The following is a 57,562-nucleotide window of genomic DNA, read 5'->3' as shown; positions in this document are numbered from 1 at the left end:
GTTCAGTATACAGTACCAGTCAAAAGTTTGGACACCTATTCATTCCAGGGTTTTTCTTTATTTTTTACTATTTTCTACATTGTAGAATAACAGTGAAGACATCAAAACTATGAAATAACACATATGGAATCATGTAGTAACCAAAAGAGTGTTTTTAAAATGTTATATTACATATTTGAGATTCTTCAAAGTTTGCCTTGATGACAGCTTTGCACTCTCTCAACCAGCTTCATGAGGTAATCACCTGGAATGCATTTCAATTAACAGGTGTGCCTTGTTAAAAGTTAATTTGTGGAATTTTTAATGCGAGCCAATCAGTTGTGTTGTGACAAGGTAGGGGGGGTGTAGCCCTATTTGCTAAAAGACCTTGTCCATATTATGGCAAGAACCGCTCAAATAAGCAAAGAGAAATGACAGTCCATCATTATTTTAAGACATGAAGGTCAGTCAATCCGGAACATTTCAAGAACTTTGAAAGTTTCTTCAAGTGCAGTCGCAAAAACCATCAAGCACTATGATGAATCTGGCTCTCACGAGGACTGCCACAGGAAAGGAAGACCCAGAGTAACCTCTGCTGCAGAGGATAAGTTCATTAGAGTTAACGGCACACCAGATTGCAGCCCAAATAAATGCTTCATGGAGTTCAAGTAACAGACACATCTCAACATCAAATGTTCAGAGGAGACTGCTTGAATCAGGCCTTCATGGTCGAATTGCTGCAAAGAAACTCCTACTAAAGGACACCAATAAGAGGAAGAGACTTACACAGACCAAGAAACAAGAGTAATGGACATTAGACCAGTGGAAATCTGTCCTTTGGTCTGATAAGTTAAATTTGAGATTTTTGGTTCCAACCTCTGTGTCTTTGTGAGACACAGAGTAGGTGAATGGATGATCTCCACATTTGTGGTTCCCACCGTGAAGCATGGAGGAGGACATGTGATGTGTGGGGGTGGGGGTGCTTTGCTGGTGACACTGTCTGTGATTTATTTAGTCTTCAAGGCACACTTAACCAGCATGGCTACCACCGCATTATGCAGCGATATGCCATCCCATCTGGTTTGCACTTAGTGGGACTATCATTTGTTTTTCAACAGGACAATGACCCAACACACCTCCACCCGCTATTTGACCAAGAAGAAAAGTGACGGAGTGGTCCATCAGATGACCTGGCCTCCACAATCACCCAACCTCAACCCAATTGAGATGGTTTGGGATGAGTTGGACCGCAGAGTGAAGGAAAAGCAGCCAAGAATTGCTCAGCATACGTGGGAACTCTTTCAATTCTGTTGGAAAAGCATTCCAGGTGCTGGTTTAGAGAATGCCAAAAGTGTGCAATGCTGTCATCAAGGCAAAGGGTGGCTACTTTGAAGAATCATAAATATATTTTGATTTGTTTAACATTTTTTTGGTTACTTCATGACTCCATATGTGTTACAGTATTTCATAGTTTTGATGTCTTCACTATTATTCTACAATGTAGGAAATAGTAAAAATAAATAAAAACCCTTGAATGAGTAGTTGTGTCCAAACCTTTGACTGATACCTTATATATATAGGCCTGGCTCGCAGTCGGCGTTTGAGTTAATTCCAAGAGTGTTCGATGGGGTTTAGGTCAGGGTTCTGTGCAGGACAGTCATGTTGTTCCACACCGATCTCGATAAATCATTTCTGTATGGACCTCGCTTTCTGCACAGGGGCATTGTCATACTGAAACAGGAAAGAGCCTTCCTCAAACTGTTGCCACAAAGTTGCAAGCACAGAATAATCTAGAATGTCATTGGAACTAAGGAGCCTGAACCATGAAAGACCGCTTTACAGTTGGCACTATGCATTGGGGCAGGTAGCATTCTCCTGGCATCCGCCAAACCCAGATTTGTCCTTCGTACTGCGTGATTTATCACTCCAGAGAACGCGTTTCCACCACTCCGGCCAATGTTTGGCAATGTTCATGGTGATCTTAGGCTTGTGTGAGGCTGCTTGCCCCTTGAAAACAGATTTCATGAAGCTCCTGACAAACAATTATTGTGTTGACGTTCCTTCCAGAGGCAGTTTAGAACTCAGTAGTGGGATGGCTGCCGTTTAACGGGCTCCTAACCAACTGTGCTATTTTGTGTATTTTTTTGCATTGTTTGTAACATTTGTTTGTAACATATTTGGTACAAAATGTTGCTGCTACCGTATCTTATGACCGAAAGAGCTTCTGGAAATTAGAACCGCGATTACTCACCTCGAACTGGACAACGTTCTTTTCTTTAATGAGTCCGACGCGGAGGATATACTGTTTCTCCGAGACAGGCCCAAATCCTCGTCATCCTCATGAATAAAAGACGGAGGTACAGGGGGTGGAGATTGGGGTGCATTGTGAGAATTCGTCGGCGAGTGGGTAACCCGCCTCTACCATCCGTTCTATTGGCCAACGTCCAATCACTGGAGAATAAACTGCATGAGCTCCGTTCGAGACTATCCAACCAACGGGACATTAAAAACGGTAATATCTTATATTTCACCAATTCGTGGCTGAACGACGACACAGATAATATACAGTTGGCTGGGTTTTCCGTGCATCAGCAAGACAGAACAGCTATATCGAGTAAGACGAGGGCTGGTGGTGTGTGTCTATTGGTCAATAACAGCTGTTCTCTAATATTATGGAAGTCTCGAGGTATTGCTTGCCTGAGGTAGAGTACCTCATGATACACTCTAGAGCACACTATCTACCAAGAGAGTTTTCACCTATATTTTTTGTAGCCATCTACTTACCACCACAATGTATGTAAGTTGTTTTGTCTGAAATGTTGTTCCCCCTGCTGCTATTGGACCAGGTCTCTCTTGGAAAAGAGATGTTATCTCAGTGAGAAAAACCTGTATAAATAAAGGTTAAATAAAAAAATATAAAAAAAACAAACTGATGCTGGCACTAAGACCGCACTCTATGAGCTGTATAAGGCCATAAGCAAAAAAGAAAATGCTCATCCAGAAGCTGCACTCCTAGTGGCCGGGGACTTTAATGCAGGCAAACTTAAATCTATTTTAACCTAATTTCTACCAGTGTGTCACATGTGCAACCAAAGGGAAAAAAACTCTAGACCACCTTTACTCCACACAAAGAGATGTATACAAAGCTCTCCCTCACCATCCATTTGGCAAATCTGACCATAATTATATCCTCCTTATTCCTGTTTACAAGAAAAAACTAAAGCAGGAAGTACCAGTGACTCACTCAATACGGAAGTGGTCAGATGACGTGGATGCTACGCTAGAGGACTGTTTTGCTAGCACAGATTGGAATACGTTCCGTGATTCATCCACTGGCATCGAGGAGTATACAACCTCAGTCACCGGCGTCATCAATACGTGCATTGATGACGTCCTCCCCACATATCCCAACCAGAAGCCATGGATTACAGTTAACATCCACACCGAGCTAAAGGCTAGAGCTGCCACTTTCAAGTAGCGTGACACTAATCCGGACGCTTATAAGAAATTCCGCTATGCCCTCAGACGAACCATCAAACAGGCAAAGCATCAATACAGGACTAAGATTGAATCCTCTTACTACACCTGACACTCGTCGGATGTGGCAGGGCTTGCAAACTATTACGGACTACATACGGACACCCAGCTGCGAGCTGCTCAGTGGCGCTAGCCTACCAGATGGGCGAAATGCCTTTTATGATCGTTTCAAGGCAAGCAACACTGAAGCATGCGTGAGAGAACCAGCTGTTCAGAACGACTGTGTGATCATGCCAGTGGTGGTCAGTGCTGTTAATGATGAGAGAGGACCATTAATTTTTTTCATGAGCATGGCCTTATTTCTATTGCAGCCTGTTGGATGACTGTCATTCATATTCCATTCACCCAGTTCAATGTAACATCGATAGGTTTAGGCTACTACATGATCCTCACATTTTCCCTATACCCATCATGAGGTTGCTAAAACCTAACCTATGAATTAAAGTTTACAATGTAGGTGCACACAGGTCGAGAGAAAAATTTGAGATGACAAGACAGTGACACATGGACAGACAGGGACACATTCAATACCGCCTTGCACACTCTTGCCCACATCTAGCTTATCTAGGGTGTAATCATTAGTCCAACAGTTGCAAACGAGAATTTTTATTCTATTCAGGTATTTTTACCCCGTTTTGTTTGCTTCCGTTTAAGAAACATTTTTCAAAAGAATTGGTGGAATGAATACACACCTGATCACTTATAAACAAAGTTCACTTTCATAGCAGCCACATTGAATTCATTATAGCCTCTGTGCACTCCTCCTCTCACCTTTTCCCTTTGTTTGTGGACTTCAATGAACAACACATCAGCTGTATGTGACCAGGCAAAAAACACACAATCATGCAGTAACATTACAGTGTATAGTCAGTAAGCAGTTAGACCGGTGGGCCCCGGTTGCAATTAATAAAACCAAAAGCTTACCATGACCTGGAAGAGTTCCAGTGTTGGATAGTCATAGCCAGCTAGCTAACATAGCATTCCTCTGTTTGAACCGGGTGTTTGAGTAATTCAACTAGCCAGCTGCATTTGCTAACTAAGTAATTGAAACTGAAAGTTTAAACAAAATGACACTCTCTCTCTCTCTCTTGCTTCTCCTTCATTTTTGAAGAAATTAATTTCTTGAAAACTGTTCAACTTTTGTCTTCCTCTCTCTGAGTCAACTTCTCACCACATTTTATGCACTGCAGTAGTAGCTTGCTGTAGCTTATGCTTTCACTACTAGATTCATTCTCTGATACTTTGATTGGGTGGATAACATGTCAGTTCATGCTGCAAGAGCTCTGATAGGTTGGAAGACGTCCTCCAGAAGTAATTACTGTGTAAGTCTATGGAAGGGGGTGAGAACCAAGAGCCTCCTAGGTTTTGTATTGAAGTCAATGTACCAATAGAAGGATGGAAGCTAGCTGTCCTCCGGCTACACCACGGTGCTGTTGAGGCTACTGTAGACCATCATTGCAAAACAGTGTGTTTTAATCAATTATTTGATAACGTGAATATTTTATAGAGTAGAGTTTTATCTTTTTCAATGTTTTACTATTTTAATTTTTATGAAATTCACTGTGGAGGATGGTCCTCCCCTTCCACCACTGAGGAGCCTCCACTGGATCACACTCTCAGTAGACGATGTGAGCAAGACCTTTAAACAGGTCAACATTCACAAGGCCGCAGGGTCTTCACTGATATTTTCAACCTCCCTGACCGAGTCTGTAATACCTACATGTTTGAAGCAGAACACCATAGTCCCTGTGCCCAAGAAAGCGAAGGCAACCTGCCTAAATTACTACCGCCCTGTAGCACTCACTTCGGTAGCCATGAAGTGCTTTACAGGGCTTATCATGGCACCCATTGACACCTTTATCCCGGAAACCCTTGACCCACTCCAATTCGCATACAGATCCACAGATGACGCAATCTCAATTGCACTACACACTGCCCTTTCCCACCTGGACAAAAGGAACACCTATGTGAGAATGCTGTTCATTGACTACAGCTCCGCGTTCAACACCATAGTGCCCATGAAGCTCATCATTAACCTGTTGGGGCTAGGGGGCAGTATTTTCACGGCTGGATAAAAAACGTACCCGATTTAATCTGGTTACTAATCCTACCCAGTAACTAGAATATGCATATACTTATTATATATGGATAGAAAACACCATAAAGTTTCTAAAACTGTTTGAATGGTGTCTGTGAGTATAACAGAACTCAAATGGCAGGTCAAAACCTGAGAGATTCCTTTACAGGAAGTGGCCTGTCTGACCATTTCTGGAACTTCTTTGCCATCTCTATCTTTTACAAAGGATCTCTGCTCTAACGTGACACTTCCTACGTCGTCCATGGGCGCTCAGAGCCCGGGAAAAAACAGAATGTCGTCATCCCAGCCCCAGGCTGAAACACATTATCGCCTTTCTCAAGTGGCCGATCAAGGGACTGTGGGCTTAAACGCGTGACCTGGCCGCCCCCGTCTTTGTGATTTTTTCCTCTGTTTGCCGAAAAGGAGATTCCCGGTCGGAATATTATCGCTTTTCTACGAGAAAAATGGCATAAAAATTGATTTTAAACAGCGGTTGACATGCTTCGAAGTACGGTAAAGGAATATTTAGAATTTTTTTGTCACGAAATGCGGCATGCGCGCGACCGTTATTTACCATTTCGGATAGTTTCTGGAACGCACGGACAAAACGACGCTATTCGGATATAACGATGGATTATTTGGGACCAAACCAACATTTGTTATTGAAGTAGAAGTCCTGGGAGTGCATTCTGACGAAGAACAGGAAAGGTAAGACCATTTTTCTTATAGTAAATCTGATTATGGTGAATGCTAAACTTGCTGGGTGTCTAAATAGATAGCCCTGTGATGCCGGGCTATGTACTTAGAATATTGCAAAATGTGCTTCATCCGAAAAGCTATTTTAAAATCGGACATATCGAGTGCATAGAGGAGTTCTGTATCTATAATTCTTAAAATAATTGTTATGCTTTTTGTGAACGTTTATCGTGAGTAATTTAGTAAATTGTTAGCGAATTCCCCGGAAGTTTGCGGGGGGTATGCTAGTTCTGAACGTCACATGCTAATGTAAAAAGCTGTTTTTTGATATAAATATGAACTTGATTGAACAAAACATGCATGTATTGTATAACATAATGTCCTAGGGTTGTCATCTGATGAAGATCATCAAAGGTTAGTGCTGCATTTAGCTGGCTTCTGGGTTTTTGTGACATTATATGCTAGCTTGAAAAATGGGTGTCTGATTATTTCTGGCTGGGTAGTCTGCTGACATAATCTAATGTTTTGCTTTCGTTGTAAAGCCTTTTTGAAATCGGACAGTGTGGTTAGATTAACGAGAGTCTTGTCTTTAAATAGCTGTAAAATAGTCATATGTTTGAGAAATTGAAGTAATAGCATTTCAAACGTTTTGAAAATCGCGCCACAGGATTCAACTGGCTGTTACGTAGGTGGGATGTATTCGTCCCACCTAGCCCAGAGAGGTTAACCTGTTAGGGCTAGGGGGCAGCATTGACACGGCTGGATAAAAAACATACCCGATTTAATCTGGTTACCACTCCTACTCAGTAACTAGAATATGCATATACTTATTACATATGGATAGAAAACACCCTAAATTTTCTAAAACTGTTTGAATGGTGTCTGTGAGTATAACAGAACTCAAATGGCAGGTCAAAACCTGAGAGATTCCTTTACAGGAAGTGGCCTGTCTGACCATTTGTTGAACTTCTTTTCCATCTCTATCATTTACTAAGGATCTCTGCTCTAACGTGACACTTCCCACGTCGTCCATAGGCGCTCAGAGCCCGGGAAAAAACAGAATGTCGTCATTCCAGCCCCAGGCTGAAACACATTATCGCCTTTCTCAAGTGGCCCATCAAGAGACACTAGCTTATGCGCGTGACCCCGACCGCCCCCGCCTTTGGGATTTTTTCCTCTGTTTGCCGAAAAGGAGATTCCCTGTTGGAATATTATCGCTTTTCTACGAGAAAAATGTCGTAAAAATTGATTTTAAACAGCGGTTGACATGCTTCGAAGTACGGTCATGGAATACTTAGAATTTTATTGTCACGAATTGCGCCATGCGCGCGACACTTCTTTACTATTTCGGATAGTGTCTGGAACGCACGAACAAAACGCCGCTATTCGGATATAACGATGGATTATTTTGGACCAAACCAACATTTGTTATTGAAGTAGCTGTCCTGGGTGTGTATTCTGACGAAGACAACAAAAGGTAATGACATTTTTATAATAGTAAATATGATTATGGTGAGTGCTAAACTTGCCGGGTGTCTAAATAGCGAGCCCGTGATGCCTGGGCTATGTACTTAGAATATTGCAAAATGTGCTTTCACCAAAAAGCTATTTTAAAATCGGACATATCGAGTGCATAGAGGAGGTCTGTATCTATAATTCTTAAAATAATTGTTATGCTTTTTGTGAACGTTTATCGTGAGTAATTTAGTAAAATGTTAGCGAATTCCACGGAAGTTTGCGGGGGGTATGCTAGTTCTGAACGTCACATGCTAATGTAAAAAGCTGGTTTTTGATATAAATATGAACTTGATTGAACAAAACATGCATGTATTGTATAACATAATGTCCTAGGGTTGTCATCTGATGAAGATCATCAAAGGTGAGTGCTGCATTTAGCTGTCTTCTGGGTTTTGGTGACATTATATGCTGGCTTGAAAAATGGGTGTCTGATTATTTCTGGCTTGGTACTCTGCTGACATAATCTAATGTTTTGCTTTCGTTGTAAAGCCTTTTTGAAATCGGACAGTGTGGTTAGATTAACGAGAGTCTTATCTTTAAATGGCTGTAAAATAGTCATATGTTTGAGAAATTGAAGTAATAGGATTTTTAAGGTTTTGAAAATCGCGCCACAGGATAGCCGTGGCTGTTACGTAGGTGGGACGAATTCGTCCCGCCTAGCCTAGAGAGGTTAAGCTACGGACCCTGGGACAAAACACCTCCCTCTGCAACTGGATCCTGGACTTCCTGACGGGCTGCCCCCAGGTGGTAAGAGTAGGCAAAAACACATCTGCCATGCTGATCCTCAACACAGGGGCACCTCAGGGGTGCGTGCTTAGTCCCCTCCTGTACTCCCTGTTCACGCACGACTGTGTGGCCAAGCACAACTCCAACACCATCATTAAGTTTGCTGAGGACACAACAGTGGTAGGCCTGATAACCGACAATGAGTTTACATGTATTACATTTTTAACTTGAATCCCAATATTACGCTTTATATACATCACAGAACACTGAACACTGAAATAAAACAAAAACGTTTGACATAGGAAAACCATATTTAAAAAGAAACATGGATGAGAAAACTTCCCAGTTCAAATCCTCACCCCCAGTTTAAACACCACCTTCGCCCAATCCTTTGCCCAACCCTGCACCACCTTCACCCAATCCTTCGCCCAATCCTGATTCTAATCAGGATTGGGCGAGCGAAGGTGGTGCTTAAATTGGGGGTGGGGATCTGATGTGGAAAGTTTTCTTGTCCAAGTTTAAAAACATATGGATGAGCTAGTTAAGAAGCTGAGATTTAAAGTAGGCTTCTTTTATTGAAATAGATCATGCCCCTCCTAAACAGTAGATTGTACAGTCAGCTTTCCTGCAAGTTTTTGACTATGACTACGGTGACACCATTTATTGGAAAGCAGTAGTCTTTCCAGCAGGCAAATGACTAATAACCTCATGGGTGGAATGTTATAAATATTTTTCATAATTAAGTTTTCTAGTGTGCCCCTGGAAGGACCCCCCAACCTTAACGGACCCCTCCTCCTTCATCATTTTAATTAACAGTCCCCTGGTAAAAAAAAAAACTTTGCCAATGACCCCATCCAAAGTGCTGGAAGTGTGTTGAGTTTGTGGATCTACTTTCAACACGTCTCCCCCAGAACACAAACTTAATTGAGTATCTGACCAAATGACCTGAGATTTTAATTCCGTGTTAACCGAGATTAGGCCCATGTTATGCACAACCAAGATGAGTAAACCACATGTTCTAACCATACCATGTTGCTTAAATAAGGTCCCCTCATGCTACGGTATGAAAATATAATGATAAGGAGATACAGTACGTCAATGGAGTAGATTGAGGTCCTGGCTATTGCAGCCTCGTGTGGTTTTAGTGTGGCCCCAGGGCAGGTGGTGGATGGAGGATAGGGGGCCATTAGAGAAAAGGTAAATCTAATCACCATTCTGTAGAGTGACAGGGCTTTGTGTTACTGCTGGAGGGAACACTAACCACTGCATCAATACACTGCTCCTCTGACCTCAGCACAGAGTTGTGTAATATAAAAAAAACAGAAAGCAAATCTTCGTTTTAAAAATAAGAGGTGATTTTTTTTCGGAAACAGCAGGTAAATTAGGGTCAGGTAGTTGCTGACTGTCTAAAAGACAATGGAGACCTGCTGTATGGTTTTTAATGTAAGCGTTTAATAGAATATTAGTCTATCAAAGTGTTCTGTGAAAATGTTTTCGTCAAGAGGTTGTGAGATATAGTTGTATAATCATCACGCATGACAATGGGGTTTACTTTTTAACATATTACACGTCACTGAGTGTAAAACTCTGAAATGTTACTGCGCTCTCTGGACGTTTCGTGTTTGTTACGTTTCATTTTGTGTGTTTCTTATTGGTGAGAAAGCACCTACGAGGCATGCAACCAAAGTGAGACAAATTATCCTGATTGATGAAAAACATTCCTGAAGTGATTCTTTTGGCTCAGACCAACTCTTCTCCAGGGAAGACGCATTTACTGTTCCAGATAAAACATGACACTGAGGGTGTTTCTCAATATGCATTCAATATGCAATATGCAATAAGGCATTCTCTTGAGCTTGGTGTCGAGCTTGGAGGGTTCAATAGTGTTGAATGCTGAACTGTAATAAATGAACAGCATTCTCACATACAGTGGAAGTCAGAAGTTTACATACACCTTAGCCAAATAAATTTTAACTCAGTTTTTCACAATTCCTGACATTTAATCCTAGTAAAAATTCCCTGTCTTATGTCAGTTAGGATCAACACTTTATTTTAAGAATGTGAAATGTCAGAATAACAGTTGAGAGAATTATTTATTTCAGCTTTTATTTCTTTTATCACATTCCCAGAGGGTCAGAAGTTTACATACACTCAATTAGTATTTGGTAGCATTGCCTTTAAATTGTTTAACTTGGATCAAATGTTTCAGGTAGCCTTCCACAAGCTTCCCACAATAAGTTGGGTGAATTTTGGCCCATTCCTTGTGACAGAGCTGGTGTAACTGAGTCAGGTTTGTAGGCCTCCTTGCTCGCATACACATTTTCAGTTCTGCCCACAAATTCTCTATAGGAATTGAGGTCAGGGCTTTGTGATGGCCACTCCAAACACTTGACTTTTTTTGTCCTTAAGCCATTTTGCCACAACTTTGGAAGTATGCTTGGGGTCATTGTCCATTTGGAAGACCCATTTGCGACCAAGCTTTAACTTCCTGACTGATGTCTTGAGATGTTGCTTCAATATATCCACATAATTTTCCTTCCTCATAAGGCCATCTATTTTGTGAAGTGCACAAGTCCCTCCTGCAGCAAAGCACCCCTACAACATGATGCTGCCACCCCCGTGCTTTATGGTTGGGATGGTGTTCTTCGGCTTGCAAGCCTCCCCCTTTTTCCTCCAAACATAATGATGGTCATTTATGACCAAGCAGTTCTATTTTTGTTTCATCAGACCAGAGGACATTTCTCCAAAAAGTACGATCTTTGTCCCCATGTGCAGTTGCAAAGCGTAGTCTGGCTTTTTTAAGGCAGTTTTTGGAGCAGTGGCTTCTTCCTTGCTGAGCGGCCTTTCAGGTTATGTCGATATAAGACTTGTTTTACTGTGGATATAGACACTTTTGTACCTGTTTCCTCCAGCATCTTCACAAGGTCCTTTGCTGTTGTTCTGGGATTGATTTGCACTTTTCACACCAATGTACATTCATCTTTAAGAGGCAGAACGCGTCTCCTTCCTGAGCGGTATGACGGCTGCATGATCCCATGGTGATTATACTTGCATACTATTGTTTGTACAGATGAACGTGGTACCTTCAGGCGTTTGGAAATTGCTCCCAAGGATGAACCAGACTTGTGGAGGTCTACAGTTTTTTTTCTGAGGTCTTGGCTGATTTCTTTTGATTTTCTCATGATATCAAGCAAAGAAACGCTGAGTTTGAAGGTAGGCCTTGAAATACATCCACAGGTACACCTCCAATTGACTCAAAAGATGTCAATTAGCCTATCAGAAGCTTCTAAAGCCATGACATACATTTTTGGAATTTTCCAAGCTGTTTAAAGGCACAGTAAACTTCTGACCCACTGGAATTGTGATACAGTGATTTAAGTGAAATAATATGTCTGTAAACAATTGTTGGAAAAATTACTTGTGTCATGCACAAAGTAGATGTCCTAACCGACTTGTTAAAACTATAGTTTGTTAACCTGTTGGGGCTACAGGTTAGCAATGAACCCCGAGTCGGGATTGCTAACAAGGCTGGAAATTCAAAACATCAAAAATCTAATAATTTCAATTTCTCAAACAATCAACTATTTTACACAATTTAAATGATAAACATCTCCTTAATCTAACCACATTGTTCGATTTTCAAAGAGGCTTTACGGCAAAAGCATAAAGTTAGATTATGTTAGGACAGTACATAGCCACAAAAGTACAAACATCCATTTTCAATTCAAGGTCAGGCGTCACCAAAAGCAGAAACCAGCTTGAATTATGCACTAACTTTTGTCAATCTCCATCAGATGACACTCCTAGGACATTATGTTATACAATACATGCATTTTTTGTTCCATCAAGTTCATATTTATATCCAAAAACAGCATTTTACAGTAGCGTGAAATTCAGATTTTTTTCTTCTCAGAAATGCTTCCGGTGAACATAACAAAATTACTATTCGAAAACATTGGTAAATTATAATATTGTCATTCAAAGAATAATATATTATCATCTCGTAATTGCTACCGAATGGCCAAATCTCAAAATAACTTTACTGGGAAATCACATTTTGCAATAAACGGGGTGCTATGCTAAGAACAACAGGCTATGCTATACAGTTTGCATCATCTAAAATCGATAATAACATTGTAAATACCCCCTTACCTTTGATTATCTCCATCAGAAGGCAGGATCCCAGGTCCGGAAGGCATTCCAGGTCCGGAACAAATGTGGTTTCTTTTGACAAAGTTCATAATTTATGTCCAAATAACACCAAGTACTTAGCGTTCATTATGCTCCCACAAAACGTGGTTGGGGGGCTGGTAAAATCACGCCGAAAAGCTAAAAAAACCTAGTAAATAATCTATTTATGTTCGTTCAAACATGTCAAATGTTGTTTAGCATTAATCTTTTGGTCAATTTTTAACGTTAAACATCAGTAATATTTTCACACAACCTATCCTATGTCTAGATAAAAAATGATGACAAACTCACGTTTCTCAGATTTATGCGCAGGCGCAAAAAAATGAAGTGATGACATGTCAACTTCCTTGGATTCTAATTTGCTCTCTGTTTATCATAGACGCTTCAAACAACTTTATAAAGATCGTTGACATCTAGTGGAAGCCGTAGGTGTTGCGAAATGAATCCTTTCTCACTATGGTATCTATAAAACAATGTCCAGATGTGTTGAAGCTGTGTGAATAGCGATGGAAATGGCATCTTTTATGAATCTGTTGAAGCGCTAGGCAAATTGGAGTGGGTCCAATGTGCCTGGCATGCAGGTCTTTATGTGAGCCATGAACAGCTTCTAGAAGCACTTCATGATGACCGGGGTGAGTGCGACAAGGGCGATAGTCATTTGAGCAAAAGCAAAAGCACCTGGTTATCCTGTGCAGAGAGAGTTTTCCTGGATGGCTTGGTATTGTCTGTCTCAAAATGAGCATAGAATGTCTTAAGCTCGTCTGGGAGCGAGAATTCGGTGGGCACCACACAGCTGGATTTGCCTTTGTAGTCCATGTTAGTCTGTAGTCCTTGCGACAGTCTGTTTTGTCTTTTTGCCTCCCTAATGGATTTGTGGAGCTTGTACCTGCTTGCCTTGTACTCGTTGTGAGTTCCTTCTGATGACATTGCAGTACGGGCTCTCAGCATGGTACAGATATCTCCATTCATCCAGGGTTTTTGGTTGGGGGTATGTTCGAATTGTTATTGTGGGTACCTAATCAACACATTTCCTAGAAGCCTGTGACTGGCAATGTATATTCCTCAGTGTTGATGGAAGAGTCCAGGGTGGATGAAACTTAGAACATTTTCCAATCAGTATTCTTAAAACAGTCCTGCAGCTTTGAGGCTGCCTCTGGTTATAGTTCAAAAAGTATTAAATAATGTATATTATTTCAGATGTATTATTGGGACAGCAAAACTACTACTTTATTAGTGGGACTAGTGGGACTAGCGTAGGCAAAAAACATTATTATTTGGAATGCTATTTCTTTCAATCTCTGTTTAAGCTAGACAAGTCATTCAAACTTTAAAACGTGCAGACTGGTCAGGAATAGTGAGCTTGTCTACAACTTTTTAAAAACATTGATACTTTTTAAACTATTAAGCTTTTTGTCCTCCTAAAAAACGAACTCATCCACTTTCACACTAGAGAAGTAGAGAGCGTCATGTGGACGCAAAACAAATTTAACAAGCATCGTATAAAGGGGACCAAGGCGCGGCGTGTAGAGTGCTCATATTTACTTTAATGATAACACTGGAAACAAAACAACAAAACGACAACCAACAGTTCCGTCAGGTAACACATACAAAACGGAAAACAACTACCCACAAAAACACCATAGACAAACCCCAACTTAAATATGATCTCCAATTAGAGACAACACCAACCAGCTGCCTCTAATTGGAGATCATCAAAACTCAACCTAGAACTAGAAAACCAGAAGAAAACATAGAAACAAAAAACATAGACTGCCCACCCATATCACACCCTGACCTAAATAAACAGAAAAACACAACTCTCCTAGGTCAGAGCGTGACAGAAACCGCCCCCCCCCCCCCCCCCCAAAGGTGCAGACTCCCGGCCGCAAACCTGAACCTATTGGGGAGGGTCCGGGTGAGCATCCATACTTGGCGGCGGCTCTGGTTCCGGGCGTAGAACCCTCCCCCCCGCCCACTGATCCCCCCGCTTCTGTGTGTCCGGCGGAACCAAACCGTGGGTCATCGCCAGAGGCTCTGAAACGCCACCCGCCGCTGAAGGCTCCGGGCTGCAGACTGCCGCTGAAGGCTCCGGGCTGCAGACCGCCGCTGAAGGCTCCGGGCTGCAGACCACCGCTGAAGACTCCGGACTGGGGTGCACCGCTGGAGGCTCCAGGCTGAGGTGCGTTGCTGGAGGCTCCGGACTGGGAAGTGTCGCTGGAGGCTCCGTACTGGTGAGCGTCGCTAGGGGCTCTGGACTGAGGAGCGTCGTTGGAGGCTCCGGACTGAGGAGCGTTGCTGGAGGCTCCGGACTGAGGAGTGTCGCTGGAGGGTCCGGACTGAGGAGTGTCGCTGGAGACTCCGGATGGAGAAGCGTCGCCGGAGGCTCCGAACTGGGAGGCGTCATAATAGGTTCCGGACTAGTGACCGTTGCTCCTGGCTGCATGCCATGGATCATCTCTACAGGTTCCGCGCCATGGATCATCACTGGAGGCTTCTTACCATGGATTATCTCTACAGGTGCCAGGCCATGGATTATTCCTACAGGCTTTGTGCCATGGTTTATCCCTACAGGCTCCGGACCATTTATAATCCTTCCAGGCTTTTTTCCAAGGATTATCTCTACAGGTTCCAGGCCATGGATCATCACTAGAAGATTAGTGCCATGGATCATCTCTACAGGCGTCGGACCATCGATTATCACTGGAGGCTTTGTACGTGGAGCTGGAACCGGTCTTACCGGACTGGGGAGACGCACTGAGGACCGAGTGCTCAAAGCAGGCACCGGCCGTACAGGGCTATGGATGCGAACTGGAGGGAGAGTGCGAAGAACAGGCACAGGACGTACTGGATGATGGAGGCGCACTGGAGGGAGAGCGTGAGGAGCAGGCACAGGATGTGCCGTGCTATGGAGGTGCACTGGAGATAGAGTGCGAGAGGCAGGCACATGCTCACCACAAAAGGCACGGGGAGTTGACTCAGGCCTCACCCCTGGCCCAGCCAAACTACCCGTGTGCCCCCCCCCATCCCCCCCAAAAAATGACATACCCAAATCGAACTGCCTGTAGCTCAGGACCTGAAGCAAGGATATGCATATTCTTGATACCATTAGACAGGAAGCACTTTGAAGTTTGTATTATCTTTTACCAGATCTAATGGGTTACTTTCTCCTACAGCAATTTCACATTTCCACAAACAAAAAAACATGTGTCTACTATTTTTTTTAAATGCTAGAGAAAGGCCATAATAGGGGATGGCGCTGGAGGGGAAGGCTGCCGTCTTATCGGCTCTTAACCAATCATGCTATTTTGTTTGTTTTTTAGCGTTGTTCGTAACTTGTTTTGTACATAATGTTGCTGCTACAGTCTCTTATGACCGAAATGAGCTTCTTCAATTAGTCGGATGGGAGGGATATAATACAGACACCCGACCACGCCCAGATCCCCGTTAATCGCTGGAGAAGGAAATGGAGATCCCGCAGAAAGAGATCAGGGTGCCTTGTGAGGATCAGGCGATAAGTGGCTAATATACCCTTGCCTTCTGTCTAACGTTCAATCGCTGGAAAATAAATGGGCCGAACTGAAAGCACGTTTATCCTACCAACAGGACATTAAAAATGGTGATATCTCATGTTCCACCGAGTCGTGCCTGAACAACAACATTAAGAACATACAGCTGGCGGGTTAAACACTCTATCGGCAGGACAGAACAGCAGCCTCTGGTAAGACACGGGGCGGGGGCCTATGCATTTATGTAAACATCAGCTGGTGCACAATATCTAAGGACGTCTCGAGGTTTTGCTCACTGGAGGTAGAATATCTCATAAGCTGTAGACCACACTATCTACCTAGAGAGTTTTCATCTGTATTTTTCGTAGCTGTATTACATACCAGCACAGACCGATGCTGGCACTAAAACCGCACTCAATGAGCTGTATACTGCCATAAGCAAACATGAAAACGCTCATTCAAAGGTGGCGCTCCTTGAATTAGTTTTACTTAATTTCAATCAGCATTTTAAATATGCCACCAGAGGAAAAAAAATTCTAGACCACCTTTACTTCACACACAGAGACACGAACAAAGCTCTTCCTCACCCTCCATTTGGCAAATCTGAGTATAATTCCTCCTGATTCCTGCTTACAAGCAATAATTAAAACAGGAAGCACCAGTGACTTGGTCTATAAAAAGTGGTCAGATGAAGCAGATGCTAAACTACAGGACTGTTTTGTTAGCACAGACTGGAATATGTTCTGGGATTTTTCCGATGGCATTGAGGAGTACACCACATCAGTCGCAGGCTTTATCAATAAGTGCATCGAGGACGTCGTCCCCACAGTGACTGTACGTACATACCCCAACCAGAAGCGAATGATTACAGGCAACATACACACTGAGCTAAAGGGTAGAGCTGCCACTTTCAAGGAGTGGGACTCTAACCCGAAAGCTTAGAAGAAAACCCGTTATGCCCTACAACGAACCATCAAACAGGCAAAGAGTCAATACTGGACTAAGATCGAACCGTACTACACCACTCCAACGCTCGTCGGATGTGGTAGGGCCTGCAAACTATTCCAGACTACAAAGGGAAGCACCGCCGAGAGCTGCCCAGTGACACGAGCCTACCAGACAAGCTAAATAACTTCTATGCTCGCTTTGAGGCAAGTAACACTGAAACATACATGAGAGCATCAGCTGTTCCAGACGACTGTGTGATCATGCTCTCCGCAGCCGATGTGAGTAAGACCTTTAAACAGGTCAACATTCACAAGGCCTCAAGGCCAGACGGATTACCAGGACATGTACTCTGAACATGCGCTGACCAACTGGCAAGTGTCTTCACGGACATTTTCAACCTCTCGACGTCTGAGTCTGTAATACCAACATGTTTCAAGCAGACCGCCATAGTCCTTGTGCTCAAGAACACTAAGGTGCCTAAATGACTACCGACCCGTAGCTCTCATGTCTGTAGCCATGAAATGATTTGAAAGGCTGGTCATGGCTCACATCAACATTATCCCAGAAACTCCATAACCACTCCAATTTGCATACCGCACCAACAGATCCACAGATGATGCAATCTCTATTGCACTCCACACTACCCTTTTACATCTGGACAAAAGGAGCACCTATGTGAAAATGCTATTCATTGACTACAGCTCTGCGTTCAACACCATAGCGTTCAACCACCTCAAAGCTCATCACTACGCTAAGGACCCTGGGACTAAGCACCTCCCTCTGCAACTGGATTCTGGACTTCCTGATGGGCCACCCCCAGGTGGTAAAGGTAGGTAACAACACATCCTCCACGCTGATCCTCAACACGGGGGCCCCTCAGGGGTGCGTGCTCAGTCCCCTCCTATACTCCCTGTTCACTCATGACTGCACGGCCAAGCACGACTCTAACACCATCATTAAGTTTGCTGATGACACAACAGTGGAAGGCCTGATCACCTCCAACGATGAGACAGCCTGTAGGGAGGAGGTCAGAGACCTGACCGTGTGGTGCAAGGACAACAACCTCTCTCTCAATGTGATCAAGATAAAGGAGATGATTGTGGACTACAGGAAAAGGAGGACTGAGCACGCCCCCATTCTCATCTACGGGGCTGTAATGGAGCAGTTTCAGAACTTCAGGTTCCTTTGTCGTCCACATCACCAACAAACTAACATGGCCCAAGCACACCAAGACAGTCGTGAAGAGGGAACAACAAAGCCTATTCCCCCCCAGGAGGCTGAAAAGATTTGGCATGGGACCTCAGATTCTCAAAAGCTTTTACAGCTGTACCATCGAGAGTATCCTGACAGCTTGCATCACTGCCTGGTATGGCAACTGCTCGGCCTCCAACCACAAGGCACTACAGAGGGTAGTGCGTCCGGCTCAATACACTGCTGCAACTCTCTGTTATTATCTATGCATAGTCACTATAATAACTCTACCTACATGTGCATATTACCTCAATTATCTTGACACCAGTGCCCCCGCACATTGACTCTGTACCGGTACCCCCTGTATATTGCCCCGCTATTGTTATTTACTGCTGCTCTTCAATCATTTGTTATTCTTATCTCTTACTTTTTTAGGTGTTTTTTTTAAACTGCATTGTTGGTTAAAGACTTCACTGTAAGGTTGTGACAAATATGATTTTATTTGATTAATATAATATTGCAGTTTAGGCACAATTTAGATTTTGGCCAGTAGATGACAGCAGTGCGCAAAGTTTCAAATTGATCCAGTGAAGCATTGCAATACTGCACATTATTTTGTATTTTGTATCGTATTATTTTGTATCGTCTGCACAAATGTGCCAAATTGGTAAATTGATACATTTTCAAGTACATAACTATAGAGAACATACAACAATGATATGGTAATACAACATTTAAGTTTACACACTCCCAGGAATGTCATACATGATGGATCATCAGCTTTTACACTAACTTTCCCACGTCTAGATGCCGGGGATGGGGTGAGAGTGGAGCCAGAGACAGCAGGGGTTCAAACTGTAGAACCCAGTTCCTACATTTGAATATAAAAATGGCTTTTATCAAACAAAACTATGCTACATTTTATCTCTGGGACCCTCAGGATGACAAATCAGAGAGAGATTGCTGAATGTAAGTACATTATTTACATTCAGAGGTGAATGTATCAAACCAGTTGCTGTGATAAAAGTTATTTGTTTGACAGTATATGAACTTTATTGAACAAAACATGCATGTATTGTATAACATAATGTCCTAGGAGTGTCATCTGATGAAGATCATCAAAGGTTAGTGCTGCATTTAGCTGTGGTTTTGGTTTTTGTGACATATATGCTTGCTTTGAAAATGGCTGTGTGATTATTTTTGGCAGGGTACTCTCCTGACATAATCTAATGTTTTGCTTTCGCTGTAAAGCCTTTTTGAAATTGGACAACGTGGTTAGATTAACCTGTTATGGCTAGGGGGCAGTATTTTCACGGCTGGATAAAAAACGTACCCGATTTAATCTGGTTACTACTCCTGCCCAGTAACTAGAATATGCATATAATTATTGGATTTGGATAGAAAACACCCTAAAGTTTCTAAAACTGTTTGAATGGTGTCTGTGAGTATAACAGAACTCATATGGCAGGCAAAAACCTGAGAAGATTTCATGCAGGAAGTGGCCTGTCTGACAAGGTGTCATTCTTCTTGTCTCTTTTTATTGAAGAGTGAGGATCTTAGCTGTCCCGTGACACTTCCTACGGCTGCCATAGGTTCTCAGAAGGCGGCAAAATACTGAATCGTGGCTTTGCAGGCTCTGGCTGAAAAAAAGTAGCGCGTTTGGGTAGTGGCTGGTTACAGTACTGTGAGACTCAGGCTCGTGCCCGCGTCGACCGAAAGCTTTGTTTTCTTTCCTCTGTTTAGCTAAATGGACATTCCCGGTCGGAATATTATCGCTTTTTTACGAGAAAAATGGCATAAAAATTGATTTTAAACAGCGGTTGACATGCTTCGAAGAACGGTAATGGAATATTTAGATTTTTTTTGTCACGAATTGCGCCATGCGCGCGACCCTGATTTACCATTTCGGATAGTGTCTGGGACGCACGAACAAAATGCCGCTATTCGGATATAACGATGGATTATTTTGGACCAAACCAACATTTGTTATTGAAGTAGCAGTCCTGGGAGTGCATTCTGACGAAGACAACAAAAGGTAATCAAACCTTTATAATAATAAATCTGATATTGGTGAGTGCTAAACTTGCCGGGTGTCTAAATAGCTAGCCCGTGATGGCTGGGCTATGTACTTAGAATATTGCAAAATGTGCTTTCACCAAAAAGCTATTTTAAAATCGGACATATCGAGTGCATAGAGGAGTTCTGTATCTATAATTCTTAAAATAATTGTTATGCTTTTTGTGAACGTTTATCGTGAGTAATTTAGTAAATTGTTAGCAAATTCCCCGGAAGTTTGCGGGGGGTATGCTAGTTCTGAACGTCACATGCTAATGTAAAAAGCAGTTTTTTGATATAAATATGAACTTGATTGAACAAAACATGCATGTATTGTATAACATAATGTCCTAGGGTTGTCATCTGATGAAGATCATCAAAGGTTAGTGCTGCATTTAGCTGTCTTCTGGGTTTTTGTGACATTATATGCTAGCTTGAAAAATGGGTGTCTGATTATTTCTGGCTTGGTACTCTGCTGACATAATCTAATGTTTTGCTTTCGCTGTAAAGCCTTTTTGAAATCGGACAGTGTGGTTAGATAAAGGAGAGTCTTGTCTTTAAAATGCTGTGAAATAGTCATATGTTTAAAAAATTGAAGTTTTTGTATTTTTGAGGAATTTGTAATTCGCGCCACGCCTATCATTGGATATTGGAGCAGGTGTTCCGCTAGCGGAACGTCTAGATGTAAGAGGTTAACGAGAGTCTTGTCTTGAAAATGGTGTAAAATAGTCATATGTTTGAGAAATTGAAGTTATAGCATTTATGAGGTATTTGTATTTCGCGCCACGCGATTCCACTGGCTGTTGACTAGGGTGGGACGCAAACGTCCAACCTAGCCCAGAGAGGCTAGCTAATTAAACATCTCTCTCCTTATCTTCTGAATAATGCAAGCGTCCCACCTTGCCCAGGGAGTTTAAAGGTCCTAAATGATGTCAGCACTGCCCTTGACTCTAAGCAATATTGTGCTGCTATCTTTATTGACTTGGCCAACGCTTTTCAATTCTATTCTTGTGGGTTGACTAAGGACTGTCTCTGAGTGGCCTTTGGCCTGGTTTGCTAACTACGCCTCCCAAAGAGTGCAATGTATAAAGTCAGAACATCAGTTGTCTCATCCCCTGCCTGTCACCAAGGGTGTACCCCAAGGCTCAATCTTAGGCCCCACGATCTTCTCAATTTACATCAACAACATAGCTCAGGCAGTAGGAAGCTCTCTCATCCACATATATTTACTTTACATTTACGTCATTTAGCAGACGTTCTTATCCAGAGCGACTTACAAATTGGTGCATTCACCTTATGTTATCCAGTGGAACAACCACTTTACAATAGTACATCTATATATTTTTTTGGGGGGGAGGGTGGGGGGGAGGGTTAGAAGGATTACTTAACCTCTATGGGCTAGGCGGGACGTAATCGTCCCACCTACGTAACAGCCAGTGTAATCCAGTGGCGCGATTTTCAAATACCTTAAAAATCCTATTACTTCAATTTTTCAAACATATGATTATTTTACAGCTATTTAAAGACAAGACTCTCGTTAATCTAACCACACTGTCCGATTTCAAAAAGGCTTTACAACGAAAGCAAAACATTAGATTATGTCAGCAGAGTACCCAGCCAGAAATAATCAGACACCCATTTTTCAAGCTAGCATATAATGTCACAAAAACCCAGAAGCCAGCTAAATGCAGCACTAACCTTTGATGATCTTCATCAGATGACAACCCTAGGACATTATGTTATACAATACATGCATGTTTTGTTCAATCAAGTTCATATTTATATCAAAAAACAGCTTTTTACATTAGCATGTGACGTTCAGAACTAGCATTCCCCCCTGCAAACTTCCGGGGAATTTACTAACAATTTACTAAATTACTCACGATAAACGTTCACAAAAAGCATAACAATTATTTTAAGAATTATAGATACAGAACTCCTCTATGCACTCGATATGTCCGATTTTAAAATAGCTTTTTGGTGAAAGCACATTTTGCAATATTCTAAGTACATAGCCCAGCCATCACGGGCTAGCTATTTAGACACCCGGTAAGTTTAGCCTTCACCAAAATCAGATTTACTATAACAAAAATGTTATTACCTTTTGTTGTCTTCGACAGAATGCACTCCCAGGACTGCTACTTCAATAACAAATGTTGGTTTGGTCCCAAATAATCCATCGTTATATCCAAATAGCGGCGTTTTGTTCGTGCGTTCCAGACACTATCCGAAAGGGTAAATCAGGGTCGCGTGAATGGCGCAATTCGTGACATTTTTTTTAAAAATATTCCATTACCGTACTTCGAAGCATGTCAACCGCTGTTTAAAATCAATTTTTATGCAATTTATCTCGTAAAAAAGTGATAATATTCCGACCGGGAATCTCCTTTTCGGTAAACAGAGGAAAAAACACAAAGACGGGGCGGCCAGTGCACGCGCCTAAGCCCACAGTCCCTTGATCGGCCACTTGAGAAAGGCGATAATGTGTTTCAGCCTGGGGGTGGAATGACGACATTCAGGTTTTTCCCGGGCTCTGAGAGCCTATTGGAGCCGTGGGAAGTGTCACGTTACCGCAGAGATCCTTTGTAATGGAATGAGATGTCAAAGAAAGACAATAAATGGTCAGACAGGCCACTTCCTGTAAAGGAATCTCTCAGGTTATGACCTGCCATTTGAGTTCTGTTATACTCACAGACACCATTCAAACAGTTTTAGAAACTTTGGAGTGTTTTCTATCCAAAGCCAATAATTATATGCATATTCTAGTTACTGGGCAGGAGTAGTAACCAGATTAAATCGGGTACGTTTTTTATCCAGCCGTGTCAATACTGCCCCCTAGCCCTAACAGGTTAATCCTATCCCAGGTATTCCTTAAAGAGGTGGGGTTTCAGGTGTCTCCGGAAGGTGGTGATTGACTCCGACTGTCATGGCATCGTGAGGGAGCTTGTTCTACCATTGGGGTGCCAGAGCAGCAAACAGTTTTGACTGGGCTGAGCGGGAACTGTGCTTCCGCAGAAGTAGGGAGGCGAGCAGGCCAGAGGTGGATGAACGCAGTGCCCTTCTTTGGGTGTAGGGACTGATCAGAGCCTGAAGGTACGGAGGTGCCGTTCCCCTCACAGCTCCGTAGGCAAGCACCATGGTCTTGTAGCAGATGCAAGCTACAACTGGAAGCCAGTGGAGTGTGCGGAGGAGCGGGGTGACGTGAGAGAACTTGGGAAGGTTGAACACCAGACAGGCTGCGGCGTTCTGGATGAGTTGTATGTGTTTAATGGCACAGGCAGGGAGCCCCGCCAACAGCGAGTTGCAGTAATCCAGACGGGAGATGACAAGTGCCTGGATTAGGACCTGCGCCACTTCCTGTGTGAGGCAGGGTCGTACTCTACGAATGTTGTAGAGCATGAACCTACAGGATCGGGTCACCGCCTTGATGTTAGCGGAGAACGACAGGGTGTTGTCCAGGGTCACGCCAAGGCTCTTAGCACTCTGGGAGGAGGACACAATGGAGTTGTCAACCTTGATGGCGAGATCATGGAACGGGCAGTCCTTCCCCGGGAGGAAGAGCAGCTCCGTCTTGCCGAGGTTCAGCTTGAGGTGGTGATCCGTCATCCACACTGATATGCCTGCCAGACATGCAGAGATGCGATTCGCCACCTGGTTATCAGAAGGGGGAAAGGAGAAGATGAATTGTGTGTCGTCTGCGTAGCAATGATAGGAGAGACCATGTGAGGATATGACAGAGCCAAGTAACTTGGTGAATAGCGAGAATAGGAGAGGGCCTAGAACTGAGCCCTGGGGGACACCAGTGGTGAGAGCACGTGGTGAGGAGACGGATTCTCGCCACGCCACCTGGTAGGAGCGACCTGTCAGGTAGGACGCAATCCAAGAGTGAGCCTTATATGAGATTTATATGCAAATGATAGTGTTATATTCAGCTAACTCCTCCCTGGATTTTGTGTTGAATGTTCTACAAAAAAGCTTTCTTAGTGTCCAGCAAGCTTTCTCTGCCCTTTACTTTTGTTTTGGAGGTGTTCAGAACAAGGTTATGTAGTTTGGTAGGAAGAATGCCCCCCACCGATGTGATTACTACCTCTGAGGGTTTAGAGTTTGAGGCAGTCACCTCATACAAGTCCTGGGAGTATGGCTAGACAGTGCACTGTCCTTCTTTTAGCACATATCCAAGCTTGCAGGCAAAGGTTAAATCTAGACTTGGTTTCCAGTATCGTAATCGGTCATATTTCAACCCAGCTGCCAAATTAACCCTGATTCAGATTACCATCCTATCCATGCTAGATTACGGAGACGTAATTTATACACTGAACAAAAATATGAACGCAACATGCAACAATTGCAAAGATTTTAGTGAGTTACAGTTCATATAAGGAAATCAGTCAATTGAAAGAAATGCATTAGGCTCTAATCTATGGATTCCACATGACTGGGAATACAGATACAGTGAGGGAAAAAAGTATTTGATCCTCTGCTGATTTTGTACGTTTGCCCACTGACAAAGAAATGATCAGTCTATAATTTTAATGGTAGGTTTATTTGAACAGTGAGAGACAGAATAACAACAAAAATATCCAGAAAAACGCATGTCAAAAATGTTATAAAATGATTTGCATTTTAATGAGGGAAATAAGTATTTGACCCCCTCTCAATCAGAAAGATTTCTGGCTCCCAGGTGTCTTTTTGTTTTACTTAGGGTTCATTTAGTACTTCCTAAGGCTTCCACTAGATGTGAACAGTCTTTAGACCATTGTTTCATGCTTCTACTGTGAATATGGAGTGAACAAGAGGGCCTGGAAGTAGATGAGTGAGAAAATGACATGAGCACAGAGGCGCGCACTCACGTGAGTGTGAGCTGTGTTCCTTTTCTTTTCTGAAGACATTGGAATTGTCCGGTTGGAATATTACTGAAGATTTATGTTAAAAACATCCTAAAGATTGATGCTATACATCGTTTGACATATTTCAACGAATGTAAATATAACTTTTTTTTACTTTTCGTCGTGACATTTTCACGCGCTTCCTGCATTTTGAGTAGTGGACTGAACACGCGAACAAAAAGGAGGTATTTGGACATAAATTATGGACTTTATCGAACAAAACAAACATTTATTGTGGACCTGGGATTCCTGGGAGTGCATTCTGATGAAGATCATCAAAGGTAAGTGAATATTTATAATATTATTTCAGAGTTTTATTGACTCCACAAAATGGCTGTACTCGGATTATTGCAAAGTGTGCTTTCGCTGTAAAGTTTTAAAAAAATCTGACAGAACGGTTGCATTAAGGAGAAGTGTATCTATAATTCTTTGAATTACAGTTTAATATTTTATCAACGTTTATGATGAGTATTTTTGTAAATTGATATGCTCATTCACCGGTAGTTTTGGGAGGCAAAACATTTCTGAACATTACGCGCCAATGTAAAATGGGTTTTTTGGATATAAATATGAACTTTATCGAGCAAAACATACAGTGGGGAGAACAAGTTTTTGATACACTGCCGATTTTGCAGGTTTTCCTACTTACAAAGCATGTAGAGGTTTGTAATTTTGATCATAGGTACACTTCAACTGTGAGAGACGGAATCTAAAACTAAAATCCAGAAAATCACATTGTATGATTTTTAAGTAAATAATTTGCATTTTATTGCATGACATAAGTATTTGATACATCAGAAAAGCAGAACTTAATATTTGGTACAGAAACCTTTGTTTGCAATTACAGAGATCATACGTTTCCTGTAGTTCTTGACCAGGTTTGCACACACTGCAGCAGGGATTTTGGCCCACTCCTCCATACAGACCTTCTCCAGATCCTTCAGGTTTCGGGGCTGTCGCTGGGCAATACTGACTTTCAGCTCCCTCCAAAGATTTTCTATTGGGTACAGGTCTGGAGACTGGCTAGGCCACTCCAGGACCTTGAGATGCTTCTTACGGAGCCACTCCTTAGTTGCCCTGGCTGTGTGTTTCGGGTCCTTGTCAAGCTGGAAGACCCAGCCATGACCCATCTTCAATGCTCTTACTGAGGGAAGGAGGTTGTTGGCCAAGATCTCGCGATACATGGCCCCATCCATCCTACCCTCAACATGGTGCAGTCGTCCTGTCCCCTTTGCAGAAAAGCATCCCCAAAGAATGATGTCTCCACCTCCATGCTTCACGGTTAGGATGGTGTTCTTGGGGTTGTACTCATCCTTCTTCTTCCTCCAAACACAGCGAGTGGAGTTTAGACCAAAAAGCTCTATTTTTGTCTCATCAGACTACATGACCTTCTCCCATTCCTCCTCTGGATCATCTAGATGGTCATTGGCAAACTTCAGACAGGCCTGGACATGCGCTGGCTTGAGCAGGGGGACCTTGCGTGCGCTGCAGGATTGTAATCCATGACGGCATAGTGTGTTACTAATGGTTTTCTTTGAGACTGTGGTCCCAGCTCTCTTCAGATCATTGACCAGGTCCTGCCGTGTAGTTCTGGGCTGATCCCTCACCTTCCTCATGATCATTGATGCTCCACAAGGTGAGATCTTGCATGGAGCCCCAGACCGAGGGTGATTGACGTCATCTTGAACTTCTTCCATTTTCTAATAATTGCGCCAACAGTTGTTGCCTTCTCACCAAGCTGCTTGCCTATTGTCCTGTAGCCCATCCCAGCCTTGTGCAGGTCTACAATTTTATCCCTGATGTCCTTACACAGCTCTCTGGTCTTGGCCATTGTGGAGAGGTTGGAGTCTGTTTGATTGAGTGTGTGGACAGGTGTCTTTTATACAGGTAACGAGTTCAAACAGGTGCAGTTAATACAGGTAATGAGTGGAGAACAGGAGGGATTCTTAAAGAAAAACTAACAGGTCTGTGAGAGCCGGAATTCTTACTGGTTGGTAGGTGATCAAATACTTATGTCATGCAATAAAATGCTAATTAATTACTTAAAAATCATACAATGTGATTTTCTGGATTTTTGTTTTAGATTCCGTCTCTCACAGTTGAAGTGTACGTATGATAAAAATTACAGACCTCTAGATGCTTTGTAAGTAGGAAAACCTGCAAAATCGTCAGTGTATCAAATACTTGTTCTCCCCACTGTACATGTATTGTGTAACATGAAGTCCTATGAGTGCCATCTGATTAAGATCATCAAAGGTTTGTGATTAATTTTAGCTGTATTTCTGGTTTTTGTGATGCCTCTCCTTGCTTGGAAAATGGCTGTGTGGTTTTTCTTGTCAAGGTGATGTCCTAACATAATCTAATGCTATGCTTTCGCCGTAAAGCCTTTTTGAAATCGGACAATGTGGTTGGATTAACAAGAAGTGTATCTTTAAAATGGGATATAATAGTTGTATGTTTGAGAAATTTGAATTATGAGATTTTTGTTGTTTTGAATTTGGCGCCCTGCTATTTGGCACCCTCACTGGCTGTTGAATAGTGTGTCCCGCAGGTGGGACGGTCACGTCCCACATACCCAAGAGAGGATATGTTATTTTCTGCTTGAATATGTCTCCTTCTTTTTGCAATTTCTACAAATAAAGAAACATAACAAAAGCTTCTAAGGGTAGATCACAACAATTAATTTAACCTTTATTTAATTTTAACTAGGCAAGTCAGTTAAGAACAAATTCTTATTTACAATGACAGCCTACCCCAGCCAAACCCTGACAACACTGGGCCAATTGTGCACCACCCTATGGGACTCCCAATCAAGACTGGATGTGACGCAGCTTGGATTTGAACCAGGTACTGCAGTAACACCTCTTTCACTGAGATGCAGTGTCTTAGACCAATGTGCCACTCGGGAGCAGTGGTCTACAACTGTTGTGTCCTCAACAAACTTAATGATGGTGTCAGAGTCTTGCTTGGCCACGCAGTTGTGGGAGAACAGGGAGTACAGGAGGGGACTAAGCGTCGCACACCGTGTTGAGGATCAGTGTGGCAGATGTGTTGTTGCCTACTCTGACCACCTGGGGGCGGCCCGTCATGAAGTCCAGGATCCAGTTACAAATGGAGGTGTTTAGTCCCAGGGTCCTTAGCTTAGTGATGAGCTTTGTGTGCACTATGGTGTTGAACGCTGAGCTGTAGTCAAGGAACAGCATTCTCACATAGGTGTTCCTTTTTTCCAGGTGTGAAAGGGCAGTGTGGAGCACGATTGAGATTGCGTCATCTGTGGATCTGTTGGGGTGCTATGCGAATTGGAGTGAGTCAATGGTTTCTGGGATGATGAAGTTGATGTGCACTTCATGGCTACCGACGTGAGTGCTACGGGCGGTAATCATTTAAGCAGGTTACCTTTGCTTCCTTGGGCACAGGGACTATGGTGGTCTGCTTGAAACATGTAGGTATTACAGACTCCGGCCAGGGAGAGGTTGAAAATGTCAGTGAAGTCACTTGCCAGTTGGTCCGTGCATGTCTGGCCCTGCGGCCTTGTGAATGTTGACGTGTTTAAAGGTCTTGCTCACATCAGCTACGGAGAGCGTGATCATGCTGTTTAATTAGCTTCTTAATATGTCACACTTGTCAGGTGGATGGAATATCTTGACAAAGAATAAAACATTTTTTTAAATATAAGATGTCTTTGGTATATAATTGGTCTAGCCTATTCTCCAAAATTAAACAAATTCTAGTAATCGCCTTTGAGTGTGGACTGGTTAAGTAATGCTACACTCCAAACTTTCTATCCTTGAGTCTGGGAGAGAGCGTATACGCTTAGGCGATGCTGTTGGTTCATTGGTTGTGCAGGACGGATTACAGAATTAGCCTACAATTATAGTGTATTTGATTTAGAACAACCTACAAATTTGGATTTTTATATTTTTATAATGAATAGGCTGACACATTACCTTTAGCTACAGAATATCTCACCAACATGCGTTTCCATATACTCCTATCTCTCCTTTATTCCTTTCTGGAGCATGCAGAGAGAGGGGCTGTCAACAGTTTAATAAAATATGTTTGGTTGCTTAAAACATGTTACTATTGATGTTCCTGAACATATTTCCCTTGATTTTCCAAATTAAGCACTGGGTAGCTGCAGGAACAGGGTTGGAGAGCCCATGTCATACAGAGTTTGGGCAGGGAGACAGTGGTTGATGCTTGGAGGGAAATATTTGTAGCCTACCTGGCATAATTGAAAAAAAACGATGCATTCACTATTCCAGTGCATACAGATGATATGTATTTTTGCTCCTGCCCCTGTTCCTGCCCATTTGATAATGGGCCATTCTAAATTAAAACTAATTTTACATATTAGTAAAGACAAGATTAAATTGAGAATAGTCTGATGGGTGAACATATGGTCACTCAATGAGAGAACGGCATGTGCAGCTTGAGTAAGGACAAGAGCGCAAGCTTTTTTTGCAACTTTCTCAAATCATCAATAGCCTATAGTCGCATCATGCAGCCCATATATGTTTTGATTTCTAAGACATTCGAAACATTATCATTCACAACTAAAGTTGCCAAATAGTTATATTGTATAGGACCTGCTTCATGTCAACATAGCCACTTCATATGCACACTCGTTCCGTAATGGGAAAAATATCATTGGTATTTTATTCAGCTAAGTTCAATTATATTTTTCTTATTATAAAATCATACATTATAATAGAATGGCATTGGACTTATAAGCATATCTTGTTCGCTAAATGAACAAACCTATGGTGTGGCGTATAGCCAGATAGGCTAACATACAGTATGCCAACTCTACTCTGTTCTTCGTCATATCAAGGCTAACATACAGTAGGCCAACTCTACTCTGTTCTTCGTCATATCAAGGCTAACATACAGTATGCCAACTATACTCTGTTCTTCGTCATATCAAGGCTAACATACAGTAGGCCAACTCTACTCTGTTCTTCGTCATATCAAGGCTAACATACAGTATGCCAACTCTACTCTGTTCTTCGTCATATCAAGGCTAACATACAGTAGGCCAACTCTACTCTGTTCTTCGTCATATCAAGGCTAACATACAGTATGCCAACTCTACTCTGTTCTTCGTCATATCATAATAAATAAAATACATAATGGATTTATTGGGATGGTGTATATTAAATTGATGTATTCTACTTTTTAAAATGTAGATGTTCCAAGGGCACACATCAGTGGAGGCCTGGAGATGCTAAACATGTTTATGTCTTTTACATGACAATAACTGGCTGACAAGTACAGTACGAGTCAAATGTTTGGACACACCTACTCATACAAGGGTTTTTCTTAATATTCTACATTGAAGAATAATAGTAAAGACATCAAAACTATGAAATAACATATATGAAATCATGTAGTAACCAAAAATATATTTTTGATTGTTCAAAGTAGCCACCCTTTGCCTTGATGACAACTTTGCACACTCTTGGCAGTTTGTCTGGAATGCTTTTCCAAAAGTCTTGAAGGAGCTCCCGCATATGCTGAGCACTTGTTGGCTGCCTTTCCTTAACTCTACGGTCCAACTCATCCCAAACCATCTTAATTGGGTTGAGAACGGGTGATTGTGGAGGCCAGCTCATCTGATGCAGAACTCCATCAATCTCCTTCTTGGTCAAATAACCCTTACACAGCCTGGAGGTGTGTTGGGTCAATGTCCTGTTGAAAAACAAATGATATGCTTCGGTAGCCATGCTGATTAAGTGTGCCTTGAATTCTAAATAAATCACTGACAGTGTCATCAGCAAAGCACCCCAACACCATCACACCTCCACCATGCGTCAGGGTGGGAACTACACATGCGGAGATCATCCATTCACCTGTCTCACAAAGACACGGCGGTTGGAACAAAAAATCTCACATTTGGACTCAGACTAAAGGACAGATTTCTAATGTCCATTGCTCAGGTTTCTTGGCCTTAGCAAGTCTCTTCTTATTATTGGTGTTCTTTAGTAGTGGTTTCTTTGCAACAATTCGACCATGAAGGCCTGATTCACGCAGTCTCCTCTGAACAGTTGATGTTGAGATATGTCTGTTACTTGAACTCTGTGAAGCATTTATTTGGGCTGCAATTTCTGAGGCTGCTAACTCTAATGAACTTATCCTCTGCAGCAGAGGTAACTCTGGGTCTTCCTTTCCTGTGGCGGTCCTCATGAGATCCAGTTTCATCGTAGCGCTTGATGGTTTTTTTGAGACTGCACTTCAAAGTTCTTGAAATGTTCCGGATTGACTGACCTTCATGTCTTAAAGTAATGATGGACTGTCATTTCTCTTCACTTGTCTGAGCTGTTCTTGCCATGATATGGACTTGGTCTTGTACTAAATAGGGCTATCTTCTGTATATCACCCCTACCTTGTCAGAACACAACTGATGGGCTCAAACGCAAGAAAGACATTTCACAAATTAACTTTTAACAAGGCACACCTGTTAATTGAAATGCATTCCAGGTATGTCAAGTGTGCAAAGCTGTCATCAAGGCAAAGGGTGGCTACTTTGAAGAATCTCAAATAAAACATATATTTTGATTTGTTTAACACTCTTTTGGTTACTACATGATTCCATAAATGTTATTTCTTAATTATGATGTCTTCACTATTATTCTACATTGTAGAAAATAGTAAAAATAAAGAAAAACCCTTGAATGAGTAGGTGTGTCCACATTTTTTGACCGGTACTGTAGCCCTTACACAGCCTGGGGCGTCAAAGTAGTGTCAAAAGTCGATTTGTGTCAAAAGTTGCATTGTTGAATTTACAGTGAATCGAATGTTGGAAGTCATGATTGGGAGATTTATAATGTTGCAAAAAGTCCCATGAAAGTGAATACAGATGGGCAAAAATTACAAAAAGTTGAGTAGTTTAAAAAGTATTAAATATATCAAAATCTGTCTCTATTTCTCTGCTTTTCAAATCTGGATGTGGAACAAAAACCGCCATAACATTTTCTGTAACTTTTTATAAACAGATATTTTTACCACTTCCCCAAGTTAGGCAAAAAGGTACTGGGTATGATATCTTCGTCCACTTCTCTGGTATTCAAATCTGTTCAAGGAACAAAAATATCCACTACGGATCTAACAATACAGCTGTTTCAGTAACTGAATGAACACATTTTCGTCTACTTCTTTGCCTACAAATCTGAAAACAGATTAGGAATAGCTTCTACCAATTAACAAATTAAGCTGTTTTAGAAAGCCATCAGATGCAGGAAGTCATGTCAGAAGCTGGCAGATCCATTACTTACCAACGAAAACTGCAAATTCCAATGGATCTACATCACGCTTTGAAGTTTAATTTCCTTGCTTTTTCTAACACTATTATGAATCTAGCAAAGACGTTTTGGGCTCTAAATAACGAAACTGGCTAGTTTCCCTCTCTGTAAAGAGAAGGGCAGGCTGTAGCCCTGTGCTTGGATAGAGTGAAATTGATTCTGTTCACTCCCTTCAAACTTCACCCGATAACTTCTCATAGCATATCGTTCAGTTTTCAGATGCAACAACTGGAGTTTAGACTCTGACCACAACTACATTCTTGGAAAAAAAGGTTCTGGATATAACCAAGACGGGTTCTATTGCTTGCTTCATATATGGCAGCCCTAAAGGTACTATATACACTTTTTGTAGAGTTCTTTGATCAGAACCCCAGGGGTTCTTCTTAACTGAACCAAAACTGGTTCAATATAGGACCCTTGGGTTCCAGATAGGGTTCTATATGGAACCAATTTCAGTTCTATGTAGAAACTTAACCTTTTCACGTGAGTACTAAATATCTCTAATGGTCCCCCAGAGTGAGTTTTCTTATCACTGTTCCAAAATGTGATTGTTATGTAACAGGACAGTTCATTATCTATAGGCTATATTTCAACTGATTTTCTAACAACAGTTTAAAATGGGGCGTTCCACCTCATTAATTCACATAGAAGTAGCCCATTTCACTGTGGAGGACAACTTACATTTGAGGCATGCTATGCTAATGTAAGGCGAGGATTAGCTAGATGAGCCGAACAACAAACTTCTCTCTTAGATAGAGCCCAATGGCCCAAGCGCTCCACCACTGTTTCCTCTGGGAAGTTTACATACACTTAGGTTGGAGTCATTTAAACTCATGTTTCAACCACTCTACAAATTTCTTGTTACCAAACTATAGTTTTGGCAAGTCACTTAGGACATCTACTTTGTGCATGACAGAAGTAATTTTTCCATCAATTGTTTACAGAGAGATTATTTCACTTATAATTCACTGTATCACAATTCCAGTGGGTCAGAAGTTTACATACACTAAGTTGACTGTGCCTTTAAACAGCTTGGAAAACATCCAGAAAATGACGTCATGGCTTTATAAGCTTCTGATAGGCTAATTGACATAATTTGAGTCAATTGGAGGTGTACCTGTGGATGTATTTCAAGGCCCACCTTCAAACTCAGTGTATCTTTGCTTGACATCATGGAAAAATCAAAAGAATGTCACGTCCTGACCATAGAGATCCTTATTATTCTCTATGTTTGGTTAGGTCAGGGTGTGACTCGGGTGCGGAAGTCTATGTTTTCTGTTTCTTTGTTTTTGGGCCAGTGTGGCTCCCAATCAGAGGCAGCTGTCTATCGTTGTCTCTGATTGGGAATCATACATAGGTAGCCTATTTTCCACCTGTGTTTGTGGGAGGTTGTTTTCTGTTTAGCATCTGAGCCATTTGTTATTTTGTTTGAGTGTGTTGTGAAATAAAGTATCATGAACATTTATCACGCTGCGCCTTGGTCCCCTTCTCCCTCTAACGACGAGCGTTACAGAACCTCCCACCAAAAACGGACCAAGCAGCGTGGCCAGGATAGTTGGACATGGGAGGAGATCCTGGATGGCAAAGGGCCCTGGACGCAGATTGGGGAGTATCGCCGTCCAAGGGAGGAATTAGAGGCAGCAAGAGAGGAACGGCGATGATACGAGGAATTAGCACGGCAATGACGGAAGCCCGAGTGGCAGCTCCAAAAAAATTTTTTTGGGGGGGGCACACGGGGAGATTGGCGGAGTCAGGGTTTAGACCTGAGCCAACTCCCCATGCATACCGTGGCGAGCATGTGACCAGTCAGGCACCATGTTATGCGGTGATGCGCACCATATCTCCAGTGTGCATTCACAGCCCGGTGCGCTCGTTGCCGGCTCCCCGCATTTGCCAGGCTAAAGTGAGCATTCAGCCAGGACGGGTTGTGTCGGCTCAGCGCTCCTGGTCTCCAGTACGCCTCCTCGGTCCAGGATATCCTGCGCCAGCTCTACGCACTGTGTCGCCAGTGCGCCTTCACAGCCCAGTTTGTCCTGTGCCAGCACCCCGCACTTGCCGGGCTAAAGTGAGCATCCAGCCAGGACGGGTTGTGCCAGCCCTACGCTCCAGACCTCCAGTGCGCCTCCACGGCCCAGTATATCCTGTGCCAGCTCCGCGCACCTGGTCTCCAGTGCGTCTCTCCAGCCTGGTATGCCCTGTGCCTGCTCCACGCACCCGGCCTCCAGTGCGTCTCCCCAGCCTGGTAAGCCCTGTGGCAGCTCCACGCACCAGGCTGCCACTACGTCTCCTCAGTCCGGTGAGACCTGTTCCGGCTCCACGTACAAAGCCTCCAGTGATGATCCATGGTCCGAAGCCTCCAGTGATGATCCATGGCATGAAGCCTCCAGTGATGATCCATGGCCCGGAGCCTGTAGTGATGATCCATGGCACGAAGCCTCCAGTGATGATCCCCACAGTAAAACGAGTCCTATATCGACATAACCTGAAAGGGCCGCTAAGCAAGGAAGAAGCCACTGCTCCAAAACCGCCATAAAAAAGTCAGACTACGGTTTGCAACTGCACATGGGACAAAGATTGTACTTTTTGGAGAAATGTCCTCTGGTCTGATGAAACAACAATGAACTGTTTGGTCATAATGACCATCGTTATGTTTGGAGGAAAAAGGTGAATGATGGGGTGGCAGCATCATGTTGTGGGGGTGCTTTGCTGCAGGAGGGACTGGTGCACTTCACAAAATAGATGGCATCATGAGGTAGGAAAATTATGTGGATATATTGAAGCAACATCTCAAGACATCAGTCAGGAAGTTAAAGCTTGGTCGCAAATGGGTCTTCCAAATGGACAAACACCCCAAGCATACTTCCAAAGTTGTGGCAAAATGGCTTAAGGACAACAAAGTCAAGGTATTGGAGTGGCCATCACAAAGCCCTCAATCCCATAGAAAATTTGTGGTCAGAACTGAAAAAGCATGTGCGGGCAAGGAGGCCTAGAAACCTGGCCCAGTTACACCAGCTCTGTAAGGAGGAATGGGCCTAAATTCAACCAACTTATTGTGGGAAGCTTGCGGAAGGCTATCCGAAACGTTTGACCCAAGTTAAACAATTTAAAGGCAATGCTACTAAATTATAATTGAGTGTATGTAAACTTCTGACCCACTGGAAATGTGATGAAAATGGAGATGGGAGAACCTTCCAGAAATAAATAAATAATTCTCTCTACTATTATTCTGACATTTCACATTCTTAAAATGAAGTGGTGATCCTAACTGACCTACGACAGGGAATTTTTACTGGGATTAAATGTCAGGAATTGTGAAAAACTGAGTTTAAATGTATTTGGCTAAGGTGTATGTAAACTTCCGACTTGAACTGTAAGTGCTAGGACTAATGTAGCCTAGATTTTCCAATTTGGATGAGATTTGTGTTATGCTGTTGCTACTTCTGTGAATGTCTGTACATTGCATCCAAAAATAAGCTGTTCACGTTGAGTATATAACATTGTAAAGACTGTGTTTGTGAAAAATGTTTCTGTGAAAAAACAGTAGCCAGCTCAAATGCTGAGTGCAGTGTCAATCGTTATTTGAAGTTCTTATGAAGTGTTCTAATCACAATAGTTTGACCTGCAGGGACCACTGTAGAATGATCACACCCATGTGTTTGTACACCTCAAAGGGTTAAGGGTTGCCAAATATGAAGCAAGCAGGTATCCTTTTTGGTTCTTTCCAACTACTGACCACAACCACACAACTATTTATAACACAACTACTGAGCCACATAACTACTGACCAAAACCACACAACTACTGACCACAACCACACAACTACTGACCACAATTACCGACCAGAACCATACAACTACTGACCACACAACTAATGACCACAACTACTGACCAAAACAGCACAACTACAGACCATAACTACTAAACACATCTACTGACCACAACTACTGACCACAACCACATAACTGCTGACCAGAACCAACCAACTACTGACCACAACTACTGAACCACACAACTACTGACCACCACCAACCAACTACTGACCACACAACTACTTACCACAACTGCTGACCACAACTACTGAAGACAACTACTGACCACACAACTATTCACCACTACTGAACATAATTACTGACCATAACCTCACAACTACTGACCACAACTACTGACCACACATCTACTGAACTCCACAACTACTGACTATAACCAGACATCTACTGATCACACAACTACTGACCACAACTACTGACCACATCAACACAAATACAGAACATAACTACTGACCACAGCCACACATCCAGTGAATACACAACTCTGACCACAACTACTGACCAGTTCCATACTGTGGAGCCCAAAGAATGTGCAATACAACCACACAACTACTGATTATAACCAGTCACCACAATGGCTACTGTAGACACTACCACTACTATACAGCGCATTCAGAAAGTATTCAGACTCCTTCATTTTTTCCACATTTTGCTACGTTACAGCCTTATTCTAATATAGATTCAATATTGTTTTCCCCTCATTAATCTACACACAATACCCCATAATGACAAATCAAAACTGGTTTAAAAAAAATATATGAAACAGAAATACCTTATTTACATAAGTATTCAGACCCTTTGCTATGACTCAACATTTAGTTCAGGTGCATCCTGTTTCCATTGATCATACTTGAGTTGTTTCTACAACTTGATTGGAGTCCACCTGTGGTAAATTCAATAAATTAGACATGATTTGGAAAGGCACACATGTATCTATATAAGGTCCCACAATTGACAGTTGCATGTCAGAGCAAAAACCAAGCCATGAGGTCAAAGAAATTGTCCGTAGAGCTCCGAGACAGGGTTGTGTCAAGGCACAGATCTGGAGAAGGGTACCAACAAATGTCTGCAGCATTGAAGGTCCCCAAGAACACAGTGGCGTCCATCATTCTTTAATGGAAGAAATTTGGAACAACCCAGAATCTTCCAAGAGCTGTCCGCTGAGCATAACTGAGCAATCGGAGGAGATGGGCCTTGGTCAGGGAGGTGACCAAGAACCCGATGGCCACTCTGACAGAGCTCCAGAGGTCCTCTGTGGAGATGGGAGAACCTTCCAGAAAGACAACCATCTCTGCAGCACTCCACCAACTAGGCCTTTAAGGTAGAGTGGCAAACGGAAGCCACTCATCAGTAAAAGGCACATGATGCCCGCTTGGAGTTTGCCAAAAGGCACCTAAAGGATTCTCAGATCATGAGAAACAAGATTCTCTGGTCTGATGAAACCAAGATTGAACTCTTTGGCCTGAATGCCAAGCGTCACATCTGGAGGAAACCTGGCACAATCCCTACGGTGAAGCATGGTGGTGGCAGCATCATGCTGTGGGGATGTTTTTCAGTTGCAGGGACTGGGAGACTGGTCAGTATTGAGAGAAAAATGAATGGAGCAAAGTACAGGGAGATCATTGATGAAAACCTGCCCCAGAGCGCTTAGGACCTAAGATTGGGGCGAAGGTTCACCTTCCAACAGGACAACGACCCTAAGCACACAGCCAAGACAAAGCAGGAGTGGCTTCGGGACAAGTCTCTGAATGTCCTTGAGTGGCCCAGCAAATTCAAGGCCCTCCCCCGCCTTCGGCAAATGAGATCACGACTCACTTCTGCTCCTCCCTTCCTATAGGCAGAAACTCAAACAAGAAGTACCCATGCTAAGGTCTATTTAACGCTGGTCTGACCATTTGGAATCCATGCTTCAAGATTGTTTTGATCACGCGGACTGGGATATGTTCCAGGTAGCCTCGGAGAATAACATTGCTGTATACACGGACAAGGTGACTGAGTTCATCAGGAAGTGTATAGGGGATGTTGTTCTCATTGTGACTCTTAAAACCTACCAAAACCAGAAAGCGTGGATAGATGGCAGCATTTGCGCTAAACTGAAAGTGCGAACCATCACATTTAACCATGGCAAGGTGACTGGGAAAATGGTTGAATACAAACAGTGTAGTTATTCCCTCCATAAGGCAATCAAACAGGCAAAACGTCAGTAGAGAGAGAAAGTGGAGTTGCAATTCAACGGCTCAGACACAAGACGTGAGCGGCATGATCTACAGACAATCACGGACTACAAAGGGACAACCAGCCACGTTGTGGACACCATCTTGTTCCTGGACAAGCTAAACACCTTCTTCACCTGCTTTGAGGATAACACAGTGCCATCGACGCGGCCCACTCCAAAGGACTGTGGGCTCTCGTTCTCCGTGGCCGACGTGAGTAAGACATTTAAGCGTGTTAACCATCGCAAAGCTGCCAGCCGAGACGGCATCCCTAGCGGCGTCCTCGGAGCATGCACAGAGCAGCTGGCTGGAGTGTTTACAGACATATTCAATCTCTCCCTATCCCAGTCTGCTGTCCCCACTTGCTTCAAGAGTCCCACCATTGTTCCAGTTCCCAAGAACTGAGCTAAATGACTATCGCCCCGTAACACTCACCTCCGTCATCATGAAGTGCTTTGAGAGACTAGTCAAGGATCATATCATCTCCACCCTACCTGACACCCTAGACCCACTCCAATTTGCCTACCACCCCAATAGGTCCACAGATGACGCAATCACAATCACACTGCACACTGCCCTAACCCATCTGGAAGAGAGGAATACCTATGTAAGAATGCTGTTCATCGACTACAGCTCAGCATTTAACACCATAGTACCCTCCAAACTCGTCATTAAGCTCGAGACCCTGGGTCTTGACCCCGCCCTGTGCAACTGGGTCCTGGACTTCCTGATGGGCCGCCCCCAGTTGGTGAAGGTAGGAAACAACATCTCCACCCCGCTGATCCTCAACAATGGGGCCCCACACGGTGCGTTCTCAGCCCTCTCCTGCACTCCCTGTTCACCCATGGCTGCGTGGCCATGCATGCCTCCAACTCAATCATCAAGTTTGCAGACGACACTATAGTAGTAGGCTTGATTACCAACAACGACGAGACGGCCTACAGGGAGGAGGTGAGGGCCCTCGGAGTGTGGTGTCAGGAAAATAACCTCCCACTCAACGTCAACAAAACAAAGGAGATGATCGTGGACTTCAGGAAACAGCAGATGGAGCAGCCTCCTATCCACATTGACGGGACAGTAGTGGAGAGGGTGGAAAGTTTTAAGTTCCTCGGTGTACACATCACGGACAAACTGAAATGGTCCACCCACACAGACAGCGTGGTGAAGAAGGCGTAACAGCGCCTTCTTCATTTTCATGGGTACAGCAACTGCTCCGCCCACAACCGTAAGGCTCTGCAGACGGTAGTGAGGTCTGCACAAGACATCACCGGGGGCAAACTACCTGCTCTCCAGGACACCTACACCACCCGATGTCACAGGAAGGCCAAAAAGAACACCAAGGACAACAACCACCCGAGCCACTGCCTGTTCACCCCGCTATCATCCAGAAGGCGAGGTCAGTACAGGTGCATCAAAGCTGGGACCGAGAGACTGAAAAACAGCTTCTATCTCAAGGCCATCAGACTGTTAAACAGCCATCACTAACATTGAGTGGCTGCTGCCAACATACTGACTCAATCTCTAGCCACTTTAATAATTAAAAATTGGATGTAATAAATGTATCACTAGTCACTTTAAACTATGCCACTTTATATAATGTTTACATACCCTACACTACTCATCTCATATGTATATACTGTACTCTATACCATCTACTGCATCTTGCCTATGCCATTCGGCCATCGCTCATCCATATATTTATATGTACATAGTCTTATTCATTCCTTTACACTTGCGTGTATAAGGTAGTTGTTGTGAAATTGTTAGATTACTTGTTAGTTATTACTGTGTGGTCGGCACTAGAAGCACAAGCATTTCGCTACACTCACATTAACATCTGCTAACCATGTGTATGTGACAAATAAAATTTGATTTGATTTGGCTACGATACAGTAGAATAGGACAGAATACAGTATATACATATTAGATGAGTAATGCAAAATATGTAGACATTAAAGTGACTAGTGTTCCATTATTAAAGTGACCAGTGATTCTAAGTCTATGTACACTGCTCAAAAAAATAAAGGGAACACTTAAACAACACAATGTAACTCCAAGTCAATCACACTTCTGTGAAATCAAACTGTCCACTTAGGAAGCAACACTGATTGACAATACATTCACATGCTGTTGTGCAAATGGAATAGACAACAGGTGGAAATTATAGGCAATTAGCAAGACACCCCCAATAAAGGAGTGGTTCTGCAGGTGGGGACCACAGACCACTTCTCAGTTCCTATGCTTCCTGGCTGATGTTTTGGTCACTTTTGAATGCTGGCGGTGCTTTCACTCTAGTGGTAGCATGAGACGGAGTCTACAACCCACACAAGTGGCTCAGGTAGTGCAGCTCATCCAGGATGGCACATAAATGCGAGCGGTGGCAAGAAGGTTTGCTGTGTCTGTCAGCGTAGTGTCCAGAGCATGGAGGCGCTACCAGGAGACAGGCCAGTACCACAGGAGACGTGGAGGAGGCCGTAGGAGGGCAACAACCCAGCAGTAGGACCGCTACCTCCGCCTTTGTGCAAGGAGGAGCAGGAGAAGCACTGCCAGAGCCCTGCAAAATGACCTCCAGCAGGCCACAAATGTGCATGTGTCTGCTCAAACGGTCAGAAACAGACTCCATGAGGGTGGTATGAGGGCCCGATGTCCACAGGTGGGGGTTGTGCTTACAGCCCAACACCGTGCAGGACGTTTGGCATTTGCCAGAGTACACCAAGATTGGCAAATTCGCCACTGGCGCCCTGTACTCTTCACAGATGAAAGCAGGTTCACACTGAGCACGTGACAGATGTGACAGAGTCTGGAGACGCCGTGGAGAATGTTCTGCTGCCTGCAACATCCTCCAGCATGACCGGTTTGGCGGTGGGTCAGTCATGGTGTGGAGTGGCATTTCTTTGGGGGGCCGCACAGCCCTCCATGTGCTCGCCAGAGGTAGCCTGACTGCCATTAGGTACCGAGATGAGATCCTCAGACCCCTTGTGAGACCATATGCTGGTGCGGTTGGCCCTGGGTTCCTCCTAATGCAAGACAATGCTAGACCTCATGTGGCTGGAGTGTGTCAGCAGTTCCTGCAAGAGGAAGGCATTGATGCTATGGACTGGCTCGCTCGTTCCCCAGACCTGAATCCAATTGAGCACATCTGGGACATCATGTCTCGCTCCATCCACCAACGCCACGTTGCACCACAGACTGTCCAGGAGTTGGCGGATGCTTTAGTCCAGGTCTGGGAGGAGATCCCTCAGGAGACCATCCGCCACCTCATCAGGAGCATGCCCAGGCGTTGCAGGGAGGTCATACAGGCACGTGGAGGCCACACACACTACTGAGCCTCATTTTTACTTGTTTTAATGACATTACATCAAAGTTGGATCAGCCTGTAGTGTGGCTTTCCACTTTAATTTTGAGTGTGACTCCAAATCCAGACCTCCATGGGTTGATAAATTGGATTTACATTGATTATTTTTGTGTGATTTTGTTGTCAGCACATTCAACTATGTAAAGAAAAAAGTATTTAATACGATTATTTATTTCATTCAGATCTAGGATGTGTTGTTTAAGTGTTCCCTTTATTTTTTTGAGCAGTATATATAGGGCAGCAGGCTCTAATGTGCTAGTGATGGCTATTTAACCGTCTGATGGCCTTGAGATAGAAGCTGTTTTTCAGTCTCTCGGTCCCAGCTTTGATGCACCTGTACTGACCTCGCCTTCTGGATGATAGCGGGGTGAACAGGCAGTTGCTCGGGTGGTTGTTGTCCTTGATCTTTTTGTCCTTCCTGTGACATCGAGTGGTTGTTGTCCTTGATGATCCTTTCGTCCTTCCTGTGACATCGGGTGGTTGTTGTCCTTGATCTTTTTGTCCTTCCTGTGACATCGGGTGTTTGTTGTCCTTGATCTTTTTGTCCTTCCTGTGACATCAAGTGGTTGTTGTCCTTGATGATCCTTTTGTCCTTCCTGTGACATCGGGTGGTTGTTGTCCTTGATCTTTTTGTCCTTCCTGTGACATCGGGTGGTTGTTGTCCTTGATCTTTTTGTCCTTTCTGTGATATCGGGTGGTTGTTGTCCTTGATCTTTTGTCCTTTCTGTGATATCGGGTGGTTGTTGTCCTTGATCTTTTTGTCCTTCCTGTGATATTGGGTGGTTGTTGTCCTTGATCTTTTTGTCCTTCCTGTGATATCGGGTGGTGTAGGTGTCATGAAACGTTGTTTAAAGCGGGACCGGAAAGGTTATTATGTTCTGTCAAATATTTACATTTTGTTTTCTAATGTTACCTAAGACCTTCATAAACACAACCAAATTACATTGGCAAGAAGGGGGGTCCAACGAGGCCAGGCTTTTCTAGTTAAATGGATTTATTAGACTGGCGGCTAGTTGTACTCCTCGAGGCCCGGCTATTCTACTGTTCAATATGCATATGGTCATTTTGACCGTCATGACGCTTTGAAGATGAACTGCTCAGATTTATTTAGTCCTTTATGAGAATTAATCTCTACTGTAAAATAGAGTGTAAAATACTCATATTTAGGAAAAGTCAGGGAGAGGTGAGTTCAAAGTTTATATTGAAATTAAGTTATTGAAATTGCTAAATAAAAAACGGTCAGATTGACCGTCTTGGCGGTGCTAGTGTTGCAAATACTTTTGTTATCTTACCAAAAAATGCTTAGGAAAAACATTAATAATGGCAAGGTGAGGTAATCTATATTTTAAAATGAATTTGAATAAATGCCAAAGCATTTCTGTGAGTCTTTGTGATTAGTAAACCCAAGTAAGCGTCGCGCTTCAGAACGCCTAAAGCTGGTACATGTTGCATGGCTCGATTTTCATAGCCGTAGGTGGAATTTTTTACGTAGGTTTTAAGGTACCACGTTTTTTTACCCCCTACCCCTTTCAGATATAAAGAAAATATGGTAGAAAAAATATGGTATATAAAGGAAACAAACCCAAGTTGTCAAGTCAACTTATCAGAAATTACAGGTCTACAAAACCTCTGGATGGAGGCATTGGGTGCCATGGCCACCTACCACAATGGTCAATGGGGACAGAGAGGGCATACTGTATATCTTTTTTGGAACGGAAGGGTTGGGAGGGTCAATTCCGTTTTCAAAATTAGTCAATTTAGGAAAGTGACTTGAAAATTGTCAGTTGTATTCAATGTGGATTTTTCAATTAATGGATTGAATCTAAATTAACTTCATGAAAGGACTGAATGTACAACTGAATTGACCCCAACCGTGTAGAGCTGGCTAGTACACTCGTGTGCCAGGTCATGGGGATGCTACGGTCATGACAATGGCAGTTAACGTGGCTGACTGAGCATTGCTTGCCTGCCCTCCACCAAAAACACTGCCAATCGGCTGACAAATTACCCATGTGGAGACAAGATCGAGGCAATGGAGGAGCACTCTTTGTGTGATTACCCATTTCTCTTGGCAGCTGTATTTTGACACATTCAGAAGCAATCACGACAATCTGTGGTTATAGCCCCTCGACTAAAAAGTACAGGAGAGAAAAAAAACACAGAAAGGACATGTTGTGATTGTTGTTGTGATCATTTGGCTAGAACAGTACCCAGTGAGCACCAACTGACACAGGACGTCCATGGACGTTGATTATTAGTTGGTCCGCCCTGGCCTTGATTTTTGGGCCAGTCCAGATGGATTAAATCTGGACCAATCATAGACAACTTTTTTCGGGGCCAAATCAAGGACAGGCTTGACTGGCCCAATAGTTATCGTCTAATATTGGTCCAGACTTAGTCCATTTTGACTGACCTTGATTTGGCCTAAAAGTAGACGTCTATGATTAGTTCAGATTTCTTACTGGGAAGGCTTGCATAATGACAGAATATTACCAGGTCAGTTTTCATGTCATTTTCATGGGACAAAATATATAAAGGTCTTTATGGTGACGAGATTAAATGAGAATTGCAAAATCCAGGATTGTTTCTTTTCATGACTTTCAATCTGTCTTCACTCTCTCCTTCTTTCTCTCTGTTTTCATACACTCAATCGCCCAATGAAAAAGTGTTGTGTGTGTGTGTGTGTGTGTGTGTGTGTGTGTGTGTGTGTGTGTGTGTGTGTGTGTGTGTGTGTGTGTGTGTGTGTGTGTGTGTGTGTGTGTGTACAATTAGTTTTCCCTTACAGAAATAGTTCATCCTCAGCAAACAATTTAAGTAACTCATTTATATTATTACCATTTGGAGAAACTATTTCACTGGACTTAAATCAAAATCAAATCAAATCAAATGTATTTATATAGCCCTTCGTACATCAGCTGATATCTCAAAGTGCTGTACAGAAACTCAGCCTAAAACCCCAAACAGCAAGCAATGCATGTGAAAGAAGCACGGTGGCTAGGAAAAACTCCCTAGGAAAAACTCCCTAGAAAGGCCAAAAACCTAGGAAGAAACCTAGAGAGGAACCAGGCTATGAGGGGTGGCCAGTCCTCTTCTGGCTGTGCCGGGTGGATATTATAACAGAACATGGTCAAGATGTTAAAATGTTCATAAATGACCAGCATGGTCAAATAATAATAATCATAGTAGTTGTCGAGGGTGCAACAAGCACGTCCGGTGAACAGGTCAGGGTTCCATAGCCGCAGGCAGAACAGTTGAAACTGGAGCAGCAGCACGGCCAGGTGGACTGGGGACAGCAAGGAGTCATCATGCCAGGTAGTCCTGAGGCATGGTCCTAGGGCTCAGGTCCTCCGAGAGAAAGAAAGAAAGAGAGAAAGAGAGAATTAGAGAGAGCATATTTAAATTCACACAGGACACCGGATAAGACAAGAGAAATACTCCAGATGTAACAGACTGACCCTAGCCCCCCGACACATAAACTACTGCAGCATAAATACTGGAGGCTGAGACAGGAGGGGTCAGGAGACACTGTGGCCCCATCCGATGAAACCCCCGGAGAGGGCCAAACAGGCAGGATATAACCCCACCCACTTTGCCAAAGCACAGCCCCCACACCACTAGAGGGATGTCTCCAACCACCAACTTACTGTCCTAAGACAAGGCCGAGTATAGCCCACAAAGATCTCCGACACGGCACAACCCGGGGGGGGCGCAACCCAGACAGGAAGACCACGTCAATGACTCAGCCCACTCAAGTGACGCACCCCTCCCATGGACGGCATGGAAGAACACCAGTACGCCAGTGACTCAGCCCCTGTAATAGGGTTAGAGGCAGAGAATCCCAGTGGAGAGAGGGGAACCGGCAAGGCAGAGACACCAAGGGCGGTTCGTTGCTCCAGCCTTTCCGTCACCTTCACACTCCTGGGTCAGACTATACTTAATCATAGGACCTACTGAAGAGATAAGTCTTCAGTAAAGACTTAAAGGTTGAGACTGAGTCTGCGTCTCTCACATGGGTAGGCAGACCATTCCATAAAAATTGAGCTCTATAGGAGAAAGCCCTACCTCCAGCCGTTTGCTTATAAATTCTTGGGACAATTAGGAGGCCTGCGTTAAAGGAGGGATGGGTGTTTATGTTGTCTCATTTTCCCTGCCCCACTATATAACTAATCATACATCAACAACTATAGAGCTACAGTGCCACCTCAACAACTACAGAGCAATAATGACAGTAATGTATTATAGCCCACTGATATGCTTATTGTGATACTTATGCAACCTGATTGGAATGAAAAGAGTATTTATTTGTTTCCTTCTCTTCTCATCCAATGAACGCTTCTAATGAGCGCCACAAAGACGACTGGCAGCATTCAATAGAGAGGGAGAAAAGAAATGTGGAGGATGGACAAATAATCGCCCAGCTGGTCGCCCCTGCTGCAATTACCTCGTCTGAAGTCCGACAATTACACTGACGCGCACAATGCCACGATGCTGCTGTCGAATCAATACATAATTGTCATAATTATCGTCCCTGTGTCTGTTGTCGGTCCATCGGGGACTTCCAGAAAAGGAGAGGTGATTGAACAAACACGACAGGGTGAATGAAAGAGGGATATCACCTCGCCAGACTGCGACTTTTCAAACAAAAGGTGGGCTCGATACCTGGCGTGAGGCGCGGTGGCGATGAGTCAGAAGGCTTATGGGAGGTATTAGCTGAGGTCTCCTCCTCAACGCTATACTGCCAGACCTTCAATGCAATTGAATAAGAAAGAAAGGGTTAAATTGGAACGTTTGGTGATGCTGGAACTTTATGTCTGTATTTTGCCTGATGTAAGAGGCTAAGACTGATCATATAATTTAATTGTTGGTAGCACTTTATGATAACTCCACGTAATAAATCAATTATAGTTGAATTATTACTCCATTCATAAGATATTTAATATAGGTCATCATAAACCATTTACTACTCATTAGTTAAGTATTTTTTTGTGGTCTCATCTCAAGTGTAGGCTATTTATACTTTATAAATACTTTATAAATGTTTTGAGTGACCAGTGTAATTTTACTGGTAGACATTCCACCTGTACCAGATGCTCCTTAGGGTCTCAAAATAGCTATTGCTTCTGGTATTGTTCTGTAGCCCAAACTGTTGTCTCGTTCTAATTATATGTGACATATGAATTGTCCATTTTTGATACTCTTATATATATTCCTTGTTAATAATATGCATTGACTCCCTATTCTCTAATCAACTATCTGCTTGTACCTGTTACGCACAGCAGGTGTCTTAATTTGTTTGTACAGCACTGATGAAGGCATAAGGCCGAAACATATGCTGCGTTCCTTTTTTATTTTTATATAGCACCTTGCACGTTCACTTTTTGTATTCTTTCAAGCGTGGATTAAATTAATGATATTAGTTTTGCACCCCGGACTCTTTCGGTTATTCCTTTTCATGGTTTTGACTGCGAGTACTTTTTGAACTCTACTGTCAGCCTCGTGAACACATCAAAATCATAAAACAGAGTGATGTAGCCTACACACAATCCCTTTATTATAACGATCCTATGGTTCTAGCAATGAACTTAGCCTAAGATGCTTTTGGCAAACCAGGCCCAGGTTGTTTATATTTATCTGTTTGACAGTGTCATTTTGGTCATTTGTGTAGTATTAAAATATCGGCCGTACGGATGTGGAATGCGAGTGGAAGAAGCCAGCCATGCGAAACCAGGTGCAGTCAGTGCAGGACTTGTACCCGGCCGAAGACTACAACCCTCTGTCCAGAGAGTCCACAGAGGAGGATCTTCAGTGGCTATGGCACCATCTCTGGTGTAGGTTCAGCGGATTGGCATGTCTCCTTGAACCTGAGCCAGAACAACCGCTACCCTCCCTGTCAGTACCGGACATTGTTAACCTGTTAGGGCTAGGGGGCAGCATTGACACGGCTGGATAAAAAACATACCGGATTTAATCTGGTTACCACTCCTACTCAGTAACTAGAATATGCATATACTTATTACATATGGATAGAAAACACCCTAAATTTTCTAAAACTGTTTGAATGGTGTCTGTGAGTATAACAGAACTCAAATGGCAGGTCAAAACCTGAGAGATTCCTTTACAGGAAGTGGCCTGTCTGACCATTTGTTGAACTTCTTTTCCATCTCTATCATTTACTAAGGATCTCTGCTCTAACGTGACACTTCCCACGTCGTCCATAGGCGCTCAGAGCCCGGGAAAAAACAGAATGTCGTCATTCCAGCCCCAGGCTGAAACACATTATCGCCTTTCTCAAGTGGCCGATCAAGAGACACTAGCTTATGCGCGTGACCCCGACCGCCCCCGCCTTTGGGATTTTTTCCTCTGTTTGCCGAAAAGGAGATTCCCTGTCGGAATATTATCGCTTTTCTACGAGAAAAATGTCGTAAAAATTGATTTTAAACAGCGGTTGACATGCTTCGAAGTACGGTAATGGAATACTTAGAATTTTATTGTCACGAATTGCGCCAAGCGCGTGACACTTCTTTACTATTTCGGATAGTGTCTGGAACGCACGAACAAAACGCCGCTATTCGGATATAACGATGGATTATTTTGGACCAAACCAACATTTGTTATTGAAGTAGCTGTCCTGGGTGTGTATTCTGACGAAGACAACAAAAGGTAATGACATTTTTATAATAGTAAATATGATTATGGTGAGTGCTAAACTTGCCGGGTGTCTAAATAGCGAGCCCGTGATGCCTGGGCTATGTACTTAGAATATTGCAAAATGTGCTTTCACCAAAAAGCTATTTTAAAATCGGACATATCGAGTGCATAGAGGAGGTCTGTATCTATAATTCTTAAAATAATTGTTATGCTTTTTGTGAACGTTTATCGTGAGTAATTTAGTAAAATGTTAGCGAATTCCCCGGAAGTTTGCGGGGGGTATGCTAGTTCTGAACGTCACATGCTAATGTAAAAAGCTGGTTTTTGATATAAATATGAACTTGATTGAACAAAACATGCATGTATTGTATAACATAATGTCCTAGGGTTGTCATCTGATGAAGATCATCAAAGGTGAGTGCTGCATTTAGCTGTCTTCTGGGTTTTGGTGACATTATATGCTGGCTTGAAAAATGGGTGTCTGATTATTTCTGGCTTGGTACTCTGCTGACATAATCTAATGTTTTGCTTTCGTTGTAAAGCCTTTTTGAAATCGGACAGTGTGGTTAGATTAACGAGAGTCTTATCTTTAAATGGCTGTAAAATAGTCATATGTTTGAGAAATTGAAGTAATAGGATTTTGAAGGTTTTGAAAATCGCGCCACAGGATAGCAGTGGCTGTTACGTAGGTGGGACGAATTCGTCCCGCCTAGCCTAGAGAGGTTAAAAAACAAGGGCACAGGGGGCATGGAGGCATCCTCGCTGACATGGTGCTGTTGGTGGAGCAGCAGGAGGCTATATGGCAGGCAACAGTTGGACAGCACACCAACCCCAACTGGTACACCATCAAGAAAGGGAGGTAGACGGTGTCATGACTTCCCTCCGGGGTGAGGATCAGAGAGGAAGGGGGGAGGTTGGACAGTTTTATGACGGCCGTAAATACCTTGCAGGAACTCTCTATCCCACTCTGCAGAAATGGAAGTTAAAATCCCTTTGTTACAACAGAGAGAGATTTTGCAGTACTGTAATATCAAAAGGTAGGATATTGAAATAATATTTGTAATGTAAAAAATGTGATAAATGGTTCGTGGGGCTCTAAACAATAATCATGTCAAATAAGTTGTTGTTTTGTGATATCATTAAGGACAGTATAACCAAATAACGGTAACTCTACAAATGTATACGTCCCAGTTATCAGTTTCACATCTAAATGTTGTGGAACTTATATGATTAAATATGAAACTATTTGTGAGAAGTTGAAATGGAATTTTGGCCTTCTAAATGAGATAATGCTTTTTTTATATGAACTTTTGCCAAGTCAGTAACCATGCCCACGTGAGCACAGACATTATGGCAACAGGATGGAACCGCCCTCCAAGGCGAGTGCTTAAAAGGACTCGCTGAAGAATTAACATATTGGACCAGACAGTGTGAAGCGGTGGCTACACGGCTGAGAAATGGTTTAAAACTAAAGACCAGCCGAAAACAGCGCGAGCTGGATATGGCAAAATGGTTTGAAACTACAATACCAGAAACTGGTAAGACCCTCTGAAAGAAGAAGAAGACTTCACAGGAACATTCAGTCTGCAGCTGTTTATGCACTGTTAGCCTAGGAAACTCGACCGAAGACGAGAGACAAAGAACAATTTCCTCTCACCACTATAGGTATCTCTAGGATATCTATTCTAAACAAACAGAGAGAAGGACAAGGCCTGCTGAACACCGCGTGGTACACCTTTGGAAGATACGTAATAACAGACACTCCAAGACCAACAAGCTATGACTACAAAGGACATGGTGACCTCCAGTGGACAACCAGAGACTTACACAACCAGAGACTTTCTGTCAAACTATTCGCAGCAGACTGATCGGGCGATTTCAACAGAGCGAGACGACAAAGACATACAAGCATAAATATGTACTTTGCACTTCTAAATACGAATTAGGCGGTTGTTAGGGTGCTAAATATCCACATTTACAATGAGCGTATTATTCAACTGTATGTACGATAGTTGAATTTCTTTGTCTCTCCTCCTCCCGCTCTTTCGTTCCCCACCCCCTTTCATTGTGTAACCAGCCATCATATCGGGTTAGTCCACTAGGGACTTTTCATTGCATCATGTTAATATTCAGTGTATAATCTATCCTGTGTGTGTTTATGTATTTCTGTGTGAATATTTCATTAGTTAGTAAATAAATAATTAAGCCAATTTGTGTATAGCTGATTCATCATGGAGACTAGGCTCCATGCAGATTTATAGGATATTACAACGTTCAGAATGAGATTGATGAAGTAGCTAAGTATTCATGAATTGACTGTGACTGATGTAAGAGATATTTATATATTTTATTAGGAATCAAGGTAAGACCCAGATGCAGACTTTCAAAGTAACAATGTTTATTGTAGCAACAGGGTGTTAGGGTTTAACCAAATATTTGTTAGCATAACCTATATAAAATAACAGAGAAGCTATGCCACAATATTAAGTATATAAACTATAGATAATTGAATACTGCTATATGTTAGAGTAAGTGGCTCATGTGATGGTGGGTCATGTGGACAGAATGATGATGCTTTAAAACAGGGTTTTGCAAGAGCTTTTTGCTGAACAACAGCAATAACAAGATAATGGGTGCAATGTAGCGGTTTTAGAGAACTGTGCATTGTGTAACAAGGTGTAGGCTGCTGACTTAGTGATAGGAGGTTGTGAAACCCATCATAAGGGGAGCATGTGAGGAACAGGTAGAGTGGAGAAACAACAGTATAAGTAAATCACTGGAAATTGAGTGGTTGCTGACTCTTGAGTATACACTAAGTTAAGATCCAACGCCAGGCAACATGTGATGCGTCACGAGGTTGGGACCAACCTGCACGCCAACGATTTTATTTTATTTTATTTTATTTGGATCTCTTTTAGTCCCCATTTGGACTAATCTTCCAAGAGTCCTTAAATATTAAAATACAATTTATATACGAACACATTTTCACATATAACACACTATTACAAACATACATAATATACTAACGTAATAAACCAATAAATAATCAATATAAAAAATATGGATTCTTCATCTACTATAATCCCACAACATTTCTGTGTATTATATTTAAATTGTTTTAAAATAATGTTTACATTTATATATTGAAAGGTTTCTGGTTTGCTCAGTTAATTATTCCATTTCTTTATTGCTCTAAATCGAAATGTTCTTTTGCCTATTTCTCTTTTCTGTCTGGATAACGCATAGATGGTGGACAATATATTCCTAGTATTTACGGAATGTCTGTCTCTTACCAACTGATTACCGTTGTGAATTGTACTTGGCCGTTTTAAATGATGTATATTATGAAATAAAATAAGCATTTTTTTTTCAATTATCTTGTCGATTGATGACCAACCAAGAACATTGCGTATGACTGCAACAGAAAAACCATATCTCCACCGTAAAACAATCCTTGCTGCTTTGTTCTGTGCAATCTGCAGCCTCCTAACTTCACTTGATGATGCATTTCCCCAGACCACAGAACAGTAGTTCACTTGACTCTCAATTAAAGCTTGTATTATTTGCTTAAGAATTTTTCCTGGTAAATATTTAGCTATCCTTCTGATTATACATGCTGTTTTACTACTTTTTTTTACATAGATTAGTTATTTGAGATGACCATGATAAGCAGTTGTCTAGCTGCACTCCTAATAGTTTGGTTTCTGCCACTTCTTCAATTTGTACTCCTCCCATACTTAATTGTATCCCATGCTGTTTTGGCCTTTTCCTAGTGGAACAGACCAACATAACTTTGGTTTTCTTGGTGTTTAAAACAAGTTTATTCTGGCAAACCCACTCCCTAATATTCTCCAAATCTCCTTGTAAAGCTTGCTGTACCTGTTGAACCGATTGTCCTGCTGCATAAATTGTAGTATCATCTGCAAATATAGTAGCTTGAGTTTCAACTAGGGCATAGGAAAGGTCGTTGGTATATATTAAATAAAGAAGTGGCCCAAGGCAGCTGCCCTGCGGTATTCCACAGTTTAAAGCATGAGGGGAAGAAAATGAACCATTGATATAGGTGGACTGTTTCCTGTCAGTTAGATATGACTGTACCCAATTCAATGCTACCTCCTTAAAACCATAATGCATTAATTTTGTCAAAATTATCTCATGATCCACTAAATCAAATGCTGCACTGAAATCTAAAAATAGTACCCCCACAAACTTGCCATTATCCATAGCATTGAGCCACTGGTCAGTCATGTCAACCAATGCCGTGGTAGTGGAATGATTTTTGCGATAAGCATGCTGATTGGCTGTAATCAGATCATTATTTTCCATGTACTCCCATATTTGTCTACTCACAGTACCCTCCAATATCTTACTGAGTGTAGGGAGTAGACTAATTGGTTGACTATTGGCAGGAGTAGCGGGTTCTTTGCAGTCTTTTGGAATAGGACAAAGTTTAGCATGCTTCCATACATTTGCAAACATCCCCTTTTCCAGTGACCAATTAAATATGTATCTCAGTGGAACTGCAATCTGGGGAGCAGCACAGCGAAGCAAAAAATTGTCCATAAGATCATAACCTGTAGATTTCCCATCAGGTAATGACTTCAAAAGGTTTAACACCTCCTCCACTGACACCGTTTGCAGACTAAAAGACCAGATCTTGTTGCTCATAATATGATCATCAATCCATTGGACAATAGCTTGTTTGGAAGAATGTATGTTTACATTGTTGCTCACTAAATTAATTTTCTTTGTGAAAAAATCTGCAAAATGATTGGCAATATCAACTGGTTTTATTATTATTCTCCCGTCAACCTCCACACTAGATGGGCATGATGTGATAGATGTACCAAGGAAACCCTTAACTGTATTCCATACCTTTTTAGAATCATTTTTACAATCAATAAAAGCATTGTTGAAAAATACATTTTTTTCCCTTCGATTCAATTTAACTACATAATTACGCAATGTTCTATAATTCTGTTCATCAATTTCTGATTTTGATTTGGCTGCTAAGACTTTTAACATATTTCTTTGAGAAAAAGCCTCACCCAGTTCATCATCAATCCATGGAGATGGACGAGCACCAACTGTACTCTTTCTTACTGGGGGATGATGGTCCATTACCTCAGTGAGCAAATCAATAAAACATTCTGTAGCGTGATTTAAATCATCCTCTAGATAAATCATCTCCCAGGGTACAGCAGCCAAATAATTTAGAAATAGCTCATAATTAAATGTTTTAAAATGTCTCTTGACCACAATCCTAGGGGGTTTCTTTGGAACCTTGGTGTTCATGGTTATGGTCACAATATTATGGTCTGTCCAGACAACTGGCATTGATCTGGCTTTTAAGCATTGCGATGGTATATTACAGAAAATCAGATCAATGCATGTGTCTGAACAATGACCCAACTTAATTGATGATCTAGTAGTATCATTAACCATTTGTTTCAAACCACAGTTCTCGGCATATCTCATCAATTTTGTTCTATTCGAATTATTGTGATCCTTCCAATTTATATTAAAATCACCCAAGATAAATACATCTCTGTTGCTATCTGTGGCCTTGTCAAACCCAGGGCATAAGTCATCCAAATAGGACACCTTAGAGCTAGGAGGTCTATACACACATCCTTCCAATATGGCTGCCTGGTGAGGCAGATGTACCTGAGCCCATAGTACCTCTACTTGACACACATTAAGGTTATCCCTCCTCTTTGGGATGACCTTTGTTGAAAACAAGTGAACAAACAATAAAGATCATACACAAACAATAGGCTCCCAGAATAGGATATATTACATTCAAGTTTTGCTCAAAGCAGCCAACTAACAAAGTTAACGTAATTTCAATCACAAAGGCTGGTCTGACACATTGGCACAGGATGTCCATGCACTGGATGGCCTAAGGGATGCACTACCATTGTACTGGAAAACAAAGAGACATTTGGTCAGTGGTAGATCTATTTCGATCCTGTATCACCATCTTTATCTGGACAGAAAATGCATTGTTTATCATACTCAACACCCAATCCTCATGTCTCATTGTTTGATCTTGTTTCCCAATCAACAGTCTGGATCTTCCTCTTCTGCCGTGGTGGATGAGCTACCTTCTCTGGTAAATACAGGGCCATATCTCTTTCCCACCGGAAAATGGTAGCTACAGACCCAAATGTTGTCACTCGGGTCTGTAGCTAGTAAAAGTTACTTTTATTAGCTAGCTAAGTTGATTACTGACATGGTAACATCTATATGAAAATACCATAACCCACAGACTTGACTATAGTAATGGTATAATAGACTGGGCTTTGGTCTATCTGCATGTGTAAAACCCTACTATGTGGATGGGACATTTCTGCAGGGATGGAGGAATTATCTGGAACGCTCAACTAGATGATCATGACAGTCTAGGGTACTATTTTCCCGAAGAGGTGAAGTATTGTGATGAGCTATACGACTGTACTTGTGATTCTAATTCTCAAGAGGAAAGTTAAAATCCTCAGCCGTCAAGTCACTGAGGAGGAAAAACAGTGATAGGGGGAACGTCTGAAAGGGATTGACATGCAGGGATGTAACATAGGGATTTTTGGCACTGACCAGCAGACCACGATTTCTACATTCAGGCCCTACATCTGTGGCAGGCAATGTTAGGAAAGGCAACATTTTACTGCTGTGTCAGGGTAGTTGGGCACACTGTCTACTAGCCCAGTCTGAAAAGTAAATGCCTCGGGCTAGCTTAATTTCCATCCCTGCTGACATTTCTAACTGACTTCACAGGTTATTTGATTAGTCAAATACAATGCACCCATGGAACAAAACCGTTTCTGTGTTTTGTATGGGGAAAACATTGAGCCCACAAGTCCTTTGTGAGCTAGCTAGCCAATATTAGCTAATTTAGCTAACTAGCCAACCAAGGTGCCTAACTTGGTAGACCACCGTTCGTGTAGTCAGACTTTTCTAAGTGGTGACATGCTAGCTAACCAACTATCCTTGCCATGGTGCCGGCCTAACGTTAGCTAGCAAGTCTGATTACACGAACGGTGAGTTAATGTCAACTAGCTAGCTAAATATCCCTTCCCTGGTGGGCTAAGGCTAGCTGGCATGTCACCAAATGAAAAAATAGCTGGCTAGCTCACTAAACACATGTCAATAAAAAGATCACAACAGTCATTGTGCTAGTCTATGCTGGTTTTCTTTTTACTTGTAAGGAAGGTAACGTGTTGTACGCGTAACTACAATCGGTGGTAATCTAGCTAATTTTCATAAACACCTTGTTAACCACAGATCTTTGACCTAACCAAAATTGATTGTTAGCAGCTAGCAAACAGAGCTTACCTAATCACATGACCACAGAGAAGCCTCTCACCTACAGAGGTTGGAAAATGATAAAATGTGCTTATTGGAATAGGGGTTTTCAATACATTGCACAGAACCATCCTTGATTCTGATTGACAGAGTGACCTAAGGTTAGCTAGTTTGCTACAAAGGCAGGGGGTAATTAAAAAAGCAATTATACAAAAATGCTAAGGTAGCTATCTATGTGGTGTAAACCTTGCCGCCATTGGACTCTGGAGTAGTGGAAACGTGTTCTCTGGAGTGATGAATCCCTCTTCACCATCTGGCAGGCCAACGGATGAATCTGGATTTGATGGATGCCAAGAGAGCGCTACCTGCCCAATGCATAGTGCCAACTGTAAAGTTTGGTACAGGAGGAATAATGGTCTGGGCCCCTTAGTTCCAGTGAAGGGAAATCATAACGCTACAGCATACAATTACATTTTAGACGATTCTGTGCTTCCAACTTTGTGGCAACAGTTTGGGAAAGGCCCTTTCCTCTTTCAGCATGGCAATGACCCTGTGCACAAAGCGAGGTCCATAGAGAAATGGTTTGTAATCGAGATCAGTGTGGAAGAACGAGATCAGTGTGGAAGAACTTGACTGGCCTGCACAGAGCCTTGAACTCAACCCCATCGAACACCTTTGGGATGAAGTGGAACACCGACTGCGAGCCAGGCCTAATCACCCAACATCAGTGCCCGACCTCACTAATGCTCTTGTGGCTGAATGGAAGAAAGTGAAAAGCCTTCTCAGAACAGTGAAGGCTGTTATAGCATCAAAGGGGGGACCAAATCCATATTAATGCCCATGATTTTGGAATGAGATGTTCGAAGAGCAGATGTCCACATACTTTTGGTCATGTAGTGTACCTTGTCCGAGAAAGATTTACACAGTTTTCAAAACGTCACGCCAGTGTAAGCCTACACAAAACACAGACCTCATATGAAGTAACTCTAAAATGAAAAAAATATTGGAATTATTGGAACCATTTCCTGGTTTCCAGAGGACACATTGAAATGAATTTGCTTAGGCATTAATCATGTAAACACATGCATTGTTGTATTGTAGTATGGCATCAATGAGATTCAAACATATGATCTTCTACTCTTTATCCATGGAATTAGTCCACTGTGCCACCAGGATGGAGCTCCAGTAGCTTAGTATGTTTTTTTTTTTTACACACACCAAGCTGTTCATTTCAGTCAATTCAAACAGACCCGTATTCAGAATCCTCTCTAATTGTCAAGTCGAATTGTCACATGGGTCGTAAAATGGAGACCAAGACGCAGCGTGGATAGTGCTCATTTTCAAACTCTTTAATGAACACACTTGACAAAATAACAAATTACCAACACAGTCCCGTCAGGTACACTAGACTAGAATGGAAAACAACTACCCACAAACCCCAAAGGAAAACAGGCTGCCTAAGTATGGCTTCCAATCAGAGACAACGAAAGACACCTGCCTCTGATTGGAAACCATACCCGGCCAAAACATGGAAAACAAAACATTGAAATAGAATACTAGAAAAACCCCACATATAAACAGAAAACCCAAAACCACCCAACACAAC

At 42.5% G+C, this 57,562-nt stretch overlaps 1 protein-coding gene across 1 annotated transcript; it reads right to left on the bottom strand.

Moving 5' to 3' along the window:
* Positions 1–23,245: 23,245 nt before the first annotated feature.
* On the bottom strand, positions 23,246–39,986 carry LOC145858598 (uncharacterized). The gene is made up of 2 exons (XM_082957116.1): positions 32,585–39,986; positions 23,246–24,075 (listed from the first exon to the last, which is right to left on the bottom strand). Exon 2 carries the CDS (start codon positions 24,028–24,030, stop codon positions 23,374–23,376), a length of 657 nt encoding a protein of 218 aa, XP_082813242.1. The 5' UTR covers positions 24,031–24,075; positions 32,585–39,986; the 3' UTR covers positions 23,246–23,373.
* Positions 39,987–57,562: the final 17,576 nt, after the last annotated feature.

This window comes from Salmo salar, chromosome 10 (genome assembly GCF_965601325.2).
Source record: "Salmo salar chromosome 10, fSalSal1, whole genome shotgun sequence".
Classification (NCBI taxonomy): Eukaryota; Metazoa; Chordata; class Actinopteri; order Salmoniformes; family Salmonidae; genus Salmo; species Salmo salar.
Note: the sequence above shows the minus strand (reverse complement) of the source record. Positions and strands in the feature narration are given on the sequence as shown.

Coding starts and splice junctions, on each gene's coding strand:
- LOC145858598 (XM_082957116.1), bottom strand. CDS start 24,030: ATGACGGATCACCACCTCAAGCTGAACCTCGGCAAGACGGAGCTGCTC.